Consider the following 72,089-nt stretch of genomic DNA (forward strand, 5'->3'; position numbering starts at 1 on the left):
TCTTCCTCGTAGGCATATGGATATTACTCTATCGCTGATGTCTGATTCAGAATGGCCACTATCAGTCCATTTCAGCTCATTAAGGCCTAGGATATCAATCTTCAAGCATTCCATTTCATTTTTGACAACTTCTAATTTTCCTTATTTCATACGTTGCACATTCCATGTTCCAGTTACTGACAGATGTTTGCAGCTCTTTCTTCTGATTTTGAGTCGTGCCATATCAGCAAATGAGGGTGCTGAAAACTTGACTCCATTCACATCATTAAAGTCAACTCTACCTTGAGGAGAGCTCTTCCCCACCTGTATTTTGAGTGCCTTCCAGCCGGAGGGGCTCATCTTCCAGCACTATATCAGTGTTGTGCTGCTATTCGTAAGGTTTTCACAGGCCAGTTTTTTTTTTTTTTTTTTTTTTGAAGTAGATCACCAGTTCCTTCTTCCTAGTCTGTTTTAGTCTGGAAGTTCCGCTGAAATCTGTCCACCATGGGCGACCCTTCTTGTATTTGTAAAATCAGTGGCATAGTTTCCAGCATCACAGCAACATGCAAGCCACCACAGTATGACAAACTGACAGACAAGATTTGACACATTGAGTGCTAATGATCGAAGATCAGATGAGTTATATGACATCAAGGACATTTTACATGAAGAAAACAAAAGGTCATTAAAAGGACAGGAAAGAAAGAAAAGACCAAAATGAATGTCAGAAGAGACTCTAAAACTTGCTCTTAAACATAGAGTAGCTAAAGTGAAAGGAAGAAAAGATGAAGTAAAAGTGCTAAACAGAAGATTTGAAAGGGTGGCTCTAGAAGACAAAATAAAGTATTATAGTGAAATGTGCAAAGACCTGGCAGAAGCAAACATTAATTCTCCCTGGAAGATTGTCATCTATACCTGCCCACAAAGAATACCCGTAGGTAGCGTTTGAATGATCGCATAAATAAAAATCACAAAACACATGAGAAAACAAGCCACTATATGTGAGAAATAGACCCATAAAGACTGAAGATACTTGACTCACAGATACAGAATAAAAACTGGATATTGAAAGTATGGTGACAAAACGTAACCAAGCAGATTTGGATAATAAGTAAATAAAACTTCTAGAAATAAAAAACACAATTGTTGATATTTGTCATTAAGTCATTTCCGACTCATAGTGATCCTATAGGACAGAGTAGGACTGCCCCATAGGGCTTCCAAGGAGCCCCTGGTGGATTCAAACTGCCGACTTGGTGGTTTGTTGGTTAGCAGCCAAGCTCTTAACCACTGTGCCGAAAGAGCTCCAAAAGGACACTATAAAGAGAATGAAAGACACAAGTAGGATAAAATATATGCTACACATACAGCCCACAGATAATTAGTATCCAAAATATCTAATATATAAAGGACTTCTATAAATCAAGGAAAAAAAGACAATTCAGTAAAAAAGCATCCAAAAGCTTTTAATAGGTATTTCACAAAAGAAGAAACACAAATGACCAATAAACCTGTGAAAATGCAAATTAAAACCACATTGAAATACCATTCACACTACCAGATTGGAAAAATGTAAAACGTTCACACTGCCAAGTGTTCTCTAGGAAATAGGGCAATGCGAACACTCATATGCCACGAGTGGTTGTGCAAGTTGGTCCCACTTTATGTAATAAAATTGAATTTGTCTCTCACTATATAGGAAACAGAATTTCTTTTTTTAAATTGTACTTCAGGTGAAATTTTACAGAGTAAATTAGTTTCTCATTAAACAATTAATACACATGTTGTTTTGTGATATTTGTTGTCAACCCAGTGATGTGTCAACACTCTCCCCTTCTCAACCTTGAGTTCCCCTTTTCCATTCATCCAGCTTTCCTATCCCCTCCTGCCTTCTCACCCTTGCCCCTGGGTTGGTGTGTCCATTTAGTCTCTTATACATGGTTGAGCTACCCGTGTTATTGTTTGTTTTATAAGCCTGTCTAATCTTTGGCTGAATGTTGAACCTCGAAAGTGACTTCAGTACTGAGTTAAAAGGGAGTCCAGGGCCATACTCTCGGGGTTTCTCCAGTCTCTATCAAAGCAGTAAGTCTGGTCTTTTTTGTGAGTTTGAATCTTGTTCTACATTTTTCTCCAGCTCTGTCCCAGATTCTCTATTGTGATCCCTGTCAGAGCTGTCGGTGGTGGTAGGTGGGCACCATCTACTTGTGCTGGACTCAGTCTGGTGGAGGCTGTGGTAGTCATGGTCCATTAGTCCTTTGGACTAATCTTTCCCTTGTGTCTTTGATTTCCTTCATTCTCCCTTGCTCCAGACAGGGTGGGACCAGTAAACATATCTTAGATGGCTGCTCACAAGCTTTTAAGATCCCAGATGCTACTCACCAAAGCAGGATGTAGAGCATTTTCCTTATAAGCTGTGTTATGCCAGTTGAGTTAGATGTCCCCCAAGACCATGGTGCTCAGCCCTCAGCCCAGTAATTCAGCTCCTCGTGGAGTTTGGATGTGTCTATGAATCTTCTATGACTTTGCCTTGGTCAAGTTGTGCTGGCTTTCCCAGTATTGTATACTGTTTACCCTTCACCAAAGTTATCACTTATTTTTTTTTTTTGTCTAATAAGGGTTTTTCCCTCTTCACTACCCCCTTCCTCATAAACATCAAAGATTTTTTCTTTCTATGTGTAAACTTTTTTAATAGTTTTTGAAATAGTGGTCTCATATAGTATTTGTCCTTTTTTAATTGACTTATTTCACTCAGCATAATGCCCTCCAGGTTCATCCATGTTGTGAGATGTTTCACAGATTCATCATTGTCCTTTGTCGTTGCATAGTACTCAGTTCTGTGTATGTACCATAGTTTGTTTTATCCATTCATTTGTTGGTGGGAACTTAGGTTATTTACATCTTTTTGCTATTGTGAATAATGTTGCAATGAACATGGGTGTGCATATGTCTGTTCTTGTGAAGGCTCTTATTTCTCTAGGAGATATTCCTAGGAATGGGATAGGAAACAAAACTTCTAACGCTAGGTATATACTGTCAAGAAACTCTTGCTTGTATGCTCCAAGAAAACATGAATAAAAGTATTTAGAAATAAAAATGGCTTCTAAGTGCTTAACTCTTATACGAATGAGTATTTGAGAATAGCTTATTAAAAAAAAAAAAGGATACAGACTTCACTTAGTAGCTTTCATGTTTTGAAGACAATGTCTCTTATGTGGGATTTAAAGATGGAGAGACCTGGGTTTGAATACTGGTTTATTCATTTCCAGCTACATGACCTTGGGCAAGCTGTTTATACTCTCTAAGCCTCAGTCTTTGTCTCTGCAGACTGAAGCTATGAGAGCTACCTTACACGTTGTTGTGAGAATTAGATACATTACTTATAAAACACCCAGCACATAATACTCCATGAATGCTAACTATTATTACTGTTCCACTGAAAAGATTACACAGTGACCCCAAGAAGTGTAGGGAGGGAAAGGGAACGAGCTATTTACTGAGCACATCCAGAGTCTTGTTCACTCCACATGAGAAGGAAAGATAAAAATCTTTAGGGCTGGGTAAATTCAAATTAGAAAAGAGTATTCCCTCCAGGTGAAATGTGAAGAGTAGGTATGAGGGGTGTGGTAGAAAGAACATAGGACTTAGAGACTCAGGATCTGCATCTGAGTCCTCCAGTACATAGTACATATTAGATTTATAATGCTGGGCAAGTCATTGTTCTTTATATCCAGTGTGCTTTATGAAAAATGGAAATATTAACATACCAGGTTGTTGTGAGAATTAGAAGAGACAGTATGCACAAAAGCTCCAATCTGTAAAATGTTATAACAATGTCTTTATGTCAATAGTACCAATATGTTTGTTTTTATTTTTCGTCCTTCTCTTAGCAGAATATCCCTCTCTGCCCCTTTTTGGCACCTCCATGTTCTTTGGCTGGTTCTATGGCTCCTGCTTCCTTGACCTCTCCTGCTCATTCATCAAAAGTTATCATTGCCGATATCCTCAGGATCTTTCTAAAGAACTGACTGATCTGAGGAACCAAATTGTACTTGTCTATCAGTGGATAGGAAACCCTGGTGGCATAGTGGTTAAGAGTTACAACTGGTAACCAAAAGGTCCACAGTTTGAATCTATCAGGCACTCCTTGGAAACCCTATGGGGCAGTTCTACTCTGTCCTATAGGGTCGCTATGAGTTGGAATTGACTCGATGGCAATGGCTTTGGTTTGGTTGGTTTTATCAGTGGATGGAAGCCCCTTGGTGGTGCAAACACTTAGAGCACTTGGCTGCTAACTGAAAGGCTGGATGTTTGAGTCCACCCAGAGGTGCCACAGAAGAAATGCCTACCAATCTACTTCCAAAAAACTCACCATTGAAAATCCTGTGGAGCGCAGTTCTACTCTGACACAAATGGGTCGCCACGAGCTGGAGCTGACTTGAAAGCAAGTGATTTTGTTACTGGTTTATCAGAGGATAGTCATGAATTCCCCAACTTCACCTCCGTCTTGCTATTGTGTGGGCTATTATGTTGAAATTTCAAAGATGACTCCTTCAGAGGGAAAATCCTTTAATGAAAACACTGGCAAATGCTCAGAATTTTAGGTGCCGTGGTAGAATGTCGGATGAGATCCACTGGAGTCAAACAAACTTTTGGCTTCCTCATGTGACATCCCAAGGCAGCTTCTTTCTCATTTATTCCTTGCATCAAAGGAGATACCTTCTCCCCTCCCCCCAAATAAAATTTGAAAAGGCTTCTGGAATAAGTAGATGTGGTGTCAGATCTTGACACTCAAGAACACTGTAGTAGAGATAATATCCAACTAGAATTTTATGACGCACAAAGAACTTGCATATCTGTTGTCTTACTCAATCTTTACATCAATCCTGGGAGGAGAAAACAGAGATATGGTTTATAAGTCCCAGTTTTATAGCTAAAGAAAAGGTGGCTCAGGAGGTTAAGGAGCTAGTTTGCAAAAAGTCACATACCTACTAAGCAGCTGAGTTTTGCCACACCCTTTTTTGGGCTCCTCTTTCCCACCTGGTTTCTAGAGCCCTTGGCTAACCTATCACTTGGACCACCCAAGAAGTTATGGCAGGTGTGGAGTCACCACAGACTAGCTCCTCTCTTTAGTGCTTAATGTCTACATATCCTAGGGGAGCAAACTTCCAGGCAGGGTCAAAATAGAAAGACCTATAATCCAGCCATCAGCCCAAGAAAACCCATTTCAGACTGCTTCTCCTCATACATTATACGCCTTACTCCCAGGTTGGTTACTTTGAATATAGAAAGACCCAGCTTTTCAACACAGGCCAAGAGTAGGTGGTGAGGGATAGACTTTGTCGCTTCCACCTTCTGCATCCTTTTCACAGCTTTCGAGGTTTTCCTCATCTCTATCAACAGGTAATAGTCCCCTTCAACTAGCAGCTTTAGAAATGATAATTGACCAGTTCTTATAATAACTTAATAATCATACCTTGCATGTCAATGGGCTTGGTGTTTTCAAGCTCTTTTGCAGTCATTAATTAATTCTGCACCCAGGTTCCCTGAGCTGTAGGTCACCTTGATCACCTTCCGGGTGTGGCTGAGTCACCAAGGCAGGCCAGGGATCTGTCCAAGGTCACACGTCAGTGTCTGCAGCCGAATCACACCACCAGCAAGTTGTAATCAAAGTTATTAAGTCAGTCCTGCTCTTAGCATCTTCCTTCCCAGGGTCTAATTCTCTCAAACTATCTTCCTCACCATCCCATATATTTTGGATGAAATCTTCCTCCAAATCCAAACTTATGTATTCTTATATCCTAAGGGTCATGTTAAATGACAAAAAGCTGTCTAATGCAATAATTTACATTAAATTACATTACTACTGGTTCTGATGATTAATGCTATGTGTCATCTTGGTTATGCTATGGCGCTCAGTTGTATGGTAAAACACTTGTCTAAATGCTGCTATGAAGGTGTTTAGATGTGAATAGATTTGACACATTGAACACTAATGACCAATGACCAGATGAATTGTGGAATGACATCAATGACACCATACATGAAAAAAGCAAAAGATCGTTAAAAAGAAAGAAAAGACCAAAATGGATATTCAGAAGAGACTCTAAAACTTGCTCTTGAGTGTAGAGTAGCTAAAGCAAATGGAAGAAATGATGAAGTAAAAGAGCTGAACAGAAGATTTCAAAGGGCAACTCAAGAAGACAAAGTAAAACATTATAATGAAATGTGCAAAGACTTGGAGATAGAAAACCAAAAGGGAAGAACACACTCAGCATTCCCCAAGCTGAAAGAGCTGAAGAAAAAACTCAAGCCTTGAGTTGCAGTATTGAAGGATTCTACGGGCAAAAAGCGGAAACCCTGGTGATGTAGTGTTTAAGTGCTATGGCTGCTAACCAAAGGGTTGGCAGTTTGAATCCACCAGAGGCTCCTTGGAAACTCTATGGGGCAGTTCTACTCTGTCCTATAGGGTCGCTATGAGTCGGAATCGACTTGACAGCACTGGGTTTTTGTACTGGGATGGGCAAAAAATTGAGTGACGCAGGAAGTATCAAAAGAAGATGGAAGGAAAACACAGTCACTGCACCAAAAATAATTGGTCAACTTCCAACCATTTCAGGAGGTAGCATAGGATCAAGAACTGATTGCACTGAAGGAAGAAGTCCAAGCTGCACTGAAGGCATTGATGAAAAACAAGACTCCAGGAATTCACTGTATAACGACTGAAATGTTTCAACAAAAAAATGCAATGCTGGTGCTCACTCATCTATGCCAAGAAATTTGGAAGACAGCTACATGGTCAACCGGCTGGAAGATATCCACATTTGTACCCATTCCAAAGAAAGGTGATCCAACAGAATGCAGGTATTATCAAACAATATCATTAATATCACATGCAAGTAAAATTACCCTGAAGATAATTAAAAAATGGTTGCAGCAGTACATCAACAGGGAACTGCCAGAAACTCAAGCCAGATTCAGAAGAGGACAGGGGACAAGGGATATCATTCCTGATGTCAGATGTATCTTGGTTCAAACATAGAATACCAGAAAGATGTTTACCTGTGTTTCATTGACTATGCAAAGGCATTCCATTGTGTGGCTCATACCAAATTATGGATAACATTGTGGACAATGGGAATTCCAGAACACTTAATTGTGCTCAGGTGGAACATATACATAGACCAAGAGGCAGTCTGTTCAAACAGAGCAAGGGGATACTGCTTGGTTTAAAATCAGGGGAGGTGTGCATCAGGATTTATCCTTTTACCGTCCTTATTCGATCTGTATGCTGAGCAAGCAACTCATGAAGCTGGGCTATATGAAGAAGAACGTGATATCAGGATTGGAGAAAGACTCCTTAAAAACCTGTGATATGCAGATAACACATCCGTGCTTGCTGAAAGTGAAGAGGACTTCAAGCACTTACATACACTCACGCACACATATACATATATATATATGTATACTGACTTATGGCTGAGTTGTTGGAATGGAACTCAGGTGTAAGCCGTGGACTACCTGTGTGTGTATATACATATATATGTGTGTGTGTGAATGTGTATATATATACATACACACACATACATATATACGCATATGTACGCATATATATATATATGCACACACACATATAGGTAGTCACCGGCTTATGCTGGGGTTCTGTTCCAATGACTCACTCATAAGTCAGTCCTGACTTAAGTCGAACACCTCTTTTTTTTTTTTTTAGTTCTCATTACTATTGCCTTTTATTATCGGTATCTTTATAAATCTGATCTTTATTTGTCTTTAGGGATTGGCTTGAGAATGATAACATCAGTAAATTATGAGCTGCGACATTGTACGTAGTATATATTACTTACAATAAAATGTACAATAAACACCCAAATTCACATAAAAAGACCATACTTAATGGTCTGACTGAGACTAGAGGAATCCCGGCGGTCATGGTCCCCAAACCTTCTGTTGGCACAGGACAGGAACCATCCCCGAAGACAACTCATCAGACATGAAAGGGACTGGACAGTGGGTAGGTGAGAGATGCTGATGAAGAGTGAGCTAATTATATCAAGTGTTCACTTGAGACTGTGTTGGCATCTCCTGTCTGGAGGGGGGATGGGAGGATAGAGAGAGTTGGAAGCTGGCAAAATTGTCACGAAAGGAGAGACTGGAAGGGCTGACTCATTAGGGGGAGAGCAAGTGGGAGTACAGAGTAACGTGTATATAAACTTATATGTGACAGTCTGACTTGATTTGTAAACGTTCACTTGAAGCTCAATAAAAGTTAATAAAAAAAAATGTACAATAAACAAAAACGTTCTGTCTCAACTGCGGGTCATTTGTCGTACTATGTATATCCTACTGGTTCTGTTTCCCGGAGAACCCTGACGGAAACTCTGATTAATGGGCCTCACTTTTTTCTTCCCAGAGGTATGTGCATTATACCAGAGGGTCTTCTGCAACTCCATGACTTTAATCCACAGGGATGGAGTTCTAATGGTAGAATTCCAGGCATTTGTCTCCCTCAGCTGATAAGCTACTTTTGTAATGGGGCTGTCTGGGGAGAAGTCTCTCCTGCTACTCTGCAGGCCATGTTAGCTGGAGTAGCATGCTGGCTCTGGCCTCAAGCCGCTTGTCTTGCTTGCGTTTGGTCATTAGTTCACTCCCTAGGGACTGGAGAGGAGCAGGGAACTTCTGTTCACGTGGGACATGTTAATTAAGATCTGGAAGCCTATTTTCCTTTAATTAACTCCACCTGAATCCACATTCCCTCAGACAACCAAACTGTGCCAAGCCAACATTTGCCCACTGGGCCAGCCCAGCATATGGTAAGAGATTTCAGGTATATTCAAACACATGAGTCACAGTGGTGCAATGCATGCATGTGTATGTGTGTGCACCTGTGTGTGTGTGCACATGTGCCCGTGTATAAGGCAGAGCTGCTAATGTGACCACCTGAGAGATGAATCTTGTTTAAGTCACTCTAAGCTGGGAAGCCTGGAGGAGCCAAATGAATGCAGCCTAATAAATGTGCCGATGGTAACAAAGACAGCTGACCTCTGTAAAGCCAGTTCCCAATTACCAGCTCTAATGAGGGGCTAGGGAGGCACAGGGATGAAGTGGTGATTAATCCCAAAGCATTTACAAGGGGTTAAGGAGTAACCTGGATGATTTGTTTTTGTGCTTGGGCTATTATTATTAAAGAGGAATTGGCTGTGATTAGAAATCAAGAAAGCCAGGCAGGACTGGGAGTGTCTAGGATTTTGGAAAGCATCGTGATTAGTGGAGGGTTTCCTGCAGCTCCTTATCCAAAGGGGAGGCTTGGAGCATCTTTATTAACAATGCCTCACTCACAAGCAATAATCAGGGTGGCAACAATTGACTAAAATCAATTTAGCTAACACACTGAGGGGATTCTGGAACAAACTTGCTTAGCCTAGACTTTCTCAGTAATCAGAGTTTAAGGACCTGGTGAAGATTCTCAAGGTAAAATCTATGGAAAATTTGCTTTCTCTTCTTTTTGTTCATCTTTTAGGGCAGCACTGGGTACCAAAAAGAGAGTGGGTTTTGAATCAAATAAATTGGGGCTTAAGTCCTGAATTCCCCTTATAAGTTACATAGGTTGGGCAAATAGTTGTCTCAGCCATAGTTTTTTCATCTGTAACAATTTGGCAGAGTTTCTGTGATGATTAAGTAAGATAATTATGACTCTTGTTCATGATAATGATAATTGTTAACATGGATTGAATACCTACCATATGCCAGTTTACATTATGTTACCAGTTTATGAATACCTTGTGAGGTACAGAGCTGGAAAGTGGGCTTGGTGAAGTTAAATGATATAACTGGTGTTTAATAAATATTCATTTCCTCACTCATTTGGTTAATTTGAAATGGAGATAGAACCAAAAGGACATTAAAAAAAAGAAAAAAAAATTGCCATTGAGTTGGCTCTGATTCATGGTGGTCCCTTGTGCATCAGAACAGAACTGTGCTCCATGGGGTTTTCAATGGCTGATTTTTCAGAATTAGATTGCCAGACGTTCTCACTTTCTTTCTTTCCTTTTGGTTAACAGTCAAGCATGTTAACTCTTTGTATCACCCAGGGACTCTGAAAGAACATTACATAATATTAATGGTGGTTCTATCTAGGAGGTGGGTCTGTGCATGAACTTATTTTTTTCTTGCTCACTATTTTGTGTTTTCTGAAATTACTATTTATTACTTTGGCAGTATATTAGTTTCCTAAAGCTACTTTAACAAAGTACCACAAGAGAGGTGGTACCAAGACCAGTCCTCACAGAAATTTATGTCTCACAGTTCTGGAAGGTAGGCGTTCAAAATCAAGGTGTCATCAGAACCATGTTCTCTCCAAAGCCTGTGGAGGAAGATACTTCTTTGTCTCTTCCAGCTTCTAGTAGCCCCAGGCGTTCCTTGGCTTGTAGACACATCACCCCAATCTATTCCTCCATCATCACATGGCCACCTTCCCTCTGTGTCTGTCTGTATCTCTTCTCCTCTTTTCATAAAGGCACTGCTCATATTGGATTAAGGTCCACTCTACTCCAGTATGACCTCATGTTAACTGACAGCATCTTCAAAGACCCTATTTCCTAACAAACACAGGTTCACAGGTACCAAAGGTTAAGATTTCAACAAATGTTTTTGAGGGACAAAATTCAATCCATAACGAATAGTATGAAAAAAAATCATAGGATAGAGGGTGTGGGCAGTGACGATAAAGGACGTTGCTCCTACTTGCTGACTGCCTAGTCGACGGCAGTTAGGGCTTGAAGCCCCACTCTGCTCACTTACCAGGGTTTATACTAGCTCTGCAGCCCTGCAGAGAAAATACAGAATTGGACAGTTACTGGTTAGTTCTTACACATATGTTTTCCTTACTTAATTTGCTTTTTAGCTTAGAATTAGACAGTTACTGGTTAGTTCTTACACATGTGTTTTCCTTACTTAATTTGCTTTTTAGCTTAGAATTACAAATTGTGTCAAAACAAACAGTTCTTCAAAGCATATTTATTTGCATATACTTATACATATCTTCCCCCACTTCTTTGAAAATGAGTTCTGAACACTTAAACTCATTCAGGAGCTCTGGTTCCACAGTGGTTAAGAGCTTGGCTGCTAAGCAGAAGGTTAGCAGTTTGAATCCACCAGCTTCTCCTTAGAAATCCTAAGAGGCAGTTCAACAATGTCTTATAGGGTCACTATGTGTCTGAATTGACTTGATGGCAATGGGTTTGGTTAGGGTAAACTCATTCAACACTTGAACCCAATTCAATTATGTGTGACATCAACATCTGTATTTAGGGGCCAAAATTTATAGACTGAGCGATGAAGGCCCACACATATCAACCTCACTGCCTTGGGTCATAAAAGAATGTGTTGTTAAAAGCATCTCAGAATTGATTGGAGAGGTGCCCAACCCCTCTCTTAGGAAACATGATTTTGTTTGAGGACTGGTCTTGGTACCACCTCCCTTGTCTTCAGGGAGGTGCCAGAGCAAGTTCAAGATGGGCAGAGGGAGAGCTTTTGTAAACTAACTGGGTTCTCCCCTAGGGGTACAATGAGGGCAGGTAGCATGTGGAAAACTTGCCCACGCAATCAATGGGGTTGGCACTGGAGGTATGACAGCACCTGGCAGGATTCTCCCACAGCCCACCTGTCTGGTTCTTCCAGATTCTGTCCCCTCAGTGGTGGTGATCCAGCCCCAGCCCAGATAGAGCATGGCTAGTAAGTAATATAAATAACAGTGCTCTTCATTAAACTTTGAGCACTTTAAACATTATGTCAATTAGGCCTTCCAACAGCCCTATGAGATAGATACTACTACTAGCAGGTTCATTTCACAGTTGAGGCAATTGAGATTTACAGAGATTAGGTAGCTTGTGGTCACACAGTTAAGCGGCTAAGACTCAAACCTGGCCAGGTCTGTCTGACTCCCACAAGCCACAACCTTATCTCCAGCAACACATTGCCTCACCAGACTCACCCAGTCAAGCCCATCTCACCTTCCTGTCATGCTTCATATCTCACCACACAAACCTCACCACCACAGCCACACCAGCTCACTTTGTTCCCTGATCAAACTAAGCACAGACTCAATGCCCTCTTTATGCATGCTTGACTCTCAGCCTGGAATCCCCTAACCATCCCATTACCCTACCCCTTCTTGACATTTGATGTTAAACTTTCCCTCCTCAGCTCATTTACAATGAATTACATATATATATGGAGCTCTGGTGGTGCAGTGGTTAAGAGCTTGGCTGCTAACCAAAAGGTCGACAGTTGGAATCCACCAGCTGATCCTGGAAAACCCTGTGGGGGAGTTCTACTCTGTCCTGTAGGGTCACTATGAGTCAGAATCAACTCAACGGCAATGGGTTTTATACACACACACACACGTATACACAATACATATACACACACAGTGCGTGTGTATATGTGTGTGTGTATATTTTTTTCAACTCTCTAGGCAAAATAATAGACCCCTAAAAGGTCGCTATGACTCAGAATTGACTCAGTGGCAATGGGTTTGATTTGGGGATTTTTGGAAAGATGTTCAAAAAGGAGTCCTGGTGGTGACATGGTTAAAACACACAGCTGCTAACTGAAAGGTTGACAGTTCAAACCCACTAGCCATTTTATGGGAGAAAGATGTGGCAGTCTGCTTTTGTAAAGATTTACAGCCTTGGAAACCCTATGGGGCAGTTCTGTTGTATCCTATAGGATTGCTATGAGTTGTAATTGACTTGATGTCAACTGGTAAAAGATGTTCATGCCCTAATCCCAGAACCTACAACTAAAAGACTTTGTGATTAAGGTAAGGACCTGGAGATGGGGAAATTATCCTGCGTTATCTAGTGAGCCCAATCTAGTCCCAGGAGTCCTTAAAAGTGGAAGAGGAAGGTAGTAGAGTAGATCAGAGACATGTGGTGTGAGAAGAACTTGACCCACTGTTGCTGGCTTTGAAGATGGAGAAGGGGGACCACAAGCCAAGGAATGTAGTGACCTCTAGAAACTAGGAATAGTCCTCAAACGACAAGGAACTGGATTCTGCCAACAACCTGAGTGAAGAGAAAACAGATTCTTCCCTAGAACCTCCAGAAGGCAACTCAGCCAGCTGAAAACTTGATTTTACTCTAGTGAGCCCTATATCAGAATCCTGAAGTGGATTTTACTCTAGTGAGACCTATATTAGAATCCTGAAGTGGAAAAAGATGGGTGGCAAGAAGGATATGTAGGCAAGGAAACAGCCAGAGAAAATCTTGGGTGGTTTCCTCCACCACTGCTTAAAGAATAGCCTCAACCTTAGAAAGAATCTTTATTATTACCATAGGCACTTAGGAAATGAACTTCTACTCCAAGCTCCAAGGCTGATACAAGAAAAGGGGGGGGGGGGGGGGGAAGGGGATGAAGTTACAGTTCTCCTTTTAAATGATTTCACTAGCCCTGAATTTCAACTTCATTTATCTGCCATGGTCCAGGACACTGCTAGACAGTGAGTGAAACCCAAAGAAAGGGGGACACAGCCCTTGACATAGCTGAAGACAACAGGGCCCACTATGAGGATGTTTATGTTTGATGCTAGCATGTGGGCAACAGACAGAAAGGTTGGAGGGATTGGAAAACAGCCTTATGTCTGAGATAAGACTCAGCCTCTAGAGTGACACAGACCTGGTTCAAATCCCAGCCCTGCTACTTCATATTAGATGCTGGGCAAATTAAGAGCTCAACTTTTTCATTTGAAAAATGGAGGTAACAATGTGTTCCTTACAGAGTTGCAAGGATTAGGAAAAAATGTATGTAGAAAGCTTAACAGGGTACCTGGACTACAGTAAGTGATCCATAGATGGGAGTGATTGTCAGTGTCTTCTCCAGAGAATGGCAGTTAGCATTGGGCAGATAGTGTCACATTGCACAAACATGACCATGGTTACAACTAAGGTATAAGCTAACTACAAGGCAGGTAAAATGCAGTTCAGGACAGTGGGGCCGTCTCCAGAGCCTGCCGTATGGAAGGGCTTCCTCTACCAGATCAGAACCTTTCTAAGGGCTTCTGATGCAAGATGACCCCTCCGTGACCTCCAGGCTCCATGCTTGGATGCTTCTTGCAACAGCATAAAACAGGCCCTGACTTACCAAACTTATGTGGGTGGCTGGGACCCTCTGGCCACAGCTAAGACTTAATCTCCTGGCCACCTGTAGCCAGGTAGTCTCAATCTTGTCCTAGAGAAATCCAGAAACCATAGGAGAGCAAAAAGGGGACTCTAGAGAAGCCATGCCTCTTGGAGACATCTCTTCAAGATTTTCCCTTGGCTTGCTGAAGTCCTTGCTTTTTTCTTTATCATATTTAAAGTTACCTTTATTATTGTTTTTTTCTTACTACAAGAACAAAATAAGATTATTGTAGAGACTATAGATAAGCAAAAAAAGAAAAAAACAACAAAAAGAAAACACATCAACCAACAAACTCTTATCCCATCAACCCAGAAATAACATATTTTAAGTCCTTGGTATTTTTCCTATCAGATATTTTTATTTCCTGTCATATATATAAGGGAGCCCCAGTGGCATAGTGGTTAAGGGCTTGGCTGCTAACCAAAAGGTCAGCAGTTCAAATCCACCAGCCACTTCTTGGAAACCCTATGGGGCAGTTCTATTCTATCCTATAGGGTTGCTATGAATCAGAACTGACTTAATGGTTCCCGACAACAGCAATCATATATATATGGAGTCTCCACATAGTGCAAATGATTAAGCACTCGACTACTATCCAAAGGGTTGACGGTTTGAACCCACCCAGAGGCTCCAGGGAAGACAGGCCTTGTGATCTGCTCCTGAAAAATCACCATTGAAAACCCTGTGGAGTGCAGTTCGCCATGAGTTGGAATTGGCTCCATGGTAACTAACAATAACATCATAAATACAAATATAAATGTGTATACATACACACACATACATAGAGAGCAAGAGAGAGAGTGCCCTGATGGCACAACAATTAGGCACTTGGCTGCTAACTGAAAGCTTGGCAGTTCAAGCCCACCCAACAGCTCTATGGGAGAAAGATCTGAGAATCTGCTCCTGTAAAGATTACAGCCAAGAAAATCCTATGAGGCAGTTCTACTCTGTCACATGGGGTCATTATGAGTCAAAATTGTCTCAATGGCACTCAACAACAACAATAATATGTATATATATAATTATTATTGGAGGAGCCCTGGTGGCTCAGTGGTTAAGAGCCCAGCCGCTAATCAAAAGATTGGCAGTTTCAATCCACCAGCCACTCCTTGAAAACCCTATGGGGCAGTTCTATTCTGTCCTGTAGGGTTGCTATGAGTCAGAATCAACTCGATGGCAAGGGGTTTATATTATTATTGCTCATCTATTGGGTTTGGCTTCTGCTGACTGCACACACACAAATATAAAATAATTTATTATGTACTATAAACATCATTCCACATTGGTAAGTACATTTCTATATGTGATTTTAATGACTGCATAGTTCCATTGAATGAGCATATGCCCCACATTTTTAACCAGACAGATATTTAGACTATTCAAGGCATTGATTTTATAGCAGTATTTTGATCTATACCTTTTCTCACAGACTTCACTGTTTCAATAGTCTAGCGGTAATATCTCGTATTCTTTATTATTTCCTTGGGATGAACTCTAACAGTCATGTTGCCGGGTCAGAAAGGATGCACCTTTTAAGGACAGTAGCGTGTACTTTTGGTTCTTTTCTTTCTTATAATTTCACCTATTGAGAATGGAAAACATCTTTGGAAACCAAAAGCAAAAGTGAGTGTTGTCTCTTAAATGTTACTGAGACCCTAGCAGAGTGCTAATGTTTCAACTGGCCATATTTGAGAGTTATTTCCCCTCTGACTTCAAGGCAACAACAATTACTATTGTTGTTGTTGTTGTTGCTGCTATTGTTATCATCTTCTGCACTGTTGTCCTGCTCTGAGATCCCCTGCAGTGCACTCATGAGGGAGGAGTGGGCCATTTGCTGGGAGCTCCATTGACTTCCCATGAAGCAGAGGCAGAGGTGCTGGTACATCCCCTGTCTGGAAAGGTGAGGCTGAGCTTTGCCTGACCCCTCAGAGACCCTCAACTTTAGACAACTCTAAACAATAGGTCTTCTATAATGTTGGCCCAGTGACACCTGCCAGAGTCTGGTGTTCATTGTTATGCCTTCTCTTGGCAGGCACATCTATTGAGTTTGGCTTCTGCTGACTAAAGTGAGGGAAGCTGACCTAGTTGAGGAGAGAGCAGCTTGAAAGAAAAGTCTTAGTGTTGCCATATGGCCTGAGGGCTTCACATGAACCTGTCAAAATAAAGACATATGAATTAATCAGCCCAAATCAAAACAAGTCCCAGCAGTGAGCACAGTACATGGCGCACAGTATAGGCACTCTGCAAGTGTTCACTAAGTAAAAATACGGATGGAGGATGAAGGAGGGCATTAATTGTCTGTTGCCTTATCTTGCTATAGGTTCCATGTTATGCAGCCAGAGTCAGGTATTTGTTTCCAGGAATCCTTTCACAAGAGAGATGGAGAATCACGCCACGGTATGTAGAGTTGAATACACACCGATTCTTCAACTCATAGGCAGATCAAAGAACAAAATGCATAGGTCTAGTAAGTGCCATTAAGTTTATAATAAAGAAGAAGATTGATCTGCTGACCATAAATCAAGTGCAAACATATAATAAAAATATTTTCAGGTACGTACAGTCTCAAAAACTGTCACTTCCCGTACAGTTTTACTTGGGAAGCTATGGAAGAATGTAACTCACTAAAAACCAAAAGGGGAGCTGGGGGGAGTAAACCAAGCCACGGAATCCAGGATCCTGGAATCCAACTCAGGAGAGAGGTTCAGGGAATTTTTAGGATGATGATGTAGGAAAGACCAAAATAATAGCAGAATAGAAGACATAAAGAACAACTAGTCTAGGCTGGAGTGGGAGGACCAAGGGCCTCTGAGAGGGATACTGTTGTTAGCGGCCATCAAGGTGGCCCCCGAATCATGCACAATCCACGCTGCCCATTTCAGAGCCATTCCCACGATCAGTTGTAGATTGGACCGTTGTGATCCAGAGGGTTATTATTGGCTGGTTTCAACAGTAGATCTCCAGGCCTTTTTTTCCTAATCCATCTTAGTCTGGAAGCTCTGCTGAAACCTGTTCAGCATCATAGCAACACGCAAGCCTCCAGTGACAGATGGGTGGTGGCAACACATGAGCTGCCTTGGCCAGGAATCAAACCCAGGTCTCCTGCACGGAAGGTGAAAATTCTACCACTGAACCACCAAATGCCCCCAACAGGGATATACCCACCCCCCCCAAAAAAGAAAAACAATGGAACCCTTGATTACATGATCACTGGGAGAAATTTTATAGCTTTCTGATAATTTGGGGGTGAATTACTGTTAGGTACATAAAACCAAGCAAAGGAAAAGCTAGGTAATTGTTTACTCCAGGAAAAAAAAAAAAAAGTATACAAGACAGGAAATGATACTTGGTATATTATGTGACTCATCTGTGAACAACAAGTTCATAGGTATTAGTATATAAATAGTAAACATTGCATTAACCAAAAATTGTGGTATATTAATAGTTCTATGTAAATGAAAGGGAGAGGAGAGAAAGTGGCTGCAGGGATTTAGGAGGTACAAAAGAGAGGTGGTATAAAGAGCTAAATACTTGTTCTCCGTAATAGAAAGTTAACAGATAAATGTTTAAGATTAAAATGCAAGAACTAGAAGTATAACTCTGAGGTAAATTTTAAAGAAATAATTAAAAGGGTTGAAAGTCATTGCTTTCTTGGAAGGCAACTTAAGGTGGAAGGAGCAGAAAAGAGACTGCCATTTTGTACTGTAAGACTCTGACTTTTTATAACTTTATGTATATTATTTTTAAAAAATAAATTAAGTATCAGAGGATGTATAACTGAGGAAGTTGATGCCAATGTCTTCTTTTGGGGCTTTTGATAGCTATACCAGTTTTGTTTCCTACAGGTGCTTCAGGGGTGGTCACAAAGGGAAAGGGGGTGCTTGAGAGGGCGGGGTTCTTCAACACTTTATGAGTTTTATGTATTGTGGTTCCTGGCGAGGTTTCATTTGAATGAAAGGATCAATTGCTTAAAAGCTTTTTTTTAAGTTTGAAAAGACAGACTGAGACAGAACTTTCCAGGGACTAGACTTCTCTTGGTATCCCTGTGAGTCAGTCAGCCAAGCCCACGGACTGCAGGACAAGGTGAAATGTGCTATCCTTCCTGCAGGAGAAGGACCCATCTCTCACTACTATGACCTTGGACTTGTCTCTTCAGAAGCAAGAATGGAATCATGAAGCACCATCTGCATCTTTTTATTTTTTTCCCTTCTGGGACCGAAGACCTGTATCTGTGGGCTAAATGATTTGGGCTTAGGAGTGTGGCATGATTCCAGGGACGAGACCTCAGCTAACAGGTTAACTTGAGGCACTGAACCCACAAACTAGCCTTAGTATTGTTTGACCCAACTTAACCAAGCCACTGCATACACAAACCCAGCAGCGCATCGACGTTTCATCTTTAGCAAGAAAAGGTAACTCTTGCTGTGTCTTTTTTACTTGCCAGGTGTTGCTGTAAGCACTTCATGTACACTAACTCCTTTAGTCATTTAACAACACTTAACCCATTGCCATCGAGTCGATTCTGACTCATAGAGACCCTGTAAGACACAGTAGAACTGCCCCATAGGGCTTGCAAGGCTGTAATCTTTATAGAAACAGACTGCCACATCTTTCTCCCATTGAGCAGCTGATAGATTCGAACCGCCAGCCTTTCAGTTAGCAGCTGAGTGCTTAACCATTGCACCACCACGACCCCTTAATAACACTTAAGGTAGATACTATTACCCTTCACATTTTACAGATTAGGAAACTGAGACACAGAGATGATGTAATATGCCTAAGGTCACACAGCTAAGACGCGGCAGAGCCAGGATTTGAACCTAGACAGCCTGAATCCAGAGCTCATGTTTTTAACTTCTTCACTTTCCTGTGCCTATAATATTCACACTTCAGAATTCCTTTTCCTTACATGTGCCCATATGTTCTTTCATAGAGACTTTCATTGAGGCGTTCTATGCCTATTTCATTCTCTCTCCCATTTGATTTGTTTTAATTAAACTGGAGTTTCAGCAAACATCAGACTCAGTTAAAACCAAAGCTGGGATAGAAATCCTTCTTTGACAGAACATCTGGCACACAACGGCAATCGGATACCCATGTCGTAATGGTTTGGAATTAAGAGTTTAAGTCTCACACCCAAGGGCTGACACCCAGAGAAATCACTCACTAATCTCTGTGCTTGCAGTCTGGGCAGGGCAGTGGGTGGCTGGGGCTGTACTGGGTAGGGCGCATGGAGACAAAAGTCCCCTTGCACGGCAGAAACCAGAGTCTCCAAACCAGCCCTGGGTAGAGTTAAACTAGATGGACCCAGGAGGCGACAAAGAATTGTGGATGGGCTGGTGGCTGGGTAGCAGGAGGCAAGCTGGAAGTGGGTCCTGCCTCTTCATCCTCACTGCACCCCGGTCACTCCACTCCAGCCTCATTGGCCGTATTTCCACTTCTGCAACATGCCCGGCTTGCTCCTACCTTGGAGGCTTTGTACCTGCCATTCCTTCTGTCTGGAACACTCTCCTCCTGCCTTTTTCTCCTCACGTAGGTCCCACCTGAAATGTAACCTCTTCAGAGAAGCCATCCCGACCACCCTAATTTAAAGTAACCACACTCTCTGCACACTACTTTTTTGCCATTATCCTGCTTTGAAACAATGGCGACAAAAACCCCAAAACCAAAAAAATCTTCATAGCACTATCACTAACTGAATTTATTTATTCATTCATTCAATTTTACTTATTTATTTGTTCTATGCCTCCTCCTCTGCTATAAAGCAGGATCTTATGTAAATTTCATCACCCCCAGAACCTAGAAGAGTGTTGATATATAGTAGACACTCAGTGAATATTTGTTGAAAGAACAAATGAATAGTGTCCGCAAACCAGGTAGGTTGGGGATTCAGGACTTTCGGCTTTCTAACTTGGGATTATCCTTTCTCACTGACCTTTATCAAGTCATCTTCTCCAGCCCTCCCTCACACCACCCAGCATTGAAGGCCTTGCTACTATGCTCAAGGAGGCAGTGTCAAGCCTTCCTATTGGGAGTTCCCAGTATGGCTCTGCAGGGGAAATAAGGTCAGGAATATCTGAAGGCAGAGGAAGGGTTTGAATCCCTTTCAGCTGTATTGTTGAGGGTCATTTGGGAAGGGCTGGTGGGGGAAAGGCCATCCTTCATGGATTTCTCCCTGGGTCTAAAATCATGACAACTTGGCCTTTGTCATTGATCCTGGGCTCTTGAGCCAGTGTTCCCAGCTCCTGTTACTGGCTCAGAGGGTTTTAGCTTATGAAATATTTAGCTAATGAGCAGGGCTAGGTACTTCTTGAACCTGGAGCTGAACCTTGCTCAAAAGGAGTGCTCGTCCCCATTTCTTTTGTCCTGATCCCTCAGATGAGAAGACTTATCTCTAAGACATGCCTGCTTTGCCAGGACTATGGGACAATGATGGTCACGGAGTCAAAATCCAGCTTCAGTGGGACTTTTGACTCAAACCTTTCCCCTCCCTCCCTTCAAGCTCCACCTCAATGTGGTGCAACCCCATCCTAGTGTGTCACCAGACTGGTGAAACCTGCACAGTTGGAGGCCAAAGGAAGCATTTGATGACAAGTGGGTGGGGAGGTAAGCAAGAGGAGGAGGAATGGGGGCTTCAAGGAGGGGCTGTGGGAGGGGGCAGGGAGAGGCAGCTGGGGTATTTATTTTCAAATAGAGATGGATTTTATATTTCAACTTCATTGTTTTTATCATAGCGAAATCTTATGAGGTTGATGTGAGTGAGGCCCTGTATGCATTGTTATGCTATTTGGTTTTGATAAAAAGTGGCATTGTACAAGATGTTCCTTGGCGACATATAACCTCAGTGCATGGCTAATGGTGGCATGGAGCCATACCACAAGTTGTGCAATGTCATGGCAGGGAAAACAGAGCTGCTTCTCAGGGATTAAGGCTGGTGTTTCAATTGGAGAAGCAAGAGCAATAGCAAGAAAGAAAATGACAGAGGGAGAAAAGAGATCAAAAGAAAGAAGGAATAAGGGAAGGATATAAGGAACATGGGAAGGAATGAAGGAATGAAATCAAAAGAAGGTAAATACAACCATTTAATGGGGATAAAAACCTCTTTGCCAAGTAGAAGACAACTAATTCATCCTGAAAGAGAGGAAATTTCTTTGCTACTTTCTTCTCCCATCTTCCTTTGTTCTACAACTTTGCTGTATCTGTAAGCACATGCTTTTTTCTTCTCTCTACTTAAAACTAGGGGCCAAAGTGTCTGAGATGTTTCTCCCAGTTTTGTAGATTGCTAGAATAGTTTAGCAATGCTTTTTCATTAGCTCCAAGGCCCAGACTTTTCTCCTCACCTAAATCTAAACCCGGAACTCTGGATTTTTATTTATCAGTGTCCTCGATGAAATCTGAAGAGAGAAGATGGAGGCCACTTTCTTCTCATCACTTTCTTTTCATTTTTACCCCATCTTAGCTTCCTAGAGCTGCTGTAACATAAATACCACATCAAGTAGCTTTAAAAAAAAAACATAAATTTATTTTCTCGGAAAGATGTGGCTCTGACTACCACACAGGATTGTAGGAAGGTTAAAGAGCACCTAGCACATATTAGGTGTTTGATTATTCTTGGTTTCCTTGTTGACATCATTTTGCCTTATTAGAAAATTATGGGTCATCATCTTGTGGACAATACATTTATTCCTTAATCTGTAACTCCTAACCTTGTGCCTGAACTTGTAGACTGCAAAAATCTGGCCCCATTTCCAAGAAAAAGTCAGCCAAGTCATCAGAGTTCAAATAAATGGCTTCTATCTTGTGTTTCCCGTAAGGACTGTGACCGGATGGGTGGAGAGAAACTGATCTAGTAGTGGCTGAGTCCCTGGAGGACCCTGGAGAGCCATGTTCAGACATTACATGCAACAGAGGATGGTTTGTGAATGGTTTGCAGTAGAGTTGGGACTTTGTGAATTCTCCTTCCATCACAAACAACTGTACAGCTCCTGATGTCCTCCCTACCTGAGGTTACTGTTTGTTAAAAAGGACCTGTCTAGGCCTTCTTTCCCTGGGCCAGCCACCCATATCCTATACTCTCCGCACCCTGATCTAGGTGTAGTTTCCAGGTTAGACCAAGCTACTGCACATTCTCAAGCTCCCTGTGTAAGCAGTTCCACTCTTTACCGCCTTTATTGGGTGAACACCTGCTCATTTCCGGGACTCAAGTCCAGCCTGTACTCCTTTGTGCAACCTTTCCTGAAGGCTGCGTGGAAGAACATCCTTCTTTGTGCCCCTTATGTGTCATGAACAATCTCCTATCATAGTCCCTATGGGCATTCATTGCCATTATTCATTCACATATCTGCCTGCTTCCACTCACCTGGAGCTTCCTGAGATGAAGGCCAATCTCTGACTTGTTCCTGTGTCCCTAGTGCCTAGCACCATGCTTGGCACATAGAACCAAAACCAAAACGCATTGCCGTCGAGTCGATTCCGACTCATAGCGACCCTATAGGACAGAGTAGAACTGCCCCATATTGTTTCCAAGGAGCTCCTGGTGGATTTGAACTGCTGACCTTTTGGTTAGCAGCTGTAGCCCTTAACCAGTACACCACCAGGGTTTCCACCTAGAGGGACTCAAAAATTGCTTGTTGAATGAATGAATGAAATGAATAATAGAGGTAAAGAAACCTTCAGAAAAGCCACTGAGATATCTAGGAAAGCAAGAGGTTATTTTTAGCTTCTTGAGCTATTTTACCTTTCTCATAGTTGCAAGTTTATTTAAACTTTCTTCTAATGAGTTACTAGCACTTTGGAGCCCTGGTGGCTCGATGATTAAGAGCTATAGCTACTAACCGAAAGGTCAGCAGATCAAATTCACCAGCTGCTCCTTGGAAACTCTATGGGGTAGTTCTACTCTGTCCTATAGAGTCGCCTTTGAAATAATGGAACAAAATCTTGCATTTTAAAAATTATATGGGAGTTTATTTTATTCATAGGAAGGAAGGGAGAAAGAAAGAATTTTTATAAGCAGTAGAGATTGGGAGTTGGCTAAAGTGTGTCTGCCTCCCCATTTCAGAGTTGTAGAATTCTAGAAGTTGGTATGCAAAGGGTTTTCTAGATGACGTAGTCTGACTCCTTCGATTTACAGATAAGGTAGCTGAAGCCCAAAAACCTAAAAGACTTACTTCAAGTCACCCAGCAACTGGGGGCAAAGTTGGGATTCACCTTCAGACCCCATAAGCTTAGCCTTGGGAAGGGGAGGCTTCAGGACACTGGTTCCACAGAAAGATAAATGCTGTCCAAGTCCATCCTACTGCAGCTAATGCTGGGCAGTCTGGGGGTTCTGGATCATCTTTGTGGATCCGGAGAGGCTAAGGTCAAAGTTTTGAGACAGAAAACATTTTTTAGAAATCATGGTGTAACTCCGGACTGATTCTGGGCAAAAGTGAAGCATAGCCCACATACTTGGCTGGCCTGGGAAGGTAGACCAGCTGACTTGGTAACAACAAAGAATGCACATGGAGAGCCTTCTCACTCCTTGGTGCTTCCGTAAGTGCTTTACAGGCATTATTTAATTGAATGGTTATAAGAACCCACGGATTACTTACATTTTCTTAAGCCATATTTATTGAGATATAATTTTAAATAGAGTAAAAATTTTAATTGTAAAGTCTGATGAATTTTGGCAAATGTATGCAGCCAGGTAGCCACACCATAACTAAGATATCAAATGTTTCTGTTACCCCAGAAAATTCCTATCTGTGTGAGTGGTATCTTGAAGTGGCACAAGGTATGGCTTAGAAGACCATGGGGCAACCCTGGTGGCCAAGGCCAAGGTGAAGACAAGGTGTGTTCTTGGAAAGCTAGTCATCAGACAGGACACGCTTGGCACATAGTAGGTCCTCACTAAATGTTTTTTGAATTTTTAAAAAAGAGTTTGGTTTTCTGCTGGTTCGAGCATTTACCCAAGAGTTTACAGGCTGAAACAAAGACATCTGTGCTAGGGAGGTAGAAAAACATATAGTCGCTCTGAGAGTTGGGTCACAAATACTGCTCGAGTTATCACCAGCCTGTCATTCCTGTCCATGCAAAGTGCTTGTGTTCCTGAGTCTGAGATGATGAGAACAGAGGTACAAAATCACATGACTTCCTCTCAGTCACAGAAGGCTTCATGGAGGAGGTATACTTCTCAGAGGGCTATGAGAGTGGGGAAGGTGAGGTTCTGATGAAGATAGAAAATTTTGCAACACAGAAAGTGCAGCAGATGCTCATGGTCATGTCAATAAAGTTGCAAATAATGTGACAGTAATGGTCTGGCATTTTATCAAAGGTGAATCGTCCAAGATTCCTCTATAAAGTGGAAGACTCTCATTTTGAAAAAGGGCAGTAAAAGAGAATTTCTCTACTGTTCCTCAAATAACCTCTTGATTCCACTCTGCCCATGTAAACTTTCCTTTTATGTTTGTTTAATCATTTCTTAAGTCAGAGGTACCCAAACTTTCTCAGTTAAAGACACCTTTCATGTCTTAGTAAATTTTTCCCAGTGCCCTAGGCCAAATGAAATACCTCATAGTTATATTATTAAGTAGTTAGGTCAAACAACTTAATAACCATTTATGTGCTAACAACTTGGTAGTTGTTTGAAAAAATAATACACGTAAATTGAAAGAAAAAATTTAATTCTTAAATAACCACAATTATTTACCCATGAGTGTATGCATCTATTGGGTGCTGTCTAAGCTCTCAAACCTTAGAATCAGGTTGGGCACCGCCACTCTATTCCACAGTGATTTTTGCAAGACTGAGACTATTAGACTATTTGGACTCCTCGGGAAGAACTGCCCATACCTAACACCTGGAGGCAGGTGTTTCAGGCATCAGGTCAGCATCTCAATCACACCAAGGCTGCCAAGGTGATTCTCTTGTTTGCAAGATGGCCTCACACTCGTAACTATCAAGTGCACATACAAAACAGAAAGGAAGGAGGAAAAGGTGGTGCCAATCTCATCTAATCCCTTTGAACAAGAAAACAAAAACTATTCCAAAGACCCCTCCCCCTCACCCAGCAAACATTCAATTATATCTCATGAGCCAGAAACTGTGTCATATATTCACCACTGGATGCAAGGAAGGCTGAGAAAGTCAGCATTTAACTGGTTACACTGTGCTCCAAGTCAGGGTTCAATACCAAGGAGAGTGCAGTAGTTTCCCACAACAAAGTAACACAAACCTTGATGGCTTATAAAAAAAGAAATTTATTCTCTTACAGATCTGGAGGCTCAGAGTCGGAAACCAGGATGACAACTGTACTGATTCCTTCTGAGGGCTTTGAGAGGGAATCTGCTCCATGCCTTTTTCCTAGCTTCTGGTGATGGCCAGAGATTCTTGGCATTTCTTGTCTTATAGATGATTCATTCCAATCTGTACTTCTATCTTCACATGGCTGTCTTCCTTCTCTGTCTCTTCTCCTCCTTTTATAAGGATACCACTCATTGGATTAGGACACACTCTACTCCAGTGTGGTCTTATGTTAACTGACAACATCTCCAAAGACCCTATCTTCTAGTAATGTCATGTTCACAGGTACCAGGGATTAGGACATCAATTTATCTTTATGGAGGACACAATCCAATTCATAACAAGGGATATGGATATTGGGTAAACAAACAACAGTGTCTACTCTAGAATCATGTTTACTTGTACAAAGATCAATAGGACAAGAATTAATCCCTGACTCCAGTGATATCAACTCTAGCCTGGGGACAAATGCAATCCTCTGCAAGAAATAACTGCTACCAATATGAGAAGCAGGTGTATGTTGTTGTGGGAAGACACTTAAAGTCTGCGAGGATCAGAGGAAGTTCCAGGAAGGAGCTAGCTCTACTGTACAAGAAAGGCATTCAGGCAGATAAGCAGCAAGAACAGAGGTCCAGAGATGCAAAGGAAAAATGTATCACATGGCTTGAATAGTGTGTGATCCAGAGGGTCTAGAGCACAGAATGGATGGGAGGAGGGTGGGAAGGCAGGAAATGATACACGGCAGGCTATGGGGTTAACTACGTTACACATTCCCACCAGCCCAGTGGAAAATATTATAGGGAGGACAGTAGACATCACCAGTTTTCTTTTTTCCTTGGCCCCGCATCCCTTCCTTTGGAAACTACTTGTTCACACTCTATAGGACCATTAATCACGTGGCCCAACCTTCCATTTTTCTGGGTGGTGGACCAGTGGCATCACTAAGGTTGGTGTCATCCAGTGCAGTAATTCATGGTGTCACGCACCCGACCCACCCAATGGCAGGCACAACAGCCCAGCCACCCACACCCTGACTGGCAGGTGATGAGGGAGTAGGGATGAGTTACTGCACTGGGTGACAGGTGACACCAACCCTAGTGACATCACTGCCTTGGCGGCCCCTCCCCCAGTAGCCTGTCACCACCACCACCAAGACAGGCCCTGGGGTCATTTTGATGTCACCTCCTCTGACAGAGTCAGGGGGTGCAGTCTGCACCCTGTGCACCCCCGCCCTGCTGATGCCACTGGGGTGGAGCCCTGACCCAAGCAGAGCTAATTAGGGTCCTTTTCAGGGATTACATGGATACTGAAAGAGAGACTGTATCCTGGGAAGACATAAACCTGGTGTTGCCAGCGGCCATATTTTTCTTCTTTTGAGAGAGCTTGCCTGAAAAAAAAAAAAAAATTTTTTTTTTTTTTTTTTGAAGAAAGCGGAAAAGGAGGAGTAAGCTGATGAAATAATTCTAACATCCTGGATTCAACAACTGACCTAAAACCATCTCTACTCCATGAGTTATTTATGCTAACAACATTTCCTTTTTCACTTAAGCGATTTCAAGTTGGAAATAGGAATATCAGTTGCAGCAGCTGGCCGGGGCTAGAGCCTGGATGCAGGAAAACCAGCCAAGAGACTCTCACAGCATTCCTTTCTTGTATCTGGCTACAAGCTGGGTCTTCATGGGCTAGTTCTGCCCTGGGTGCTGGGGAGAAAAGCATCACATTCCCAGAGAGTCAAGCTTTCCACCATCCCCACCTCAATTTTCATGCACAGCCCAAGAGTGCAGTGAGTCTCACCCTACTGGCTGGATGGCACCCACTTCCTGTCCTGCAAGTGTCGGCTGCCTTCCTGGGCTGTTATCTGACTCCTCTATCAGCTGGCGGCATCCAGGAACTCATCAGACTTCTAGGAAAAATGATGTTCCACAAGAGCAAATTCATGTGGCCAGAGCTGATGGTAACTCTAGCAGCCACATACACAATGAAGCCCTGGACATTATTCACGGCCTCTGGTATTCAGGAGCCTGACACATACTCATGCAGTCAAGATAACCAGCCCAGGGACAGACATTTCTGAGCTGGTAACTCAAATCCTTGGAGGTTATTGGGCTGACAAAGGTGAAACAGAGTCTTTGCTTCCAGAATGTTTCATCTTCAGTGTTCCTGATAATCCAAATCCAGCTAACTAGCTGATAAACCTGGGCAAGTTACTTCACCCCTCTGAGCTTCTACTTCTTCAGTTATAAATAGGCATGATAACCACGATCACTAACATGTACCATCCCCTTTCAAAAGAGGTAACTGCAAGGAAAGTGCTCAGCGCTGTGGGGCTAATCTGAGTTTGCCATCGCTGTTATTATGTTGTGATACTGACTCCAACCCAATCTTTTAACAGATGGGGAGATTGACACCCCGAAGACATGAATTACTCCTTAAAATCATATGGCATAGTCAGTGACAGAATGAAGTCTAGAAATGAGGTCCTATAAAAAATAAGGTGCCATGCACAAGAACAACAAAAATTATTGGGTATCCAGGAATTATTTAACCAAGCATACACGTGACTTTTATGGAAAAAACTTTAAAATTCAAATGAAAAACACAAAAACTGACCTGAGTAAGTGCAGATATCATATGTTCTTGAATGGGCAACTTAATATTATTGTGGTAATTATCATTCCCAAGGAGCCCTGGTGGTGCAATGGTTAAGCATTCTGTTGCTGACCGAAACATTGGTGGCTTGAATCAACCAGTGGCTCCACGGAAGAAAAGACCTGGCGATCTGCTTCTATAAAGATTACAGCCTAAGAAACCTTATGAGGCAGTTCTACTCTGTCATATAGGGTTGCTCGGAGGTGCAATTGACTCTATGGCACACAACAACAACAATAACCATTCCCAGATTAATCCATAAACTAAATGCAAATCTTAATCAGGATCCCAGTGGAATTTTTTAGGACCTTGAGAAACATATTCTAAATTGTCTATGGAGGGAGAAAAAACCATGAATAGCTAAGACAACCTTAGAAAAGAATAAGAAGGAGGGGGAGAATTGTCTTTCTAGTCATCGTTGTTGTTGTTTTTGGTTTTTAGGTGCTGTCGAGTCAGTTCCGACTCATAGAGACCCTATGCACAACAGAACAAAACACTGCCCAGTCCTGCACCATCCTCACAATCGTCATTATGCTTGAGCTCATTGTTGCAGCCACGGTGTCAATCCACCTCGTTGAGGGTCTTCCTCTTTTCCACTGACCCTGTACGCTGCCAAGCATGATGTCCTTCTCCAAGGACTGATCCCTCCTGACAACATGTCCAAAGTATGTAAAATGCAGTCTCGCCATCCTTGCTTCTAAAGACCATTCTGGCCCCACTTCTTCCAGGACAGATTTGTTCGTTCTTTTGGCAGTCCATGGTATATTCAATATCTTCTCCCAACACCACTATTCGAAGGTGTCCACCCTTCTTTGGTCTTCCTTATTCATTGTTCAGCTTTCACATGCATATGATGTGATTGAAAATACCATGGCTTGGGTCAGGCGCACCTTAGTCTTCAGGGTGACATCTTTGCTCTTTAACACTTTGAAGAGGTCCTTTGCAGCAGATTTACCCAATGCAATGTGTCTTTTGATTTCTTGACTGCTGCTCCCATGGCTGTTGATTGTGGATCCAAGTAAAATGAAATCCTTGAGAACTTCAATCTTTTCTCCATTTATCATGATGATACTCAATGGTCCAGTTGTGAGGATTTTTGTTTTCTTTATGTTGAGGTGCAATCCATACTGAAGGCTGTGGTCTTTGATCTTCATTAGTAAGTGCTTCGAGTCCTCTTCACTTTCAGCAAGCAAGGTTGTGTCATCTGCATAACACAAGTTGTTAATGAATCTTCCTCCAATCCTGATGCCCCGTTCTTCTTCATATAGTCCGGCTTCTCAGATTATTTGTTCAGCATACAGATTAAATAGGTATAGTGAAAGAATACAGCCCTGACGCACACCTTTCCTGACTTTAAGCCAATCAGTATCCCCTTGTTCTGTCTGAACAACTGCCTCTTGAACTATGTAAAGGTTCCTCATGAGCACAATTAAGTATTCTGGAATTCCCATTCTTCTCAGTGTTATCCATAGCTTGTTATGAACCACACAGTCCAATGCCTTTGCATAGTCAATAAAACACAGGTAAACATCCTTCTGGTATTCTCTGCTTTCAGCCAGGATCCATCTGACATCAGCAATAATATCCTTGGTTCCACGTCCTCTTCTGAATCCAGCCTGAATTTCTGGCAGTTCCCTGTCGATATACTGCTGCAGCCATTTTTGAATGATCTTCAGCAAAATTTTGCTTGCGTCTGATATTAATGATATTGTTCGATAATTTCCTCATTCGGTTGGATCACCTTTCTTGGGCATAGGCATAAATATGGATCTCTTCCAGTCAGTTGGCCAGGAAGCTGTCTTCCATATTTCTTGGCATAGACAAGTGAGCACCTCCAGCGCTGCATCTGTTTGTTGAAACATCTCAATTGATATTCCATCAGTTCCTGGAGCCTTGTTTTTAGCCAGTGCCTTCAGAGCAGCTTGGACTTCTTCCTTCAGTACTGTTGGTTCCTGATCATATGCCACCTCTTGAAATGGTTGAACATCGACTAATTCTTTTTGGTATAATGACTCTGTGTATTCCTTCCATCTTCTTCTGATGCTCCCTCGTCGTTTAATATTTTCCCCATGGAATCCTTCACTATTGCAATTCAAGGCTGGAATTTTTTCTTCAGTTCTTTCAGCTTGAGAAACGCCGAGCGTGTTCTTCCCTTTTGGTTTTCCACCTCCAGCTCTTTGCACGTCATTAAAATACTTTATTTGTCTTCTCGAGAGGCCCTTTGAAATCTTCAGTTCTTTTACGTCATCAATTCTTTCTTTTGCTTTAGCTGCTCGACGCTCAAGATCAAGTTTCAGAGTCTCCTCTGACATCCACCTTGGTCTTTTCTTTCTTTTCTGTCTTTTCAGTGATCTCTTGCTTTCTTCATGGATGATGTCCTTGATGTCATTCCACGACTCGTCAGGTCTTTGGTCACTAGTGTTCAATGTGTCAAATCTATTCTTGAGATGGTCTCTAAGTTCAGATGGGATATACTCAAGGTCATATTTTGGCTCTCGTGGACTTGCTCTGATTTTCTTCAGTTTCAGCTTGAACTTGCATATGAGCAATTGATGGTCTGTTCCACAGTCGGCCCCTGGCCTTGTTCTGACTGATGATATTGAGCTTTTTCATTGTCTCTTTCCACAGATGTAGTCAATTTGATTTCTGTGTGTTCCGTCTGGCGAGGTCCATGTGTCTAGTTGCCATTTATGTTGGTGAAAGAAGGCATTTGCAATGAAGAAGTCATTGGTCTTGCAAAATTTTATCATTCTATCTACAGCATTGTTTCTATTTCCAAGGCCATATTTTCCAACTACTGGTCCTTCTTCTTTGTTTCCAACTTTTGCATTCCAATTGCCAGTAATTATCAATGCATCTTGATTGCATGTTCAATCAATTTCAGATTGTAGCAGCTGATAAAAATCTTCTATTTCTTCATCTTTGGTCCTAGTGGTTGGTGAGTATATTTGAATAATAGTCATATTAACTGGTCTTCCTTATAGGCATATGGATATTATCCTATCACTGACAGTGTTGTACTTCAGGATAGATCTTGAAACGTTCTTTTGGACGATTAATGCAACACCATTCCTCTTTGAGTTGTCATTCCCAGCATAGTAGACTGTATGATTATTCGACTCAAAATGGCCAATACCAGTCCATTTCAGCTCACTAATGCCTAGGATATCGATGTTTATGCATTCCATTTCATTTTTGACGATTTCCAATTTTCCTAGATTCATACTTCGTACATTCCAGGTTCCAATTATTAATGGATGTTTGCAGCTGTTTCTTCTAATTTTGAGTTGTGCTACATCAGCGAATGAAGGTCCTGAAAGCTTTACTCCAACCACGTCATTAAGGTCGACTCTACTTTGAGGAGCCAGCTCTTCCCCAGTCATCTTTTGAGTGCCTTCCAACCTGGGGGGCTCATCTTCCAGCACTATATCAGACAATATTCTGCTGCTATTCGTAAGGTTTTCACTGGCTAATGGTTTTCCGAAGTAGACTGCCAGGTCCTTATTCCTAGTCTGTGTTAGTCTGGAAGCTCAGCTGAAACCTGTCCTCCATGGGTGACCCTGCTGGTATCTGAATACCGGTGACATAGCTTCCAGCATCACAGCAACATGTAAGCCCCCACAGTACGACAAACTGACAGACACGTGGGGGTTCTAGTCATTAAGATGTATTAAAAAGTGATAGTAATAAAAAGAAGAGCTTGGTATTGATGGAATAACAGACAAATAAATCCATGAAACAGAATAGAAAGATGAGAAAAAGACCTATGCATGTATGGATCCCTAATATTTGACGTAAGGGCAGTGGTGGTTCAGTGGTAGAATTCTCACCTTCCATGTGGGAGACCTGGATTCAGTTCTTGGCCAATGCACCTGATGGGCCGCCACCACACACCTGTCAGTGGAGGCTTGCATGTCGTGATGATTGCTGAACAGGTTTTAGCGGAGCTTCCCGACTAAGACAGGCTAGGAAGAAAGGCCTGGTGATCTACTTCCAAAAATCAGCCAGTGAAAATCCTATGGATCACAGTGGATTGGGGATGGTGTAGAACCGAGTAGCGGCCAACTCAGTGGCACCTAACAACAGCAACAAGTATATGGCAGAGGGGCACTGTAGTTCTATGGGGAGCTGCAATGTTCTATGCCAGGATGTTAGATAGATGGAGTGGGAGAACTGCTTCACTATTTGGAGGAAAAACCGGGATCCCTACCTAAGAGACTCAGATGAATTAAAGACATAAATGTGAAAGATAAAATATCATTATGGTGCGGGGGGACCGGGAAGTAAAACATCTTTGTGGTCTAGGGGTAGGAAAAGATTTTGTGGACAAAAATTAGAATTTCTTTTTAACAACGGACATTATAGACAAAGCTACTGGAGAGATGGCAGGAAAGATGAAGATATTTGTAATATCTAAAATTTAAAGAGGCATTTGTATGAAACATACATAATATCTTGCTACTCAACTAGAGGAGAAGAGTAATCTTAGTGGGAAAATGGGCCGAGGATATTTTATGGACAGTTACGGAAGAAAACTGGAAGACACATGAAGAAATATTCAAAACCACTAGTAGTCAATAAGTAAAACTTAAAACAATAAGATGTTACTTTTCAACTATTAGACTGAAAAAATTAGAAAACTGCATAACGCAAGTGTTGGTTGGGTACGGGGATACAGAAACCCATATGCCCTGAGGGTGGGAGTATAGACTGATGTAACCACTTCTGGAGAAAATATGGATCATTTAATGAAATTAAGAATACGCATCACCTATGACCTCACTCCTGGGCATAAATTCCAAAATTCTTATCCAATTCCAAAAACAGTAGACTGTACTATTGTTTGCAATTTTTTGCTCCCTTTTCCCAATAAAGGGATTATACATCCTCGCCCAGGTTCACAAAATTTTTAGTGCCTGCCTACAGGAGATTGTATTTCCCAGGCCCCATTGTCAGGCTTGGCCATGGGACTTGCTTTGGCCAATGAAACAGAAGTTGAAGTGATGTATAAGTGATGAATGCTAATTTGAACAGAAGCTTTAAGTGACATTGCATGTTTCCTCTAGGTTTCTTGCTCTTTTTCTTCTTTCAGGAGTATGGCTGGTCCCAAATAAGGGCTGTTCCTTCAGCCTGGATCTTAGGATAAAGAAGACACGTGAAATAGAGGGGAGCCTGTTGCCACAAGCTGCCGACATGTGGCATGAGCAAGAAACTTTTGTGGTTGTAGTTCACCGAGAGGTTTGTTTGCTTTTATAGAAGCAAAACTATTACAGGCACATGTGTAATAATTGTTCATTGCAGTGCTATTTGTGGTGGCAGATTATTGGGGTTAACCTTAAGTATCCATCACTGATAAAACATAGTACTTAGTGTGAAGTATTATATTAAGCAGTTATAACATGAAATGGATTACATGTTCACATGATAATGTGGATGAATCTTAAAAGCACCTGCATAGTGAGAATACTAAAAATAGAATCAGTCTGGGGTCTTAAAAGGTTGTGAGCAGCAATCTAAGAAACAACTATTGGTCTCCACTTATCCAGAGCAAAAGAGAAAGAAGGAAACCAAAAACTCCAAGAAGATACTAGTCTACATGACAAATAGTCTACATGAACCACGGCCTCATCTATCCTGAGATCAGCAGAACTAGATGGTGCCCAGCTACCATGACCAACTGCTCTAGTCAAGACCACAATAATGGGCCCTGGTAGAATGGGAGAAAAAAATGGAACAGAACCCAAATTTCTGAAAACAAAAGAAAACAAAAAACAGACCTACTGGACTGGTTGAAACTAGAGGACTCCCCTGAGATACTCTTCAAACCTAAAACTGAAACTAACCCCTGAGATTACCTTGTAGCTAAATTAAAAATTAGCTCAAAAAATAATGAATATTACCCATAAGTACTGTGCTCCTTTAAAAAAACACCTATATGAGACCAAATGCGCTACAATTATTTTAAAACAAAAATGGGAATGTAAGGGGGCAGGGAAACTAGGTTAGTGGAAATAGAACAACCAGAATGAAAATAATGAGAATGTTCATGCATCGTGAAGAATGTAACTAACCAATGTCACTGAACAATTTGTGTAGAAATTGTTGAATGGGAACCTAAACTGTTGTGTAAACTTTCACCAAAAACAGAATAAAATATCATTACAACGTGGTAGCATCACTCACTGCCTTATATGCATCAGCTCATTTATCCCTCACAAAAACCCTGTGAAGCAAGTATGGTTATTATCTCCGTTTTACAGATGGGAAAATCAAGGCTCAAGAAGTTCAGTTGCTTGCTCAAAGTTAGAAATTTTGTAATAAATCCAGGTCTATCTGTCTTACAGCCATGTTTTTGGCAATGCATTAGCTCCCTAAGTGAATATAATTTAGCAATTCTCCCCCATTGCACAGAATAATTTCTGGTAGACAAATTGGGGTGGACATTCTTCACTCTGACCCATCTAGGGACAGGGAGGAATGGTGATTGATTCCTAAAGGCTCCAAACATTACCTTCATTTCCTCTTATTTTTAGGGAGCTCTGTACACTCTGATACCTGAAAAGAAATATTTGCTGATTGGAGTAGAAACAAATACTAAGAGAACTTATGGACATTTATAATAGCGAAGGAATTGGGTATCTACAAGGTTATAGGAAAGAGAAGAGAAGAAAAGAAGGTACCTACATTTGGGGAAACTGGGTCACCTTAAATGGCGTAACATCCGTGCCCCATACTGATGTGAAAAGCTATTTCCTTCCCCACCCTTGTCATTATTAGCTCTTGCAACCTGGAACCCCTCAAGCATGCTAATAAAATTATTGAAATTAAAAACAACTTCTGGTTGGCAGGTCCAAGGAATCTCACACAACTACAATCTGACCCCTGAAGCTCCACCTAATCTTTTTTAACCTGCTTTTTGTTTTTTAGCTTTTTGAAGATGGATAAAGATGAAAGAACTTGGCATTGGGGTTTGAAGCACCTTAGGGATAACTTCGTCCTCTGTTAGGCGGTGTTGGTTTCACTCCCTCATCCAGGCTGTGTCTGGGCTGAGCCAAAGGGAGCCGGCATTCCCTCGCCTGTACGTGACATACCACAGAACCACAAAATAACGTTTACCCTCGTATGAGTTATGACTGAGACTGAGCTCCGACTCTAGACATTTCACTTACCTCATTATGTTTTTTAACTTAAATTAAAATTTTAAAACCTGGGAGACAGATTCTACTTCTGTTCCTATCACCCACAATAACTGAGTGAGTTAACCTCTTTAGAACTTTTTTTCCTTATCGTGCTTCAGTAAAAGAAGTAAAAGTGAGACTTTTTTAAGGCCAAAATAAAAAAAATGAATTTTTTTTTCCCCCCAGAGAAAACCACTTTGAGAAGTCCCTTAGTTGCTTTGGGATAATAAGATTAGCTTCCTAATAGCAGTTTCTGGCATTGTTCCTCAACCAACTTAAAAAACTGAGTAAATAGCTCAATGATGTGGTAATGTGCAGGCAAAGCCATGGTGGCTAGAAAAACTACTTGGCAGCTGCCAAAAAAAACACACAAATTTATAAAGGCAGTACTGACCCTAAGCCTTACATAAAAAAAAAAAAAAGCCTTATAGGTAGAACAAAATTATTATTCCTTTTCACGCAGCTTAACTTTCATAATACACTCTGAGACCTCTTCAATGTTGGGAGATTAGCGGGGCAGGTGTCCAAGAAAACAGAGGAACAGAGCTAATTTTTAAGGTTTTAGAATTCCCAAAAGGTAGAGCAGAAACAGGATTGGATCCTAGGGGGGCGCTGAAATACTCCAGCAAAAATATTGCAATGCTGCCGCAGCATATGCTAAGGAGGAGAAACATGCTTGTCTCTGATTCACCTATTCAATGCCTTTTCTCTCAAGAAGAATCCTTTAGAAACGGCACCTGATTTTAATTTGAGCCTGAATTGGCTAGGCCCCTGGTGATTGGAGGAGCTCCCCTTGAGGTGCGCCTTTTCTGTCCCCTGGTTTCTTCTCCTTTTGAGTATTAGTACGTCCAAGATACATGGAACAAGGTGACATAAAAGCCAAATCTCAGATTCTAAAGATGTAGCTAGATGTTGTTTTAAAATATATTAATGTGCTTTCTTATTACTACTTCCTCAAGCAAGAGACATCTATTGCCTGAACAAGACTGGGCAAAAATAACAGCATCAGCAGCAACGGCTTGTATTTACTGAGTCTTTTCTAAGTGCCCGGCATTGTTCTGACATATGTATATATACACACGCTATTGTTGTTGGTTGTCACTGAGTCGATTCTGACTCATGGGAATACCATGCGTGCAGAGAAGAACTGCTCCATTGTTTTTTGGAAGCAGATGGCCATACCTGTCTTCCGAAGACTCTGGGTGGGTTCGAACTGCCAACCTTTCCTCTAGTAGCCAAACACTTAATTGTTTGAACCATTGAGGGACATACATACATATGCATATAATCTCATGAGATGAGATGAGAATTATCTTACTGATGAAGAATCTGAGGCACAGAAAATTACCCAACTTAACCTAGATCAAAGAGCTAGGAAATGTGGAATCCTGAGATTCAGTGTTCAGCTTTTACTTCTAAACCAGGCTCATTTCAGAGAAAATGGTTGTGAAGGCAGAAGGTTTTATGTATATGTGTATGTATATGTGTGTGTGTGCTTTAGGTGAAAGTTTACAGAGCAAACTGGTTTTTCATTAAACAATTAGTATCCATTGTTTTGTGACATCGTTTACCAACACCACAATGTGTCAATACCCCCCCTTCTCGACCTTGGGTTCCCCATTTCCATTTGTCCAGCTTTCCTGTCCCCTCCTGCCTTCTCGTCCTTGCCTCTGGGCTGGTGTGCCCACTTAGTCTCATATACATGGCTGAATTACATGTGTTTTTATTTATTTTATAGGCCCGCCCAATCTTTGGCTGAAGGGTGGACATCAGGAGTGACTTCAGTACTGAGTTAAAAGGATGTCCGGGGGCAAAAGCAAAAGGTTTTGATTTGCAAAAACTTGGGCTTTTTAGAAATGAATAAGCTCTTTATTGAATTATAGCATTCATATATACCAAAAGGTACACAAATCTTAACCACACAGATAATGAAATTTCACAAGGTCAACAGACTAATGTAGTTAGTATCCAGATCAAGAGACAACATTGCCTGCACCCCCAGAAATCCTCCTTACATTTCCTACCAATCTACCAAGAGTATACTGAATTTTAAAACAACAGATTTTGCTTGGTCTTGAACTTTTTATATTTGAAATCATACAATACAGACATTTTTGTATCTGACTTCTGTCATTGGAATTTGTGTTGTGAGAATCATTCATGTTGCAGTAAGTAGTCTGCTGTCAGCGCTGCTTGGTATTCTATACGTTGTTGTTGTCAGGTGCTTAGTATTCTATACGTTGTTGTCAGGTGCTTAGTATTCTACACGTTGTTGTCAGGTGCTTTGTAGAACTGCCCCATAGGGTTTCCTGGCCTGTAATTTTTTTGGACTCATAGGGTTGCTATGAGTGGGAATGGACTTGATGGCAATGGGTTTGGTGTTTGGTTTTTTAATCTCTATGGGAACAGATGGCCAGGGCTTTCCTGTGCAGAGCTGCTGGGGGGTTCAAACCACCAACCCTTCAGTTAGCAACTGAACACATAATCAGTGCATAATCAATGCACCACCAGGGCTCCTTAGTATTCTATATGCATACCAAAATGTACTTATCCATTTTGCTGGTGATTGACATTTGAGTCGTTTACAGTTTAGGGCTGTAATGAATAGTGCTACTATGAACATTCTTGTATACATCTTTTGGTGAACATAAATACACATTTTTGGGGGTGGGGTACAGGCCTTGGAACGGAAGCGTTGGGTTATAAATTATACCTATGTTCACTTTTATAGATATTGCCCTACAGTTTTCCAAAATAGTTATACATTTTATAACCCACCAACAGCGTATCAGCGTTATAGTTGCTCCACATTCTCGTCAATGCTTTGTATTGTCTTTCTTTTTTATTTTATCCATTATAGTGGGCAGGACTGGCTATATAGTTTGTGGGAAGCAGTGCGAACGAAAATGTGGGACTCCTTGGTTAAAAATTGTTAATAATTTCAAGATGGTTACAGCAGAGCATTCAAACAAATATGGGTTTTGAGCCCTGTTCAACTGCACAGCTTGCATGCTCCTGAAGCTACCCCCGATGGTGGGCATGTAGTGGTATCACACTGTGGTTCTAACGGACATTTCTTTGTTGACTAAGGAAATTGAACATATTTTCAAGTACTTATTAGCCATTTTGGTATCCTCTTTTAAGAAGTGCCTATTTAAGTAATTTTTTTCTTTCTATTTGATTGTCAGTTTTTTGAGAATAAATACGTAGGAGTCTTTTGTATTTTCTGTATATAAGTCCTTTATTAGATATAAAAACATATATATTTGTGTATGTGTGTGTCAAATCTCTTGTCCCACTCTGTGGTTTTCCTTTTCACTCTTTTCATGTATCTTTTGATGAACAAAGTTATTAATTTTAAGGTATTTCAATCTATCCGTTTTTACTTTATGATTAGTGGTTTTTGTATCATACTTAAGTAATCTTTGCCTATCTCAAAGTCATGAAGATATTCTCTTCCGTTTTCTTCCAAGAATTTTATTGTTTTGCCTTTTCACATGTAGATCTACCATCTATCTGGAACTGGTATTTGTGTATGGTTTGAGGAAGTAAGGGTCAAGATTCATTTTTATCCATGTAGCTGACTGTCTAACTGGCACGGTAAAATTTCAAGACTATTTTTTCTATCTCTGCACCAAGGCCATTCTATGAGTTTAAATTATTTAATCTGTGGGCCTTATAATAATCTTGCGAAGCAAATGTGATCGTCTCCTTTTAAAAGATGAGAAAACTGATTTGTTTAAGGTCACATGACCATCCAATAGCAGATCTGGGGGTTGAACCCACATGTGTTAGGCTCCCAGGCCCAATCTCTTTCCATGGCACTGTCCTGCTTCCCCCTATTTGAGGCTCGGATGGACTTTAACTGCTCAGATGATTTGCAAATATCTTCTCTTTCATTTGGATTTCCCCACAGTGTCTAACATGCTGGTTTGCACTCATCTGAGTTCCAGAAAGTGCACAGACAGACCTTAGTGTAGGGGAAGGCTTCTGACAGCTTGATAGTGTCAGTCGTTCAATTTCGAACAAACAAATGAGTTCCCCATGGCTCTCTATGCCCCCAGGTACCATCTTTTTTGTTTCTTGTCTAATTATTCTTAGATATTCTATTCCCTCCAGTTTCCCTCTCTGTGGATGACAGCTGTCAAAGCTCACACCTATTGAAATATTTGGCCAACCTAGGGAAATAGCAGATAAGCTGCAGTGTTCAGCGATAATAAAGGCAGATGAGCAATAAAATAATGGTGGTGCCTACATGTTTCTCACTAATTTACTTTGAACTAGACCCGTCAGGACTCTGGGCATCAATTTTCCTACATGTCTTAGGTATGCCACTTTACATATAGTTGTGATTTTCTGAACAGTTGATAAATGGTTCATAAATCTCTTCTGCAGGAAAGGTTGAAATAGCACCAGTCCAGTTTCAGTTCCAAATTCCTTCTCCCAAAATGCTACTTTGGGCAGCTGTTCCCAGACATGTTTGTGAAAGCCTCACCCAATTCTTTATTTTTAAAATTTTTAAGTAGGAAAGTGGGGGTGGAGCTTAACCTATAAGAATGAGTGGTAGAAGAAAACCGATTCAGCACCTTTAAGAGGAGAAGGTTAATGATTTTAGTGCTTCCCAATCTGGGTTCTCTGAGTTCGTAGGGTCTCATATTAATCATTGTCCCACAATATTAATAATTGTGGTCTTTTAGCTTTTGTAAGAATATCTTATGACCTAATGGAAATGTCAGGTTTTGTTTTGTTTTGCGAAGGGAATTACAAACTGATAGAAACCTATTTCAACTTGCTAAAGGAAAAGTTGATCTAGTGGTTCCCACGACTAAGAACAGCAACGATAGTCTGCATTTAGACTCAGCACAATCCAGCTGCTCAAATGATATCATCAGGGCTCAGGCTTCAGTTAACCATCCATCTTGATTTGCCTAGGACTTTTCCAGTTTTAGATTGCAAGTTCCCCATCTTGGGAAACCTCTTGGTCTCCAGCAAACTGGAAAATTTTGTCGCCTTCCCTCTTTTTCCATCTGTCTCTGTTAGTTTTATTTTCCGGTAGGCTCTCTCCACATACATAGTAGCAAAGATGGCCACTGGCAGCTCTAGGCTTGCATGATCCTTACAATTAGTAATACTGGAAAAGAAAGAGTACCTGTATTGTAACCACTCCAGCAACTTAATGGGGATGACTAATTGGCCTGCCTGGCATCATATGACCTTCTTCAACCAATTATTGGACCTGATGGGCCAAGCACTGGGTTGGCCAGCCTGGGTCACATGGCCATCCTGTAGTGGGAGATGTAAACCACATTGGAGACTATCATAAAGGCTGGAGTAATTCCTAGGAAGAAAGATTCTGGACAAACAAAAAGAAGAAGTATTCTTTACACTGAGCACCAGGATTCTGTTTCTGCCCAAGTCACCTGCAGAGGACCAGGGTATTCGGGGTCCTTCTATGTACCATGACAGAGAAACCATTCTAGCACAGGGATCAGAGAAGGCAAGCTGCACATGCGATGCACCACATCAAAGGATTTTCCAAGCTCCCTAAGGGTCAACTGCCCAAATATCCTTCTCACTTGCTCTTTGGCTTCTTGATACTTAAAATTCCTCTCTAAGAGTTAGAAATGATTCTTAAAATATAATTAGCTCTAAGGGAGAAACTTTCTATTGAAAATCAAACTAAAATATGTATGATTGGTCCTTTAAAGCAGGTTTGGCTTAGGGCAAGGCAGTCAGGTAGCGTTGACGGGGAGGGAGCTGAGAGACGTGGGGAAGGGCTCTGAAAGAACTTAGAACAAAACAGCCTCTGTTGAAGCTAGACAAAGTGGCAGAAGGCAAGGGATGAGCAGTTCACAGATTCAGGGGCTGGGGCTTCCCAGAGTCCCTCGGAGTCCTGGACCTTTCAATCTCACAACAGAAAGCTCCAATTATTAGCATCCAGATCAGTTCTATTGGTAAGAAATTCTAATTCTAGGGAACAGGACAATCCCAAGGAGGGAAGAAACACTGATTCATATGGGCCTCAAAGGTATAGAGAAAATCCTCTGTTATGGATTGAATTATGTCCCCCCAAAATATGTATTGTCAATTCTAACCTCTATGCCTGTAGTTACAATCCTGTTTGGGAATGAGTTGTCTTTGTTATGTTAACGAGGCAGGATTAGTGTAGGGTATATCGTGAGTTAGTCTCTTTTGAGATATAAAAGAGATTAAACAATAAAGGAAGCAGAGATGGGATAAGATAGATGCCAAGACATATGGAGATTCCCAAGGAACCAGGAAGCAGAAGCTAAAGAGACAAGGACCTTCCCAGTGGCGTCACTAGTCACTAGAGGGCTATGGGGGGTGCGGACTACACCAGGTGACACTATCAGAGTGGGTGACACCAAAATGACTGCCTATAAAATTTTTGTGCAGTGTTTCAGCAGAAATTTTTGTTTTTTAATAAAAAACATCCCTGTAAATAGTTATAGCAACAATTTTTTTTTTTTTTTGGTGAGCCCAGCTTACATGTATCAACATACCTACAAGGCTAAAACTCTATGCTAATTTTCTTTCTAAATCTTCTAATGTGCTCTGGTCAGAGTTGTCATTATTACCCAATTGTGTGCCTCCAACCATGTGGTTTCATCTGCTACAAGCACGCGCTGTTGTTTTCATTGCCATAGTATTTTTATAGTTACTGATTTTGTCAAATTTTCTGGTGTTTTAGCTACAATATTGTGGTAATTAGCATGGGGAGGTGACATCATGAGTTATTGTACTGGGTGACACCAATCCTAGTGATCCCACTGGACCTTCCTCCAGAGCCAACAGACAGAGAAAGACTTTCCCTAGAGCCTGTGCTCTGAATTTGGACTTCTAGCCTCCTAAACTGTGAGAAAATAAATGTCTATTTGTTAAAGACATTCACTTGTGGTATTTCTGTTACAGCAGCACTAGATAACTAAGATGCCCTTCAATTACCCACAGTGCCGAAGCTCCCCTCATAGGTCCCTCTCCAATTTCTCCAAGTAGCATGGAAAATCAACAGCTCCTGAATCACCACTGAATGGGACCATCAGACTGTGAGTGACTTCACTTGGTGCCTGGCCCTGGCTAAATCTTATTATAAAATGTAGAGATTCATACAGATTTACTTGGGACTTGAGGTGTCAGCCTAAGGTTTAGTATAAAACCAACAGCGACACTATTTTTGTTTGTTCTTATTAATTGTGAGACTTCCTTTAAATCTTTAGTCAGTGACAGCTTCTCAGTGATGCTGTCTTGAATGCTTAATTGAAAATTACGGTTGTCCCCACAATTGAGCTCTATCCAGGTTTCTTTTTCTCAATATCGATGATTTCTATAAGCAAATATATATACGTTGAAAAAATATTGAGAAATATATATATGGATTCCAACTTCTGACCTTTTGGTTAGCAGTCATATCTGTTAACCACTGTGCCAGCAGGGCTCCATATATGTTTATATATACACACATAAATTGCTTGATTATGTGTATACTAACTTCCCCATGGGAGTGTTAGATCCATGGATGCAGGGACCTTTGAGGGCTTAGTTCCCTCCACATCCCAGAACTCAGAACATTGGCTGGTCCCTAATAGATGCCCAAGAAATATTTGTTAGATGAATGAATAAAACTTATTAGTACACATAACGGGTCTAGAAAAGTGTCCAGCACATATTAAGCATTCAAAAGTGTTAGTTATTATTATTTTCATGATTATGCTTGTAGTTCAGCAAAGTAGAAATATTTGTCCCTAATGTTAAAACAATAGAAAATGGGAAGTTCTTCTCATGATTTAAAAGAAAGAAAATAAGCACATACTCTGTCTTTAATGTTCATTGCTACTCATAACTTTATTTCTTCTAGGTCCAGATTTGTTTCTTACTTAGTCTTGATTTCTGCTTATATTGTTATCAGGGAAGGTAAGATTCCGGGTAAATACGTAGAGAAACTCCATAAAGGCAATAACGTTTTCTTTTGTTTATGAAGATTGAGGGCAACAATCAAGGACTCATAAATAAATTTTGATAAGGAGTATGGCTTCAGATTTTGTTTGTGCCCCTCAGATGCTTGTCAACCTCAGGGCACGTTAGGAACCAAATATGAAAATGGACTTGACCCCTCCTTCCTTTTAAACTTCATCTTCCACTTGGTGTCTTCCTGGTTGATGAGTGGTCTCCTGGCGCCACGTGAATCCTGCTTTGTATACCAAAGAGCTCTGTAAAGGCTTGAGGTGTTCTTTCTTTCACAATAAACTTCACAATAAACGTGGAGAGAAATCAGGCTGGCAAAGCTTTGCCCTTACCACTTGACAAGTTAGCACACTGCTTCAGAGGTAATCTTTGCCTGGTTGCTCAGAAGTAGACTGGGACAGGAGGTGAGGTACTTAGGGAGGGGTCCAAAAGCACTTAATATTGATCAAAAGCTTTGCCCAATAGGCAGTAGAAACATGTGGGAGAGGTTCCTAGTGTGGAGGACGTGCCCAAGACTGAAGAATGGGGTGGAGAGTGTCGTGACAGGTGATGGCCCGTTAAGAAGAAAAGAGAGCTGCTTCTTTGAACAAAACTGGGAAAGTTGGCCCAGAGTGGTACCAGGTAAACAGCATCATGAGACTTCTTGGGGCATGTACCTTGCTGCCACCCTGTGTGACCATTTTATATCAGCCTGGTAAGAGTCCCTGTTTGTCTTACTGCTTGTTTGTCCTGTTTGGGCTCCCATTCATTTCCTGTAGGCTTAGATGACCTCCTCTTGAAGAGTAAGCTTTAGGCCAGGAATAAGAAGGGGCAGGTTTCAACCCCAGCAGGATTACTCTGTAGGGCCAGTGTCCCATCATGGGTAAAAAAAGGCATGAGAAGGTGACTCAATTATTCATTTATTTACTTGCAAATATTTGCAGGGCACTTGGCTAGGTGCCAGAGATAACAATACTAAAATAACCATTTATAGAGCACTTACTATGTGCCAAGGCTGTGTCAGATGCTTCCTTTGATTCATTTATTTGATTTTCACGAATATCCTATGAGGTAGGTACATTTTTCCCCATGGAATCCTTCACTATTGCAACTCGAGCCTTGAATTTTTTCTTCAGTTCTTTCAGCTTGAGAAACGCCGAGCGTGTTCTTCCCTTCTGGTTTTCCATCTCCAGCTCTTTGAACATGTCAGTATAATACTTTGTCTTCTCAAGAGGCCCTTTGAAATCTTCTGTTCAGTTCTTTTACTTCATCAATTCTTCCTTTTGCTTTAGCTGCTCGACGCTCAAGAGCAAGTTTCAGAGTCTCCTCTGACATCCACCTTGGTCTTTTCTTTCTTTCCTGTCTTTTCAGTGATCTCTTGCTTTCTTCATGGATGATGTCCTTGATGTCATTCCATGACTAGTCTGGTCTTTGGTCACTAGTGTTCAATGCATCAAATCTATTCTTGAGATGGTCTCTAAGTTCAGATGGGATATACTCAAGGTCATATTTTGGCTCTCGTGGACTTGCTCTGATTTTCTTCAGTTTCAGCTTGAACTTGCATATGAGCAATTGATGGTCTGTTCCACAGTCGGCCCCTGGCCTTGTTCTGACTGATGATATTGAGCTTTTCCATCGTCTCTTTCCACAGATGTAGTCAATTTGATTTCTGAGTGTTCCATCTGGCGAAGTCCATGTGTATAGTCACCATTTATGTTGGTGAAAGAAGGTATTTGCGATGAAGAAGTCGTTGGTCTTGCAAAATTCTATCATTCAATCTCTGGCATTGTTTCTATCACCAAGGCCGTATATTCCAACTACTGATCCTTCTTCTTTGTTTCCAACTTTTGCATTCCAATTGCCAGTAATTATCAATGCATCTTGATTGCATGTTAGACCAACCTCAGACTGTAGCAGCTGATAAAAATCTTCTATTTCTTCATCTTTGGCCCTAGTGGTTGGTGCGTAAATTTGAATAATAATCGTATTAACTGGTCTTCCTTGTAAGCGTATGGATATTATCCTATCATGATATACGGAGAAAAGATTGAAGTTGTCAAGGATTTCATTTTACTTGGATCCACAATCAACAGCCATGGAAGCAGCAGTCAAGAAATCAAAAGACGCATTGCATTGGGCAAATCTGCTGCAAAGGACCTCTTCAAAGTGTTGAAGAACAAAGATGTCACCCTGAAGACTAAGGTGTGCCTGACCCAAGCCATGGAATTTTCAATCACGTCACATGCATCTAAAAGCTGGACAATGAATAAGGGAGACTGAAGAAGAGATGACGCCTTTGAATTGTGGTGTTGGCGAAGAATATTGAATATACCATGGACTGCCAAAAGAACAAACAAATCTGTCTTAGAAGAAGTACAACCAGAATGCTCCTTAGAGGCAAGGATGGCGAAGCTGCATCTTACATACTTTGGACATGTTGTCAGGAGGGATCAGTCCCTGGAGAAGGACATCATGCTTGGCAGAGTACGGGGTCAGCGGAAAAGAGGAAGACCCTTGATGAGGTAGATTGACGCAGTGGCTGCAACAATGAGCTCAAGCATAACAACAATTGTAAGGATGGCGCAGGACCAGGCCGTGTTTCGTTCTGTTGTGCATAGGGCCGCTATGAGCCGGGACTGACTCGACGGCACCTAAAAACAACAACAACAACAGGTACATTATTCACATTACATAACTGAGAAAATTGGGGCTTAGAGAGGTCAAGTAACTAGCCCAAGTTCGCACACCTAATGAGTGTTGAAATCCAAGTATGCCCTACTCCAGATCCCGTGTTTTTAACCACCATAAAAGATTTGGGTGGGTCCTGACACTAAAGAAGTTCCCAATCCAGTGGGAGAGAGAGACACATAAACATGCGAGAGGTGTGGTAACCGCTGCAGGGTTGATCGGTTCAGTCACAGTGCAGTGATTCCCATAGCATGAAAATGACAGTCGGAAGCTTTGAATTATAAATAAGTACACTTTCTGTCCTCTCAAACTCAGCACTATTAACACTTTGGGTCAGATAAATCTGTGCTGCAGGGGACTGTCCTGTGCATTGTATGCTGTTTAGCAGCATCCCTGTCCTCTACCCATAGATGCCAGTAGCACATGCCCTCAGTTGTGACAACCAAAAATATCTCCAGACATTACAAAATGTCCCCTGTAGGGAAAATTGCTCCCAGTTGAGAATCACTATTCCACAAGATTTAAACTTTCAAAAGGGAAGAGTTTTGTCTTATTCATCATTTTTTCCTGTGTCATGTACCCCAACATACACATATTTATAGAACATTCTACCCAATAACAGTGGAGTACCCATTCTTTTCAAGCACCCATGGAATATCCTTCAGGTTATACCATTTCTAGGACAAAAAAATAGTCTCAATAAGTGTAAAAAAATTGAGATCACAAAATATATGCTTTCTGACCCCAATTAAGGTACATTAATAAACCAGCAACAGAAAGAAATGTTAGAAATCTTCAACTATCTGACAATTAACATATTTCAAAGTACCTCACAGGTATAAGAAGGAATAACAAAAGAAATCGAAAACTACCCGGAATTGAAAGAAAATGAAAACATAACATATCAAAATTTATGGCATGAAGCTATAGGAGTGGCCAGAGGGAAATTTATAGCTTAAATGCTTATACTATTAAAAAAAAAAAATCAATATTCTAAGCTTCTACCCCCCAAAACAAAACAAAGGTGAGGAAAACAAATTCCAAGTAAGTAGAAAAAAAAAAAGTAGAAGTAAGAAAATAATAGAGATCAGAGAAGAAACCAATGAAATAGAAAAGAGAAAAACAACAGGGAAAATCAATCACACCAAAAATAGATTCTTTGAAAAGATCAACTCAATTAATAAAACTTTAGCTCGATTTACCAAGAAAAAAGAGAGAAGACACAAATTGTTAAAATCCAGTTATACATTCATGATAATCACTACAGATCCTACAGATGTGAAAATGTTATAAGGAATATTATGAAGACCTTTATGTCAATAAATTGAATAACTTAGATGAAATGGACAAATTCTGAGGAAGACACAAATTATCAAAACTAACTCAAGATAAATGCTAAATCTAGATAGACAACCTAAAGTAAAGAAACTGAGTTAATTGAAAGCCTTCCCCTCCACAAGATAACCTGGGGTCAGATGGCTTCACTGGTTAGTTCCATCAAACATTTAAGGAAAACATAATACCAATCCTAAACTAGCCCTTTCAGGAAATAAAGCAATAGAAAACATTTACAAACTCCTTTTATGGGGCCAATAGTATCCTAGTATTAAAGTTAGGCAAAGATATTAAAAATTCTACAGACTATATAGATGCAGAAATCCTTAACAAAATATTAGTAAACCTCTATAACATATTCAAAGGATTATACATCATGACCAAGTGGAGTTTATCAAGGATTGCAAGGCTAGTTGAACATTCAAAAATCAATTAATGTAATATATCATATTTATAGAATAAAAGGTGAATAGACCCAGAAAATACATTTGACAAAATCCAACACTCATTCATGATGAAGCTCTCAAAAAGGAGGAATAGAAGGAAACCTTCTCAACATGATAAAGGACATCTACAAAAAGCCTACAGGTAACATTATATTTATCAGGAGCTCTGCTGGTGCAATTAAAGCGCTTGGCTGCTAACCCAAAAGTCGACAACTCAAATTCAACAGCCACTCCACAGGTGGAAGATGTGACAGTCTGCTTCTGTGAAGATTTACAGCCTTGAAAACTCTGTGGGACAGTTCTAGTCTATCTTATAGGGTAGTTATGAGTTGGAATTGACTTGATGGCAAAGGGTAACATCATATTTAATAGCAAAAGACTGAATTATTTCCCTCTGATATTGGGAAAAAAGCAAGGAGGCCCATCCTCACCAAATCTTCATACTGGAGTTTCTATCCAGTGCAATAAAGCAAGTAAAACAAATTAAAGTCATACATATTAGACAACAAGGAAAACAGTCTTTATTTGCAGACATGTGACCTTATATGTAGAAAAACTTAGAAATCTATTTAAAAACCTAACTATTAGAATTAGTAAACAAACTTAGCGAGGTCCAAACCAAAAAAACCCAGTGCCGTCGAGTCAATTTCGACTCATAGCGACCGTACAGGACAGAGTAGAACTGCCCCATAGTTTCCAAGGAGCGCCTGGCAGATTCGAACTGCTACCCTTTGGTTAGCAGCCATAGCACTTAATCACTACGCCACCAGGGTTTCCCTTAGCAAGGTCACAGGGTATAAAATCCATATATAAAATCGACTGTATTTCTATATATTGGAGCCCTGGTGGTGCAATGGTTAAGAACCCAGCTGCTAACGAAAAGGTCAGTAGTTTGAATCCACCAGCTACTCCTTGGGAACACTATGAGGCAGTTCCACTCTGTCCTGTAGGGTTGCAATGAATCCAAATCAACTCAAAGGCAATGGACTTGGTTTGGTTTTTGGTTTTCTATGTATATATATTTTTTATACATTAGCAATGAACAGTCCAAAAATGAACCTCAAAACCATTGTGTTATGTTAAAGAAGCCAGACACAAAAGACTTTTTAATTTTTTAATTTTATTTTATGATTCTGTTTATAGGAAATTTCTAGAAAAGGTAAAACTGTAGGGACAGAGATGATTAGTGGTTGCCTGTTTTTTGTGGGGTGGCTGGGGTGGGAACAAAAATTGAATGCAAATGGGTACAAGAGAACTTTTGATGTGATCAAAGTGCTCTAAAACTGGATTGTGGTGATGGTTACATAAATTACTAAGACTCGTGGAAATACCTTCTTACAAGAAGAGATTTTTGTGGTATGTAAAATTATACCTCAGTAAAGTGTTAAAAAATGAAAATTATTACTTGAGTTTGGGGTTATTGTTTTCCCTCCACTCTGCTTCTGAAAATAGATGTTTTCCCTGTCTGACTGTTACCCTGAGAGTCCAGAGAGATCAAAGACGTGTGTTCACGGCTTCCGTCTCATGTTTTTCCTGCTCCTTATAAAGTGGCAAAAACCATGTATGCCAGTTTTTTTAATGTTCAGCAGCTTGTGCTCTGAGCTTCCTTTTAAGTATTAAACACACAAAGAGAAGCAAACAAGGTAATGTTGTGCTAACCAAGTTATACATAAAATAGGTGATGCTCCTAAAATACCAACCTGGCTTTGGATCTGCAAAACGTATTTAAAAAATAACCTATGAAATGGGAAATTTTGTTATGTGTATATTACTACAAAAAGGTGACGTATGAAACAAACTCTAGTCCAGGTTGGAGAGAACCTGTCGTTGAACTAGGTATGGGGCTTGAACAGCCTTCCTCTCTAGGTTAGATTATCTCAAAATGTGGTCATTATTAATACATCGGCTGATTCTGATGTGTTTTCGGCCTTTCTAGATCTCTCCCCTTAGCCACCATCTGGGCAGGAGACTCAGCTTTGTACTTAGCAGCCCATTGCTGGTGTGAGTGGAGTTGCTTAGGAACCAGACCAAGGAATCAGATCTACTTGTGACACCTCTCCCAGTGGACTTCATCATCTCGCTCCATTAGCCACTCTCTTGACTATATAACTCAAGAAGGCTTAGTGTAGGGGTAAAGAGTGTAGCCTCTGGGTTTACACGTCAGAGTTCAAATCCTGGCTCCCCCATGTACCGACTGTGTGCTCTTGGACCAGCTGTTTGACTTCTCTGTTCTTGTTCCTCATCTGTAAAATGGAGATAAGAATATTTCTACCTCATAGGATTGTTAAGAGGATTAGGTGAGTTAATATTTGTACAGTGCTTGGAGAAGTACCTGGCATATAGTGAGTACCATGTCACTATTTGTTAAATAAACGTACCTGTTTGAATTGATTTCAGACATAAATTTCCCATGGGACAGATCTGAGGTGTCCAAGATGCCTCTGGAACAGGTATGAGGTACGATATGGTTGCTTTTGGATTTCAGTGTTTGGGGGTCTCTACACAGCCAGAAAGGAGCCCTGGTGGCATAATGGTTAAACGCTCGACTGCTAACCCACCCGGTGGCTCTACAGGAGAAAAGACCTTACAATTTACTCCTGTAACGATTACTGCCTAGAAAACCCTACAGGGCAGTTCTGCTCTGCTGCACGGGGTCGCTATGAGTCGGAATCGACTTGGCGGCACCCAACAACAACAACACAGCCAGAAAGGCATCTTGAAAACTGTATTCCAAGGAGACGCAGAGTTTCCTGGCTTGCATATACGTGTGTGTGAGCGCACGCTTGGAGTGGAGAGGTCAGACAATAAACAAGTAAACCTGTAATGAACAAGATAATCTTAGATAGTGGTATTATAAAGTAAATAAAACAGAGTAATGTGATGAGAGATTGTGGTCTTGTTAAAGTTGTTCCCCTTGCGGCAGCCTCTGTCCCATTCCCCCAGAACCCTCTCACTCTAGCCAGCCCCTCCACCCCCACCGGAGGCCAGGCAGCCAGGCACAAACAATTGCACACGTCCTCCACACTGCCACACTTAATTTGGTCTACTCCTGAGGGTCAAATAGGCCAATTTCCCACATCCTGTGCCTCCCTTTATTTAAAAGCCTCAAACGACTATTCCAGTGCCACCCCTGTGAAAAATTTTCCATGAACTTCGACTAAAACCTTCCTTTATTTAATTTCACCTTAATTGCATCAATTAGGCTCCTTTCATGTTTGCTCAACAAACTCTTTTGTTTCTTTCACTCAGCTCTGAGCAACAGCTGCCAAATGGAGCCTTTGTTCTGAGGGCCTTTTCTAATGGTCTTCACACCAATCCTGTTTGTTTTTTCAGTGGCCGCTCCTAATAAAACTGAAAAAGTGTGACCATTAAGCCGCTGAAGGCCAAGCTCAGTTGCCAGCTGCCATTTACCCCCTACTCAGTTCCCGGAATGGAAAATGATGTCTTTCTTCTCTCATTTTGAAGAGAGCTCTTGTTGGTTGTATTGGAAAAAGCGTCAGAAGCCCTCAGATAACTTGAGCTTTCCTCATATTCTTACCACATGACACACCCTGTCACCCAGCCTTCACCCCCCAGGTTACTTTTGCTCTTTATGTTTACAGAGATTTCCTTCTAGCTTGTCTCCCTGCTTCCCGTCTCGTCAACTTCACCCTACTCTCCATAGTTGTCAGACATGGCTAGTTCTAATATGAATTGAATCACATCACTCCCACGCTTAAACTCTCCCATGGTGTCTCACAGAGCTCAGGATAAATTACTCACTCCTTAGCTTGCTGCTCAAGTGCTTCGGGACTGACTCTTGTTCTAACTTCTGCAACTTCTAGAAGCCACTTGCGGTAGCTTTTCTCCAAGATGGCTGCTTTCAAATTCCTTCCCTCCCTGTGTATGCAAGCCGTTCTCCCCAACTCCATTAAGGGAAAGGGGCTTTTTCTCCCCTCCCATTGAATATGGGCTGACCGTGGTGACTAAAATGCAGCAGAAGTTATGGTCTGCATCTTCCAAAATCAAGTCTTGAGAAGTTTTCAGCTTCCATCTGGGACTCTTGGAATACTAACTCTTGGAGTGCTTGCTCTAGGGGAAGTCAGCCACCATGTAAGAAAGCCACCTACCCTGAGACCGCCGTGTTGTGAGAAGCCCAAGTTGCATGAAGAAGCCCCAGACAATGAGATGCCACGTGAAGAAGGAGAGAGGTCAAGGAACACAAAGGCACCAGAAATGTCAATGAAGAAGCCATATTAGAAGTGGGTCTTCAGCCCCAGCTATCACAGCTAATGCCAAGCGCATCAGAGATGAACCACTCAGACAAGGACTTCCAAATTCCTTACCCACAAAACCATAAAAAAACAAAATGTTTTAAGTCACTAAGTTTTCAAATAGTTTGTTAGATAGAAATGTCGTTGATAGGTGGTATCGAGTCGGTTCCATCTCAAAGCAACTCTGTGCACAATAGAATGAAACACTGCCTGGTCCTGTATCATCCTCACAATATTTGCTATGTTTGAGCCCATTGTTGCAACCACTGTATCAATCCATCTCATTGAGGGTCTTCCTCTTTTTTGCTGGTCCTCCACTTTATCAAGCATGATGTTCTCCTCCAGGGATTGGTCCCTCCTGATAACATGTCCAAAGTACATGAGACGAAGTCTCACCATCCTTGCTTTTAAGGAGCATTCTGGCTGTGCTTCTTCCAACACAGATTTGTTCGTTCTTCTGACAGTCCATATTATATCCAGTATTCAACACCATAATTCAAGGGCATCAATTCTTCTTCAGTCTTCCTTATTCTATGTCCAGCTTTTGCATACATTCGAGGAGATTGAAAATACCATGGCTTAAGTCAGACCCACCTTAGTCCTCAAGGTACAAACTTTGCTTTTTAACACTTCAAAGAGGTCTTTTGCATGAGATTAGCCCAATGCAATACATCGTTTAGTTTCTTGACTGCTGCTTCCATGGGAGTTGATTGTGGATCAAAGTAAAATGAAATCCTTGACAACTTCAATCTTTTCTCCATTTATCATGATGTTGCTTATTGGTCCAGTTGTGAGGATTTTTGTTTTCTTGATGTTGAGGTGTAATCCATACCGAAGGCTGTAGTCCTTGATCTTCATTAGTAAGTGCTTCAAGTCCTCTTCGCTTTTAGCGAGCAAGGTTGTGTCATCTGCATGTCGTAGGTTGTTAATGAATCTTCCTCAAATTCTCATGCTGCATTCTTCTTCATATAGTCCAGCATCTCGGATTATTTATTCAGCATACAGACTGAATAGGTATGGTGAAAGGATACAACTCTCATGCACACATTTCCTAATTTTAAACCACACAGCATCCCCTTGTTCTGTTCAAATGACTGCCTCTTGTCTATGTACAGGTTCCACGTGAGCACAATTAAGTGTTCTGGAATTCCCATTCTTCAAAATATTATGCATAATTTGTTGTGATACACATAGTCGAATGCTTTTGCATAGTCAATAAAACACAGGTAAACATCTTTCTGGAATTCTCTGCTTTCAGCCATGATCCATCTGACATCAGCAATGATATCCCTCTTCTACATGCTTATCTGAATCTGGCTTAAATTTCTGGCAGTTCCCTGTCGACGTACTACTGTAACTGCTTTGGATGATCTTCAGCAAAATTTTACTTGTGTGTGATATTAATGATATTCTTCAATAATTTCCACATTCTGTTGGATCACCTTTCTTTGGAATGAGAAAAAATATAGATCTCTTCCAGTCAGTTGTCCAGGTGGCTGTCTTCCAAATTTCTTGGCATAGACAAGTGAGCACCTCCAGCATTGCATCCATTTAATGAAACATTGCAATTTGTACACTCTCAATTCCTGGAGCCTTGTTTTTCACCAATGCCTTCAGTGCAGCTTGGATTTTTTCCTCCAATATCATCAGTTCTTGATCATATGCTACCTCCTGAAATGGTTAGATGTCAACCAGTTCTTTTTGGAACAGTGACTGTGTGTATTCCTTCCATCTGCTTTTGATGCTTTCTGTGTTATTCAATATTTTGCCCATTAACCAAAAACCAAACCCGTTGCTGTTGAGTCAATTCCGACTCATAGTGATCCTATAGGACAAAGTAGAACTGCCCCATGGAGTTTCCAAGGAACACCTGGTGGATTCGAACTGCTGACCAGTTGGTTAGCAGCAGTAGCACTTAACCACCACGCCACCAGGGTTTCCGTTTTTTGCCCACAGAATACTTCAATATTGCACCTTGAGGCTTGAGTTTTTTATTCTGTACTTTCAGCTTGAGAAACGCTGAGCATGTTCTTCCCTTTCGGTTTTCTAACTCCAGGTCTTTGCACATTTCATTATAATACTTTTTCTTCTTGAGCCACCCTTTGAAATCTTCTGTTTAGCTGTTTTACTTTATCATTTCTTCTATTTGCTTTAGCAGTTCTACTTTTAAAAGCAAATTTCAGAATCTCCTCTGGCATCCATTTTGGTCTTTTCTTTCTTTCCTACCTTTTTAATGACCTTTTGCTTTCTTCATATGATGTCCTTGATGTCATTCCGCAGCTCATCTGGTCTTTGGTCATTAGCATCCAATGCATCAAAGCTATTCTTGATTTGTTGGATAGACAACCAAAAAAGTCATTTCTTCAGGTAATTCATCCAAACTCTCTTAAAGTCTGTCCAAAGCTATCATGCATACTGCCCTCTCTGTCTTTGCACATGCTACCTTCTCTTTTTAAAGTACCCTTTGCACTTTTATTTGTATTCGACAGGTATTTATTAAGCCTCCAGTATGTTCCTGGAACTGAATGTTTAACGTGAACCATAGTCCCATGATGCTCTGTGCTTCCCTCTTATCAAAGACTCTGGATGTGGTGTATAATAACTTCCATTTTTGCCTGAAAATGTGCTCTCCAAAGACGGAGTCTGTATGTTTCTTTCTCCATGTCCTGAGCATCTAGTATAGTGCTGGCACATCGTAGGTGCTCAATAGATTCTAAACAAATGAAAAAATGAATTGTGACCTTTAGTTGGCATTTATATGAGTAATTGACTTGAGGTTTGGCTGAATCCATCTAAGCTGATTTCTTCCAAGTCAGTGGACAAATTGGCAAAACCCTGAAATGACAGTGGTAGAAATAAAGCCCTGAACTGAATTTCCTGGTTTGCATACCCTTCAAATGTAAATTATAAACTTAAAAATAATAAGTGCAACAACACTAAGAACCCAACAGTTAAATCACTATAAACCCAAACCCATAGTGGTCAAGTTGATTCCAACTCGTAGCCACCCTATAGAACAGAGTAGAATTGCCCCATAGGGTTTCCAAGGCTGTAAATCTTTACAGAAGCAGGCTACCACATTTTTCTCCCCTGGAGCAGCTGGTAGGTTTGAACTGCTGACCTTTCAGTAAGCAGTCAAGTGCTTAATCACTGTGCCACCAGGGCTCCTTGAAATTGCTGTAGAATGCTGTTATTGTTATTAGCTGCTCCTGACTCAAGCCTTGGGAAATGCTTGCGCTGAAATACACAAGAAAGTCTTCTATCTTGGAAGGTGAGAGGGAAGGTTGACAGATGTGTCATTCACATCACTTTGTCCAGTGTATCACCTGAACCTCTGAACTCAGCCTCAACATCTCTTCTGCCCTGGAGTAGCAACCAAATAAGGGGATGGGAGGAGGCCCAACTCCCAAGGTTGTGTTGTTTTGTTTTGTGTGGTTTTGACTATACTAAGCAAGCTGAGCAGGAGAACTAACTCTTAAAGTCAAAGTTTGCCTGGAGGCTAGATTCAGAGGAAAGAGTTATCAAGACTAAAAAATGCAATCTGTTGTTAGGAAGCTGCTTTATGGTTACATCTTTTTGTGCTCATCATTATTGCATACTAAAGAACATCCCAGACAGTCTGGCAGTTGTTTTTCAATATGGCACAGCGGGGGCAGAACCCAGAGCCTAGAGGTAGAATGAGAAATTTCTCCATTATCTCAATCGGTGATGATTTTTTCTGGCTGCCCCTCCATTCCTGAGCCAATGGCTGGAGACATTTTTTGGTTGTCAAACTGGGGGGAGAAGGACTCCTTGCATCTAGTGGGCAGAGGCCAGGGATGCTGCTAAACATCCTACAAATGTACAGGACAGCCTCAGAACAAAGAACCTTTGGCCCCAAATGTCACTAGTGCCAAAGTTGAGAAACTCTAGCCTAGAGCATTGGTTTCAAACATTAGTACATCAGAATCACCCAGAAGATTTGTCACTCAGACAGTCTGATTTCGTAGCTCTGGATTAGGGCCCAAGAGTTTGCATTTAACAAATTCCCAGCTGATACTGATGCTGCTTCTGGGACCACACTTGGAGAATATTGGGCCTGGTGCTTCCCTTCTTCATATACCAGAAGGTCAGAGGGAACATTTCTCTCTGAAGCATGATGAACAATCAAGGAGGGGAGCTTCCATGCAGACCTTTTTGGGGATGTCACTGACCACCCCCCACTCTCAGTAGGAATCTTTCCTTTGTGTCTGTGAACTCCATCCAGTTCAGCCCAAACACCTACTCTGGGTTACAAAAAAAAAAAAACAAACAGCAACTACAAAAAAGTATGTTTGAAAGACAAAGAGCAACCTGAAAAAGCAAGGAACATCAGCTATAACTTGGGTCAGTTTTTGGGCACTCTCCATGGAAGGACTCACAGAGCAGATAACAATAGTTCCAGTTCTCTGGAGGGGCAGCCAGACCAACAAAAGTTCAATTAGTAAGTCCTGGCAAATAAAGACCACAAACAGTTTGGCAATAATAAATTAAGGCCGTGCTTGGCTTGCACCCAGGCTCGATACTGTATTCCTGCCAGGCTTTGTGAAAGGGTGGCTTTGAAGGCTTCTGAAAAGGATCCATTTCTCAAACAATCCCTGCTTTTGTTTGTGGCCACACTGTTCTCTTTGATCCTTTTCTTCACTTATCATGAAGGACACTAATAGGAGCATTAGGCTTCTGTCCTCCCAAGAATTACCAGTTCACTTTCTTTCTTCCCAAGATGGTACAAGGAGTCCATTACCCACTTCTACTGTCACCTATAGAGGTCATCCATGGATGGGACCTAAGGGGTAGGAGACTCAAAGAGATGAGCTTTCTAGTTTATTAGAAATTTCATTTCCAAGGAGGCAGGGAATAAAGGCTACTCACACTTAGAGGCACTGTTTCTGTTTTGAATGTATTTTTAAGGGTGATAAAATGAGATCAATTGGTGAGCTTGCTAAGAACCATAAATCCTTCAGAACATAGTGTGATTGATAATGGCATTAATGACTATAAAACAAAAAACCAAACCCACTGCCGTTGAGTTGATTCTGACTCATAGCAACTTCCAAAAGATCAGAGCCATTGAAAACCCTACAGAGCACAGTTCTGCTCTGAAACACATAGGGTTGCCATCGATCAAAATCAATTTGATGGTAAGTCAAAAAATATATATATTTATTGAGCTCTTCCTATGTGCCAGACATAATTCTAAGTGTTCTACATCTGTTATTTTTTTTTAAGCCTATGAGATAGACATTTTTATTATTCCTATTTTACAAATAAGCAAATAGAGGCAAAGAGAAATTAAGTCAAAAAAGTGATTAGTGCCCCTGAGATGGATATAAATATTTCATTTCCTTTGTAGGAAATGTAGTCTGATTCTTTTGCCAATTTTGTAACTGTTGTGTGCTAAATGGATATTCTACAAGAATGGACTACAACTTGCAGAGAGCCCTGTACCAACACTGCACTCTCAAGCAGATGCCTCTACTTTAGACAAATATGTTGCTAAATACCAACTCTTACCACCACTGGGTAAGGTTCTGCTGGCACTCATTTACTCTTTGAGGGTAAGGAGTAATGTTTGGACTGTACTTAGGCAGGGGATAGAATGCAGAAGAAACAAGAAAGAAATAGCAGGCGTAGTTTAATATATTGTGAAATTCGATCTCATTGTGTGATTTTAGGTATGGCTTTAGTGATCATCAAGGCCATCCCAACCTCCACTTCCAGTATCCTGAAAGGAGCAGTGGAGACTCAGGTAATAAACCTACCCGAGGACACAGGGCAAGTGAGACTGGACCTTGGGACAATCAACTCTTTTTTCCTGTGCTCTTTCCATCATACTCTCAGCTCCCTATTATTGGTAGATCAGCACAGGACCACGTGGAACTTCCTGGACCCAGTGGATTTAATAAAATTTAGAATCACAGAATCTTAGCATTCAGAGAAATCTTACCTGGTTTTACCTCTCACCTCCTAGGAAGCTGGAGTGAGAGCAGCAGTGACATCATAGGCACTTTGTTGCATCTGCATTTAAAGGTATGATCTCTGCACATGGCAGTATTTACTCCCATTCATCAAACTTTGTTGAGTCTCATTGTGAGCCAGGCACCAAGTGAGATGGTATTCCCTACAATGGGCTAGCATCAAAGAGACTAAGTTATCAGCTCCTAGAGAGCATTAAGGGAAAGGCAGGAAATAAACATAGGGGAAGAAAATGAAGTTGCAAGGGATCTTAAATTCCAGGCCAGGCATGCCTGACTTTACTCTGGGGACAACGCAGGACCATTGAAGGCTTTTTTTTTTTTTTTTTTTTTCACCTGAGTAGTGTTCTGTTTTGTGAAAAGGAACATGTGATGGTGCCCAGGCTTCGGACTTGATATCAGTGGTAGAAATGGCAGCTAGGAGATTGCTACAGTCATTCAGACAAAAAGTAAGGTGGTGATCCAGCAATTTCATACCCAGGATTTATCAAGTAGAAATGAAAACATAGGATCATAAAAAAGTTTATACATAAATGCTCACAGTATTTTTATTCCCAATAGCTAAAACTAGGAACAACCGAAGTAAATGTTCAGCATCAGGAGAATGGATAAACAAACTGTTATTTACTCATACAGTGGAATACTACTCAAAAAAACCAAACCAAACCTTTCGTCCAGTTGATTCTAACTCATAGCAACCCGGTAGGACAGAGTAGAACTGCCCCATAGTGTTCCCAAGGCTGTAATCTTTATGGAAGCAGACTGTCACATATTTCTCCCATGGAGTGACCAGTCGGTTCAAACCGCCAACCTTTTGGTTAGCAGCTGAACACTTAACCACTGTACCACCAGGGCTTCTGGAATACTACTCCGCAATATAAAATAATGAGCTATTGATGCACGAAAGAACATGGAGGAGCTCCACAGATAACATGCTAAATTAAAGAAACCGGACATAAAAAGTACATACTGTATGATTCCACTTACATGAACTTCTAGAACAAGCAAAGTGATCTAAAATGAGAAAAAAATTAGAGTAGTGATTGATTTGAAGGAGCAGAGAGGTTGACACAAGAAACTGGGAGATAAAAGTATTTGTGGTCCTGATAGAAGCATGGATAAGCTCATTTGAATGAATGGTTTCATTTCTTAAATTTGTACAGCTAAAATTTGTGGATTTCAATGTATGCAAATTTTTCCTTACTTATAAAATAAATGTATTATAATAATAATAAGTTTTGAGTGGGAGAAGGAGAGTGGATGGAGGTATAAATGAAACAAGAATGACATAATATTGATAAGAGTTGAAGCTGAGTGACAGGTGCATGGCGGTTCATTACACTGTTCTGTTTATTTTGTGTGTGTTTGACATTTTCCTAAATAAAGTATGAAGTAAAAATAATGGCCCAGGGCAGTGGGAAGGGAGAAGACAGAACAGATGAAAAACATTTTAGGGGTGGCTCAAAATGTCTTGGCAACTGCTTGGATGCCAGGGAAAGTTTTCAAAGACAAAGCTGAAAATGATATAAGGCTTCAGCAGTGGCATCTTTAACAAAGTAAGGAACAGGTTTTAGAGGGGAGGGCGATAGGTTCCTTGTGAGGATATGCTGCTGGGACAAGCAGATGGAGATACCCAGCAGGAAGGTGAAAAGCAAGGAGAAGAGTATTTTGCCTTGAGTGTCCTGCAGGATTGAGGTGGGGGTAGGGGGAGATTTCAGTTGCTGCAATAAATTACCCCACAGATCTGTATATCACTAGGCTAACCACAAGTAGCAGATGAATCAAAAGTCTCTGTAATTATCTACAGAGGGATGCTTACAATTTGTCAAGCCTATATCCCAGTGGGGCCACCACCTAGTGGGACACCAGCACATAAATATAAATTCAATATAAACTGGTCAAGTGGTGATAAAAACACATAAAGCATGTTGTAGGGGCCTAGAGAGGGCCTCTCAGCCCAGCCCAGGTGAGAGAGACGGGGTGGACACAAGCCACAGTATTCCCTAAAGAAGACCCTGAGCTCAGGTACAAAGCATGGCCAGCTGTTGCTTCTATAGTTTGAGAATTTCTGGATACCTAGGAAATACCGTGTGAGCCTTATAGTTGGCAGATCACTAGGGGTACAGTTAGTATAATCATAGAATTCTAGAGAAATGGAAGGAACCTTGAGTTAGATTTAAAGAATAATTATTGGGTACCTACTATGTCAAAGACTTTGTACTAGGTGCTACATAGGGATTCAAAAGTTCGAAAAAAAAAATATATAGTTCCTGCCATCAAGGAGCTCCAACCTAATAGTGGGGACAGAGGCAGCTATAGAACTGCATATAATAGAAGGTGATATGTGAAGAGTGGTAACTTATTAAAAAAAAATTCAAAACACAAAAAAGGGAGATAACTTACAACTAGGAGATCATAGAACAGCCCATTTATTTTACAGATAAGCAAAGTAAGTTTTGGAGAATCCACGTAACCTGTTGAAGATTGCATAACTATCCAACAATTTCAATTGATTTCTTAGAATACTGAAATATTTGATCCTAGCACTGGTGACCCAGCCTTCTTCATCTCTAATCCAGGGCTACTTCTGTGGCAGCTTTCCAACTTTTCCCTATTTACTTTAAGAAATCCTGCCCCTCTCACCCCTGCACTTTTATTTCCACCTTCTTTGTTGTAACAAACTCTGGCTACAATGCCGTCAGAGTGGACTGAAGTCATTACCTCCGAGAGAATGAGTTTAATACAATGCAAGATAAAATTCAACTGTGGACAAATGGCACCGCTGACCTACATCTATAGGAAACCAATCAATTAAGCTCTCTACATAATCTCTGATTTGTGATTAAACACACTTTAAAAATGCAATTAGTTATGGGCTGGAGTAACAGAGGCCTTTGATTCATAATTGGTTGATTGTTTGCAGAAAATTAACCAAAGCCCCAATAATATCCATTTGGCTCAGCAAGACCAATTGCAAACACACACCTTAACCCCTGCATCGTCCAGGGCTGAAGAAACTTAATGCCAAGTGGGCCCCTACCCACCTCTTCGACTTCAGCTTTTCAAAATACAAATGGGTAATAGCACTCCCTGGCTCAGAGTCCCTCAGAAGCTCCCCATTATCTTTAGGACAATGCCTTAACTCCTTGGCTGCCCATGATTAATTGGAGATAGAATCATTGTGATCCATATTTTTGTTGACTGATTTTCAGAAGTAGATCACCAGGCTTTTATTCCTAGTTCATTTTAATCTGGAAGCTCCCTTGAAACCTGTTCAACATTATAGCAACATGTAAGCCTCCACTGACAGATGGGTGGTGGCTTCTCCTGAGGTACACTGGCCAGGAATAGAACCTGCTGGTGAGAATTCCACCACTGAAACATCGGTGCCCTCACAGCAATCCCATTAGCAAACCTATGTTCATTCATTTATTCTTTCACTCATTCACTGATTCATTTGGTAAACATTTCATGTGACTTTATTACCTGTCAGCTCCTGTGCTAGGCATTGGAGACTAGATGATGAAGTAGAAAGTCAAAGAGTTTTAATTCCCAGAGGTAAATATTAATCCAATAATCACATGTTGACATGCTCACAAATTGTGAATGTATAAAGAATTGAAGAAAGAACATTCCAGCCGAAGAGAACAGCAGAGGCAAGGATCCTAGGGAGGAGAAGAGCCTAGCATGGTTGAGGAACTGACGTTGAGAACATAGTGAAATGAGTTGAAGTTGGAGAAATAGCAAAGGACCAAACCATGCAGCACTTTGAAAGCCAGGGTAAGAAGTTTTATTTTTTTTAGAATCCAATGAACACCCCTAGAGAATTTTAAGTAGGGGTAATGATATGATAATCTATGCTGTTAAAGGATTGCACTGGGTAGACAAAGAATTAAAGGCAAGCAAATTTGGGAACTGGGAGACCAGTTAAGAGACTACTATGGAAGACCAGACAAGTAGGATGACTAACTGTCCTGGTGTGCCTGCCACTGAAGGGATTCTCTGGACACAGAATTTTCAGTATTAAAATTGGGAAAGTCCCAGAAAAATCTGGACAAGTTGGCCACCCTCCGGCAAGACATGATGATGTCTTGAATTACGAGATGGCACTAAAGATGGAAGGATATGGGTGGTCTAGAATTAGAGGACGTACCGATGGACTGGGCAAGAGGGGTGGAGAAAAAGGAGGGCTATTAAGAAAGAAAAAAAATTGTGTTCTCATTCTTCTATCTGTCTCAGACTTTCTGAACAGACAGCAAGCAGACCTACAAGAACAGAGTAAAGAGGCCAGCTGCTCACTGTGCAGTAACGTCCAGGACTTCAGGAAAATAACTGATGGCTTTTGTACTAGGGCCAAAGTCATGGCCTGCTGGGATTTTACTTTGTGTCTTGTTTTCAAGGAAGTCAAAGTAATTTAAAACTTACATTATGATCCTCAAAAAACATCTATGTGGCACCAGCTAAGAGACAGAGAAGGGGACAGACAGACAGAGATCAAAATATCACCTTACTTCTGATAAAGCTACTGCCCAGTATGAAAAGCAGATGAGAATGCATCTTATTGTAGATAGCTGGTTTCCCCTCAAAGCTCGGGCTTTGGACCCCAATCTTGCCTTAGTTCCTCATCAGCTATGTGACCCTGGGCAAGTTACCTAACCCTGTGAACCTCCATTTCTTTGCTTGTAAAATGAAGATAATAAGTACCTACCATGCAGCATTCTGATGAAAATTAGAGATAATCTATGTGCTTTCCTTAATGGTACCTATCATAACCTTGAAAATACATTGTTTTCAGTATGGTACTGAGGCTTTTTTACATTGTAGGGGGAAAAGGCAATCAATGTGTATTTTCTCTGACCCACTTTTAGGAAGACCTTCTCTGTACTGCTTCCAACTAAAGCGGCAGTGTGGAATAACGGATGAAGGCTCAGTTTTAGAGGACAGACCACCTGCACTGGCTTCTGAACCCTGCTACTTATTGGAGGTGTGATCTAGAACAATTTACCTGACTCCTCTCTGCCTCACCCTCCTCATCTGTAAAATAAAGATGGTCCCCATCCCATCTAGCTAATAGGGTTTTATGAATATTAAAAGATAATCCATGATAAGTACCTAGTATGATTTCTGGTACACAGAGAGGACTTAATAAGTATTATGTGCTATTTACTGTTTTTAGTAAGAACAGGTCACCACTGGCTCTCCCCACTCTCCCATTCACTTCTATTCATGACCAACATTATAAACCTGTTGCTGTTGAGTCGATTCCTACTCCTAGCGACGCTGTAGGACAGAGTAGAACTGCCCCATAGAGTTTCCAAGGAGCACCTGGTGGTTCGAACTGCAGACCATTTGGTTAGCAGCTATATCTCTTAACCACTACGCTACCAGGGTTTCTGGCCAATATTATATATGTGTGTTAAGGGAATACCCCCCTTGCATGCAGGTTGGGTTTCAAAGGTGGTATGTGTCAGGGATTGAATTGTGTCACCCCAGAATATTTTCACCTTGGCTAGGCAGTGATTCCCAACATTATATGATTGTCCACCATTTTGTCATCTGATGTGATTGTAAATCTGATGTGTTGTAAATCCTATCTCTATGATGTTAATGAGATGGGATTATTGGCAGTTATGCTAATGAGGCAGGACTCAATCTACAAGATTGGATTGTATCTTAAGCCAATCTCTTTTGAGATATAAAAGAGGGAAGTGAGCAGAGACTAGGGGACCTCATACCACCAAGAAACAAGAGTCAGGAGAAGAGCACATCCTTTGTACCTGGTGTCCCTGCACTGAGAAGCTCCTTGACTGGGGAAGATTGATGACAAGGACCTTCCCTCAGAGCCAACAGAAACAGAAAGCCTTCCTCTGGAGCTGGCACCCTGAATTTGGACTTCTAGCCTCCTAGACTGTGAGAGAATAAATTTCTTTTTGTTAAAGCTTTCCACCTGTGGTATTTCTGTTATAGCAGCACTAAATGACTAAGACAGTATGTACGGTGAATATCACAGGTATTCAAAATTCCCCTTGAAAATGCCTTCAATCCCTGAAGAAATACTGTGTACTTGGTTTTATACTTATAACTCTGTAAAGTAATATGTATATATGAGTTTTATAATACATTCATCAATTTATAGTACAGAATCAAAATTATATATGCAAAATTTGCTTTTCTAGTATCTTACAGTATTGTAATATTTTTGCCAAGCAGGGGTTAAATGCCTGTACAATGTGATCCCACTATGATCATCAGGGTGAGAATTTCTTTGTAAAGCTAGTACTTTTCTGTCTGAGGCTAAAGGGACAATAGGTATAGGAAAGCTAAAGGGACAATTCTCTAATGCCACCATAGCTACAATTAAAAATATACATGAATAAATCATCCATTCAGCTAACTAAATAAAAATAAACAGCTATATCCATCAACATTTATTGAACAACATTTACTGATTTATAATAAATCACCATGTAATATACAGCAGATACTGGCTAAGTGATTTATAGGTATTCGGGAGAAGCAGTATAGCCCTGTTCGCTGGAATTAATTGTTCCAATCCTAACCCCACTATTGGCCAGCTGTGTGACCCTGAACAGGTACTTATATCAGCTGAACCTCTTCTGCAATATGGGGATGATAACAGTACCTGACTCGTAAGGTTGTTATGATAGATTATTAATAAGTGTAACAATTAGTAATAAAATACAAAGTGCCTAGCATAATGATATTACCTATAGGAGGCACTCAAATATTAGCTTCTATTATTTCATCATGCACCTCATAGGTTCATTAAGCCTATGACGTATGAACTAGTCACCATTTTCCAGACAAAGGCATTAAGCACCAGAAAGCTTATATAATTTAAGCTAAGGTTTACTGAGTGTGTGCTACAACCCCAGCACATTTTTAGTGCTTTCCATGGGTCTGCTAACTTAATCCTCACAGCAACCTCATTCCTTGAAGTAGGTACTAGATCAATTCCATTTTTCAGAGATGACAGATAACAACTTAGGAATCAATTTGGAGAAAAGTCCACTCGAATCTCTAAACAAGGGCCCAGAATTAGTGATTATTCCATAGATGGCCCTTTTCAATTTATCTGCATTCTGGGTCAATTTTTGTTTAAATTTGTTCTGTCCCTATAACTCTATTGGTCCTTTGTATGACTGTATAAGTGTATGGTATTTCGGAATCAGTGTTTATTTATTCCCTCAACAAGGGTTTCTTGAGGACCTACTGTGTGAGCTGCTGGGGACACTGAGATTGAAGATTTACTCTCTTCCCTATACTTTCTCCCTGCAGAGAGAACAACAGCGCCCCATATACACCATTGCTGTTGAGTTGATTCCAACTCATAACAACCCAATAGGACAAAGTAGAACTTCCCCACAGGGTTTCCAAGGCTGTAATCCTTATGAAAAGAGACTACACATCTTTCTTCTGATGAGCAGCTGGTAGATTCAAATCATTGGCCTTTTGGTTAGCTGCCAAGTGTTTAACCACTGCACCACCAGGGCTCCAAGTGTCCAATATAGCATGTGGTATGTCCATATCATCTTTTGAGCTACCTGCTGTGTGAGGCTTCCATAGTAATCATATCTCAGCCCCCAAGATGTTGACCTTAGGAACTCTGTCTGACAGCTAATCAACCCAACTGGCCCTGACTAGCTCTCCAATCAAGAGAAGGCTATCTTTGTAGATATGACATTCTTAAGAAGAAAAACACAGATAAACATGACACGTTGGAACTTGTGGCTTGAATCATTTGATTTTTCTCTGCTTCTACAGAAAAATTTTTTAATATCTTCAAGTTAAACTGGTTTACCTAAGTGCTCTGATTTGTGTATATACCTCGAGGTTATTGATTAATACACAAGTTGGGGCATGGTGCAGAGTTCTGGTCAACCTGGAAGTGTCAGGAAATTATCTGGGTCTTTACATAAGTGGTATCAGTATTTATCCCCACATCTATATGTGGTAGTCATTAGAGCACCACACCAGAGCTTGGACAATTCAGCTGGAGTCTGGTTTGCCTCAAAAAATCATATGACCAAAACTGGGCCATTTTACCACCTGGAGCTTCAGATTGGTCTTTAGCATTAGAATCAATGAGCTGTTACCCAATAGCTTTTAGCACTAACATTCTGTGGTTCTTGGATTTGATTTCCAAGAATGTCTAGCTTCCTGAAAACCCCCACACATGGGACTTTCCTTTGTATATTACTGACAGAGCTAAACTGCTGTACTGCAGCAAATAGGAAAAGCAATGTGGCCAGAGTAGAAAGTACTCTTAACTCTTAAACTAGAAAACTACACATGAACTCCTGGTTGGTTGATTAGCAAGGAGATATTCCTACACTGAGTTATAATGATGGCTACATTCAGTTTCCTCAACATAAAAAGTTCTGGAATTACCTCTCAGTTTAAGCAAGTAGGAAGGTAGAGGCATTTTTTTTTTTTTTTTTAACATTTGTAATCCCATGTACCAGTTGGTCCCAAAGAAGGCATGCATTTTCATATGACTGAGAGATGTGAGACCAGCAGGGCAATAGCAGCCAATGCTATTTCCAACAGGTTTGTCTTCCTCACCTCCTTTACTCTTCCAAATCCAATCAGTAACCATAGGGGCATGGCAAAGGTGTGAAGCATTTCAGTACCCAGGATTCCTAGAACTGTACCAAGCTTCTCCCAGGACTGTTCAGGTGTTCAGAGCCAAACGAACAGAAAATAGCTTTTCTGTTCCCACTCCACCAAAAGAAAAAAATAAAAATTGCCAAACCTGGCTTGTGATGTGACCACAGTGACGCCAAAGAGAAGGGGCATGACTGAAAGGAGAAGGTAATAAACCTGGTGCCACCATCTCCACTTCTTATACCACACACGTGCACATACTCACGCACACACACACACACACACACACTCATATACCAGGGCAATCCCATTACTGCCTCTACTTCTTTTCCTAATTTGGTCAACAGGCAGTTCTATCAGTATTAATCTCAGCAGGGGTAGAACTTAAAACATTGAGAATCCCTAGAATTTCTTTCATTTGAGGCCCTAAAACATAGGAGATAAGCAATTTATTGCCATTGAACTCTGGAAAAGGACACTCTCTTAAATTCTGCCAAACAAAATGAGTCCTTTCTCCTCAACTCTTAATATCATACCAAATAAAATAGTACCCAACTCTTTCTCCCACACTCTAAACTCCAGTGTCAAACCTCTTTGTGGTGATGTTGTCAGCTTGTAAATTTGAATTTCACGTGGATTATTCATGATTCAGTAGAAACAAAACTTGGTGAATTGAGTCTGCTGCTTCTAGATGATGTTGGGTGCCTTGATCCATGAGGGTCAAATGAGCTAAACTATATTTAAAAAAACCTGTTGTCTTCAAGTCGACTCCGACTCATAGCGACCGTAGAGGACAGAGTAGAACTGCCCCACAGAGTTTCCAAGGAGAGCCTGGTAGATTTGAACTGCCAACCTTTTTGTTAGCAGCTGTAGCATTTAACCACTACACCACCAGGGTTTCCATTAAACTATACAGGGTATGCCAATTATGTGAAATTCAGATTATATAATTAACTTTCCATTGCTTTCTTTTCCACAGAAATATAGATTTTATAGAGATTAAAACAGCTACTGCTAGCAATAAACAAATGTCAACAGAATAACCATTAATAATTATACCAGTGACGTCAATGTTTTCATAAGAAATACCACCTTGGGGATGGGAGGTGGTTTTGTGTGGTTGAAATACCAGGATATTCAAAACTTTGGTAGCAGTGCCAGCTCTGCAAAAGCCAGTTGTGTGACCTCAGCCAGAATGTAACTTCCTTGGGCTTGCTTTGCCCTGTACTCATTTGTAAAGAAAAGATATGGGCTGGTTATTTTCCAAGTTTCCTCTAAAAACTCTAAGTCTCAATAACCCTAATTAAAATTGGTGCTTTTCTCACTGTCTTTTACTGTCAGTAATTGCCGTTTATCCCAGACATTAAGTAAAATTCTTTTTTTTCTAACACAGCCTTTGGTATATAGCATCAATGGGATAAAACTTTGGAACTTCAGGCCAGCTCAATATCAAAAGTCCTTTTTCCCGATGATTATTGTTGTCGTTAAGTGCCATCAAATCAACTTTGATTCATAACAAATCCATGTGACCTAGTAGAGCTGCCTCACAAGGTTTTCCTGTAATCTTCACAGGAACAGATCACAGCTCTTTCTCCCATGCAGCTGCGGGGTGGGTTTGAACCACCAACCTTTCTGTTAGCAGCTAAGTGCTTAACCGTTGTGCCACCAGCACTCCTTTCCCAATGATAGGACTTGTCAGATCTGACAGCTTCTAGCAGCTTCTGGTTAGTCACTTTCATCTAAGCAATCAGCCCTGCGTCTGTTCTGCTTCTCCAACTATTATGAAAGGCTTCTGAGGAGTTTCAAGTCCTTCCGGGTCACTCCTTTCCCCCTTCCGCAGGGCAGAAGGACAGAAATTATCGACTAAACACAGATACAGAGAAAGCAATAGACACATAGGAGATATTTCCAGTCATATATGGTAACTTTCCACTTCTTTATATTAAAAAATTATTGTAAACTTTCCAACAACTTTTCAAACTTTGAGTTGCTAGCCACATATTAATTGAAACAAATATACTGGTGTGTCTCTGAGAATATCATTTCAATCTGCAACTTTTTAAAACCTTATGAATCAGAGACTATTCCTCTGAAGCTGCTCTCAGAAGGAAATTACCTTTTTAGTGGCAATATGTCCTAATATGGCAAATAACATTTTTTCAATTTTAGAAGTAATCACGATCATTATAGAAAGTTTGAAAAATACAGAAAAGTATGGAGAAGGAAAATTAAAATGACATGTTGTTACTCTACCCAGAATTTTTTATTTTTTTCTTTAATAGGTTAGTGTGAGTAGATACAAATATGAGCACATGTTACATATTTACTTTTTTTTGTTGAGATCATGCTGAAGCTATAGTTTTCAGTGATTCCATGATGACACATCCATCAATCTCCCTTGGAACGTCATATAAAGTGAGGCTTGCTCTTGGCAAATTAGGGCTAAGTGGGTGAAGAGAGTTGTCCAGAGTTAGCTGACCCTGGGGAATTTTACTGTGATAGTTAGTTAGATTATTCCCACCACACATCACAATTTTGTATGCTTCCAGAACAGGTATGATGCTACTCAGACTCCTTTAAAGACATATTTCTGAACAACTGTTTATATTTACTTAATCCAACACTACTTTTCCAAGTACTACTTTCAAATACTTTTTGAGACAAATTTTCAACAGTATTAGAACACCTCATGTTTAGCCAGTCAGAAACAGTTCAGTTAAAAAATAAATCAATTTTTTAATTAAAAAATTGAATGGCTTGATATCATGTGGCCCAGTTACCTGTTCTATTGACTACACTTGTGGTTTCCTAGCTAGAAGTCATTTAAGAGTGACAACTCACTCTCAACTATTGACCTTGCTTTGTACTTCATGGAGAAATAGAAGTAATCCAAAAAGAACTTCTACAGAACCCGCCACAACAACTACCAACTGCCAACTGCCAGCACCTACACCCATATATTGTAACCTCTCTTTTGTTACCAGTGGATAATTGTCCACACTCCAATCTGAAGCCAATAATTCCATTTGTGCTTTATCCTTTGTCTTCTCACCAATTCAGAGACATTTTTTCAGCAATTCTCTTCTCTCACCAACAAACGAATGCATCCTTATTGCTTCCATCTTGAAAAAAATAGCAAAAAAAACCCAAACAAACCTTTTTTTTAACTTTACCTACCCTCCCACCAAATCTTTCATTTTATTGCTCTCATTTCCAACAAAACTACTTGAGAGAGATGTCTCTCTCTCTCTCTCTCTTTTTTCCCCCTGTCTACAATTCCTCTCTTAATATTCTCTCCACTGCCCATCCCCCACCCCACCCTTTGATCAGTTACATTGACGTACAAAATTGTTTCCATGATTCTAGGTCTTTTGCTATTTAATATGTATTTTAGGATTAGATTGCAATTTTATATAAAAATAGCCTAGTGGGGCTCTAATTGTGATTGCTTTGAATCTATAGATCAACTGAGGGAGAATTGACAATGAGTCTTCCAATCCTCAAACACTGTATATCACTCTGTTTACTTTGGGTCTTATTTAATCTCCCTAAGAAATATTTTGTAGCTTTCACCAAACAAATCTTGCATATATTGTCTTAGATTTACCTCTAAGTAAATTATGTTTTCTAATGTTATTGTAAGTAGTATTGTGCTAATATCCAATAGGTTTTTAGACAAAAATTGTTACCAGAGACAAAGAAGAACATTCTACAATGAGGGTCAACCCATCAGCAAAATAAAACAATTATAAACATATATGCACCTAACAACAAAGCCCCAAAATACATGAAGCAAAAAACAATAATATTTGAAGAATTCAATATCGCACTTTTAATAATGGAGAGAACAATGAGGCAAAAGATCAACAAGAAGATAGAAGACTCGAACAACATTATAAACCAACTAGGCCTAACAGACATCTATAGATAACACCATGAAAAAATAGCAAAATACATATTTTTCTCCATTGTACATGGAACATTCCTAAAATAGACCATATGCCAGGTAATAAAATACCCATAAACCCATTGCTGCCAAGTCGATTCTGACTCATAGCAACCCTATAGCAGAGAGCAGAACTGCCCCATCGTGTTTCCAAGTAGTGCCTGGTGGATTCAAACTGCCGACCTTTTGGTTAGCAGCCAAACTCTTAACCACTACACCACCAGAGTTTCCGGCAATAAAATAGCCTCAATAAATCTAAAAGAATTGAAATCATACAATATGTGTTTTATGACCACAATGAAACTATATTGGAAATAAACAACATGAGGAAATTTGGAAAATTCACAAGTATGTCAAAATTAAGCAAGACACTGATAAACAACAAATGGGTCAAAGAAGAAATCATAAGGGAAATTAGAAAATACATTGAGATGAATAAAAATAAAAACACAACATACTAAATCTTCTGGGGTGCATCTAAAGCAGTGATTTAAAAAAAAAAAAAACACTTCGCTGTCAAGCCAATTTCGACTCAATGACCTTATGGGACAGAGTAGAACTGCCCCATAGGGTTTCCAAAGAGCAGCTGGTGGATTCGAACTGCCAACCTGTTGTTTAGCAGTCATGACTCTTAACTAGTGTACCACCAGGGTTCCAGTGATTAGAGGGAAACATAGCTATAAGTGCCTATATTAAAAAATAAGAAAAACATTAAATCAATAGCTGAACTTTCCACCTGAATAAACCAGAAAAATAATTAAAACAGGCAGAAGTAAGGTGATAATGGAGATTACAGTCAAAATAAATAAAATAGAGAATAGTAAACACAATAGGGAAAATTTGTTTATGGTGATGGAAAATTTGGCAGTGGATATCAGTGATGGTTGCACAACATGAATGATGTAACTGGTGTCACCGAATTGTACGTGTGAAGGGTGTTGAATTGGTAAATATTGTCTTTTCTATATTTATACAACAATAAAAAAAATCAATTAATGAAGAAAGTCCCGATGCATGCTACAACATGGATAAACTTTGAAAACATTATATTAAGTCAAAGAATTCAATCGTGTTGTTTCTGTTCTTAGGTGCTGTTGAGTCGGTTCTGACTCATAGCGACCCTATGCACAACAGAACAAAACACTGCCTGGTCCTGCGCCATCCTTACAATCGTTGTTATGCTTGAGCTCATTGTTGCAACCACTGTGTCAATCCACCTCGTTGAGGGTCTTCCTCTTTTCTGCTGACCCTGTACACTGCCAAGCATGATGCCCTTCTCCAAGAACTGACCCCTCCTGACAACATGTCCAAAGTATGTAAGATACAGTCTCGCCATTCTTGCGTCTAAGGAGCATTCTGGCCCCACTTCTTCCAGGACAGATTTGATCATTCTTTTGGCAGTCCATGGTATATTCAATATTCTTCGCCAACACCACAATTCAAAGGCGTCAACTCTTCTTCGGTCTTCCTTATTCATTGTCCAGCTTTCACATACATATGATGTGATTGAAAATACCATGGCTTGGGTCAGGCACACCTTAGTTCTCAGGGTGACATCT

Source organism: Elephas maximus, chromosome 7 (assembly GCF_024166365.1).
Source record: "Elephas maximus indicus isolate mEleMax1 chromosome 7, mEleMax1 primary haplotype, whole genome shotgun sequence".
Classification (NCBI taxonomy): Eukaryota; Metazoa; Chordata; class Mammalia; order Proboscidea; family Elephantidae; genus Elephas; species Elephas maximus.